The sequence below is a fragment of the Temnothorax nylanderi genome, unplaced genomic scaffold, assembly GCF_030848795.1.
Source record: "Temnothorax nylanderi isolate EJ_2023f unplaced genomic scaffold, tnyl_v1.0 TNYL_tig0358_pilon, whole genome shotgun sequence".
NCBI classification, from domain to species: domain Eukaryota; kingdom Metazoa; phylum Arthropoda; class Insecta; order Hymenoptera; family Formicidae; genus Temnothorax; species Temnothorax nylanderi.
The window spans coordinates 85,110-157,198 of NW_027249420.1; the positions used below are offsets into that span (position 1 = coordinate 85,110).

General features: G+C 34.2%; 1 protein-coding gene, 3 long non-coding RNA genes and 1 pseudogene across 10 annotated transcripts; 2 read left to right on the top strand and 3 right to left on the bottom strand.

The window, feature by feature from the left end:
* Positions 1–21,080: 21,080 nt before the first annotated feature.
* On the top strand, positions 21,081–23,892 carry LOC139781737 (uncharacterized). Of its 2 annotated transcripts, none has more exons than XR_011720650.1 (4): positions 21,081–21,748; positions 22,766–23,246; positions 23,319–23,512; positions 23,594–23,892. It is a non-coding gene; the product is annotated as an uncharacterized lncRNA (long non-coding RNA). The 2 variants fall into 2 exon arrangements; XR_011720651.1 differs by having other exon boundaries at positions 22,766–23,159.
* On the bottom strand, positions 23,892–25,502 carry LOC139781739 (uncharacterized; annotated as a pseudogene).
* Positions 25,503–31,213: 5,711 nt separating this feature from the next.
* LOC139781736 (uncharacterized) lies at positions 31,214–34,822 on the top strand. Of its 3 annotated transcripts, XR_011720649.1 has the most exons (6): positions 31,214–31,715; positions 31,852–31,963; positions 32,059–32,202; positions 32,711–32,877; positions 32,954–33,265; positions 33,639–34,822. It is a non-coding gene; the product is annotated as an uncharacterized lncRNA (long non-coding RNA). The 3 variants fall into 3 exon arrangements; XR_011720647.1 differs by having other exon boundaries at positions 31,852–32,202; XR_011720648.1 differs by having other exon boundaries at positions 31,852–32,202; positions 32,954–33,213.
* Positions 34,823–38,022: 3,200 nt separating this feature from the next.
* Positions 38,023–42,871, bottom strand: LOC139781738 (uncharacterized). Its single transcript, XR_011720652.1, has 3 exons — positions 40,712–42,871; positions 40,311–40,623; positions 38,023–40,245 (listed from the first exon to the last, which is right to left on the bottom strand). It is a non-coding gene; the product is annotated as an uncharacterized lncRNA (long non-coding RNA).
* A 2,710-nt stretch (positions 42,872–45,581) lies between these two features.
* Positions 45,582–47,141, bottom strand: LOC139781734 (uncharacterized). Of its 4 annotated transcripts, none has more exons than XM_071720613.1 (2): positions 46,969–47,141; positions 45,582–46,527 (listed from the first exon to the last, which is right to left on the bottom strand). In XM_071720613.1, the coding sequence occupies exons 1-2, from the start codon at positions 47,124–47,126 to the stop codon at positions 45,816–45,818; spliced, it is 870 nt and encodes a 289-aa protein (XP_071576714.1). In that variant the 5' UTR covers positions 47,127–47,141; the 3' UTR covers positions 45,582–45,815. The 4 variants fall into 4 exon arrangements, with proteins under 4 accessions (XP_071576714.1, XP_071576718.1, XP_071576717.1 ...); XM_071720617.1 differs by having other exon boundaries at positions 46,744–47,118; XM_071720616.1 differs by having other exon boundaries at positions 46,633–47,118.
* Positions 47,142–72,089: the final 24,948 nt, after the last annotated feature.

Below are 72,089 nucleotides of genomic sequence, written 5' to 3' on the forward strand. Positions count from 1 at the left end.
TTAATATTTATATGTAAAAATAAGTATTTTTATAATATATCCCTAACAGCAGATATATATTCTGAAAATGTTTAGAGGATATCGTAAAGTATAAGATATTATAAGGATGTTCTCAGTATATTAAGACATCCTTAGTATAGATATTCTAGAGATATACAGGATATTATTGCTGTTAGGATGGTATCGGATAAATCGGATAAATGTTGTTTTCAATGGTTAACATGAATATTGCACCACGCAATTTTCCATAAGGCCTAATTTCCACGTGTTCTACGGTCTCAATATGAAATTGGTTCGCAATAAGCTATCGCTCGTGCTTCGAATATCGAGATTTAGTTGCACGGCTGTATCCGCGAAGGTGTGATAGAATATAGATACATTCCCGCATTGGCGCATATGCATATTTCATATACGCTGACGTGTAACATGCGGCGAGAGTAACACGAACACGTTACGTGGAAATGGATTTAATTACTTTATCATCATTCAATGTTAACTTTGGAGAATATAAGAGTAATATACATGCTAATAAGTTAATGTTTAAAACATTAAAATTTTTATCTACATATATATATATATATATATGATTATAGAAAACATATAGATAGTTATTATAAAGAAAATGTGCAGAAACTACCAAATATTAGAAAATTTTTGTTTCTGAGAAGTATACCAAACTTAAATATATTAGAAAAAATAATGAAAAGAATTAATCGCGCATGCGTTGAAATTCATAATCACACATTTAACATTTGTAATTTAATTACAAATAACAAGTATCTTTTGTATATAAAAATAAATAAATAGTATCCGCAAATTTTGCTAAAATATTTTCTTATGTATACTATGTAAATTTGATTCGAGGCAAATCGCTTTCCGCCATTCTTTTTCGTAGATTGAACCAGAGCCGTTTCAATTATCCGCCATAGTGCTTGGTAGATTTAATCGACTATATTTCGTTCTATGCGGTTAAACTCACTGTATTGTATATATAGACAATTTGGCAGCCAAAGAGAAAATAAGACTGGTAGTTGGATTGGACTATTATCACGTCAATATAGAAGAGCCATTTCGCGCGTATAGAAAATTGGCGATATCCATGTCTATCAAAATTTGTTTGAAATGTGGACTCGAGCAGAGAGGACATGTTAAACGGGACGGGCACACTCGACAAATCAAAGCGATTAATGGGATTGTACTAATGGATTACCTCGATATATATTTTTCAATCTGTTTTTAAAAATTTGTTTTATTAAAAGATACTATTTTAAACTGTATATTTAAGCTGTACTTGTTTTATGCTTCCAAAAGTATATAAAAATTCCCGTATACAGAGAATAACACAAATTATACTGCACAAAATGATAAAAACAGAGATAACATAAAAGCAAAGTATTATAAAAAAATAGAAGATATTTTTCATTTGACAAAATTGAGGTCAAAACTGTCTCATTCATTAACGCGCAAATTTTATCGTATGCTACAGATATATATAAACCATAAACCAGAATTATCAATAAAATGTAGAAATGATAGAAATGTTAATTTTACCAGACATTTATTTACGTGGTGTCGTTTTTTAAACGGCGAATTTTTTGTATGTAAAATCACGAATTTAATTACCCAGTACATTGTCATTCCCTATTTCTTTGAAAACAAAATTTGTTCAATAATGTACTATTGCCGATCGCGAACAATAATGCTATACTCGATAAATACTTAGACTACCAACGACGAGTGGTAGCCACTCTATCAAGGTGCCTTTTTAATTTTATATTCCCACGTTCCGATGTATTTATTCTATGAAGCATCATCATTTCTGATGCCAGATCCATTCACATACGAGGTACGGGACAGAAATAACGAGGTTGACATTCAATTATTTTTTAATAAAAGTGCAGAAGCGACCGGATTTTCCGGAAGCACCACAACAGCAGTATAGAAACGTGCAGGTGAACGCTTAATCGTTAGCTGCGAAATTGCGTATATCTAAAAACTACATTTTGAAACTTTATAATTTGGTAAAATAAGTTAATTACTATTATGTGAAAATAAATTAATGTTTATCACACTAAATCACTATAGTTAGAACGGATTTTTAGGAGTATCTTACTCGTGTATTTGAAAAACAATTCTGACACACACTATATCTGCAATAAATAACATTAAAACTACAACAGACTTGATAACACTTGCCAAAGTGCTATATGTTAAATATAATCAAATATAATCACATATCTTTTGATTAAGAAACCAAAGAGATCAAGATGAAACCGCTATATACAAACAAAACTTTTAATTATGCGGCGGAACTATAACATAGGATAGTCATTACATATTTCGATCAAAACCTTAAGGCTTCTTATTTGAAATAGCTTTCTTCAAACTCTACGTTTTTTGGGATGCAGAATTTCGACGTGTACGTATGATGAATTTAAACGTTCCGCATTTCCAATGTCCATATTTGTAAACGTGACGAATAGACAAAGACGTTAATAAGGGGTGGACGCGGCATCTCCGGAGCGAGTAGGATGTCTCCTTGGCGCGAAGCAATGTCGTTTCTCCAACATAGCAACACGGGATGAATCCCTTGCACACAGTCGAGTAGCGCGAATAGCAATCTAGGGGTGGCGTGCTAGGTGGTAATTCACTGTCCTGAGGGCAGAGTCAAGAATTTCACCTAGCGCGCGGCTCCTGAATTCCCCTTTGACGCCAGCTTTTGGCCCGGGGCCGTTTAGCTCATTTACCGCCCGACTTGCGCGCGAAAACCTTTTGACGTATCCTCGCCGACGCCTCACGGCACTTTTACCCCGGATTTCCTCCCCGCCGTTTATTGACTCTTCCGGCGCGTCAAAACGCGCCGAAATTCGCACGGCTATCCCCGTAGTTTCATTTTCCGTAGGTGTAGGTACTCGGCACACACACCCCGTGTGTGCTCCAGAAACGGCGGAAGGTATATCTGAAGTTAAAATATTTTTGTAATTTCGGGTAAACAAACTCCATAAGTTATAACGATATGTCTCAAGTGGACACCTAGTGTTGTACTTATAAAATTTGCAGTCACAATTCTCTTTTCTTTAGCGAAAATACACAGAGAGAAGTTATATCATGCTTTTACAACTTTTCAAATGTCAACTTTTCTAGTACTTTTGTAGTAACTGAGTTTCGAATTAAAATTCCACATTGAAGGACAATCTATTTCAAATTGGATGATGAATGTTTCATTAATTTTTTTTGCATCTCTGAAGCTTAATTCATGAAAAGCCCCTCATTTTCGATAGCTCTTAAAGTATTAGTGTCTCGACATTATCACGGATAATTCGAGAACACTCTGCAGAATAAATGACTAAAAAATGAGTGGAATTTTCTACATAAATAATATGTTTTTTGATATTAAAACATTATTGAAATAAATACCAAAAATCTATTAATTAGTTTCAAATGCGTGCTAGACCAAATTTATTAAAATTTATTTAATTTAGAAGTGAAACTTTTAACTCACAAATTATTGACGGATTTATGTAGATTTCTCTTGCAAAAATTAATTTATGTGCACTCATATTCTTCCGTTTTTTTCAGTTATAAATACCTGTCAGTAAAATATCGTTTCCTCCACACGATTATGTACAATTATGCAACTTAATGAGTCTTTGCTGATCACGTTTCGAGGGAATTTTGCATAATACCTACGCTTTAATGCAAATTCACGAATATATTTATTTTTCGCAAAAAAGTCTCTTTTTCTACAAAAATATTTTTTATTTTTGAACTTAAAAATGTTATTACTGCTGCTCTTAATTTTTGTTGTAATCGATTAAATTATTTAACGCATTCAGGTAATCCTTTCTTGTTACTATTTTTTATTTTGTCGTAAAAATACTTTTAGTTTGCAAGTAATTAAAGCATTTAAACATTTGAAATATAATGTGATAACATATAGATAACATAGATATTTGATAAATAGTTTCTTAAACCTTATATTGTAAAATCAGTGAAATGTTAAAATATATGAAAATAAGAATGAAAAATTTTTGTGCGAAGCAATCTTGAAACAATTAAGTAATAATATTTAACTATTGCTCTTGTGCTATTAGGAAATTGTATCAATATATTAAACTGTGCAATCTAATTCCTTTTACAATTTTTTAAATTGTATACTTCACATACTCTAAATATTGTTTGGAAAAAATACCTACATCAAAAAATGATTAAGTGTTTAATTCTTTGAAATATTAAAATCACTGTTTTGTAAAACTTGTACTATTGTTAATTTCATTAAAAATTAAGTATAAAGGTTTGAAAATAAAGAATTAAGCTTCTTTAAACATATTAAAACTATAATTTAATCATTATATTAAGATTCTTATTTGTTGTGTCTATTCTCTATGCGCAACGAAATTACAATTAAAATATACTCTGAAAACGTTTTAAGATGCTATCTGCAAGTTTTACATAAGAAGTCTATCAATATGTATAAGACTTGCTCTATTTTTCGTAGCATTAACGCCACTAAATATATTATAATACTATCGCACGTTGTCGGCAAATGGCTATCGGCTTATGACTATGGTAATTCATTATTGATATATGCTAATGAGCCCATTGAAATGTGTTCATTAATACAAAGCTATAAATACACACTTTCATGAGTACATCCTTATACATATATGTATTCCCTTGCTAAGGAATAATTGTGTCTAAATTTATGAAATAATATATTATTAAATCTATAATTTAGCATTATGTAAATTTAAATTTTACGATGATATCTCATATCATATCTCATAGCGAGCTATCTTTCATCCACGGCTTAAATACTGTTTTTATAAGAAATATTTATAGAGGTATATCATTTATTACGTTTTCAATTTTCAATATTATTTCCTTTGTACGAGAGAGCAATCTTAAAATTACGAATACGTTAATTAACATAAAGTTCATTAAAATTGATCAAAAAGCCCATATTACTTTCTAGTAACATGGGCTAACTATAGGAAATGGCATAAGAGTCTTTGAAGAACATAAAACAACTTCTCATCAACATATCTGCAGTTTTAATTTTTCTTATTGCAACTTAATATTTTTATGAAATTAGATTAATTCTTATAATGACATACAAAACATAAATCGGTTATACATAATTCTGTAAAATTAAACTGTATATATTAGAAAATAAAATAATTCGAATTCAAGCTCTCTAATATGATTATTTGAGGCGGCAAAAGGTACAGATTCGCAATATAATTTTATATAAAAGGTTTGCTTGTTTTAAAATAAAAGCTATATATATTTAAATACCAATAACCTATATAACTTTACAAGTGTCAAACTGTCTTGAATTTATTTTCATAATATAATTTTTTTAAGGAATAATTCACAAAGTTTAAGATTTTTACTTCGTCTGAAGAAAATTTGTTTCCGGATTTATTTAAAAAATCTCCGAAAAGAGGGAGAAAGAGAGAGATGAGTTTTTGGACTTGCAAGCCACGAGAGAAGATATTGCGTACGTGGTAACGGGAGCGTAAAAGCGACTGCAATTTATGCTAGCGGAGGGCGAAACTCTGTTTACAGCTCTCGCGCTCTGCAAAACAGCCACCGCGCTCTCGCACGCCGCTCTTGAAAGTACGCCGGAGTAAATTGGGGACTGCGCTTAATTCCACGCCGCGACACGTAAAAAGCGGCCGTTAAGCTGCCTGTCGCACACCCCCGAAACAATGGCGCGGTGGCTAATAATAAGGAGGGCCGACCAGACTCGCGACGATGAGTAGGTAACCGTAACGCGAGTACGCCGCGTATACGATAAATCGTCCGGTGTTTATTGGGCCGTCAAAGTTGCGTTCGCCTCGACGTTTCCTGGGTTACTTCGGGATCGTGCTTGCAGGTACACCACTTGCTGCAGCGTCGGAATAATAATTCAGCGACATCATTATTGGCGCGCTACCATAAATTCGAGTTACCCCGCACTGAGCATATTAATAATTTCGTGCGTAAGGCGCGTCGCTTCGTTGAGACCGCAGCATCGTATACCTTCGTGAGAATAAACATCGTCTTCCTTCGATCATTTTGGCGAAATAGACAATCTTTTTTAAACCGTTAGGAAAATATATATCAGCAAGTTATGGTATGAAATTGATTACATTGCATTCCACAGTTACATTATATAAGATTTATGATGCTGTATCTATAAAAATAACGTTAATTTAGAAAATTGTGTAGGATTTATTGTTCTTCCGCAATAGAATTCAAATATACAACGTTTCGACCATGGTTTGTGGTCCTTATCAAGGTAAACTAAGTTATAGATTTACAATTAGGCTTATATTATCAGTTTTTATAATTAAGATGTTTCGTACACGGAAAAAAAATTAAGTTGTTTCAATTAAACGTCAACGTCACGAGCTGCCACAGCATAAATAGTTAATTCAATTGGATATCATTGGACCAAATATTTAAATTAAAACAATTCTCTCATGTTTTTTGTTCATTAATATTGATGTTGCATCAATAAATTTTATCTCGATAACACTGATGCTGTTGATACAAAAAAATGATGCTGTTGATACAACATCATTTTTTTCTGTGTAGAACAGCCTCCTTTGCTAGATGATTAAATTTATGCATGAGAGTGTTTGACAAGTAAACGTAAAGTTTCGAAAATGTCTTAATTACATTTCGTTATTATAATTAAAACCGAAAACCCCCAAAAATTTGAAAATTTTACAAATTATTAACTCAATTTTCTTCTATATTGCAACAAGCTTCTATTTAGCAAAATTTTTTGTATACTCATATTTTCACATGATCAATTTTTCCGGAATAATTTGCTTTCGTTTCGAAAACTTTTAATTTGTTTTTATATTAAAAATTTGTTTTAGGAAACAAAAAATCGTAAACATTTATATGATATTGTATGCGTTAAAAAATAAAATATCAAATTTCTCAAATATTTTAATATACAATTTCCTCCGATTTTTATAATATATATTTGTTTAATATGAATGCATGTGAAAAATACTAACTGATATACATAACATAACACAATAACTTTATTTTTATTTTTATTATTTTAAATAATTTTCCTTTCAATTGTACGAAGGAACTGTAAATATCTTTTGTGAAAAGATACGACTGCTAATTATATATTAAAATTCTGAAGGTGACGTAAAGATTTTGTATAAAGATTTCGTATATAAAGGACATTATTCTTGTTATGCTATGAGCATTAACAACAAATATTACTAATATTAGGTGAAAAAATCCAGCAACATTAAAAATAAAATAATAATGTGTATTAAACACATATTGTTATTCACTTGGGGTGAATAAAGTACACTATTGAATTGAATTGAATGTGTATTAAATAATTACTGCTAATCAATAATAATTAAGTAACTAAGAATTTGCTATGAAAATAATGCGTAACACATTATTACCTTAATATCAAGTGCAAAAACTGAGGAAAGAGCGATGATTTCGTGCAATCTTCTCAGTATGCAAATTCTAAGTTGTTTCTATGTCCTAAATTACCGTTGGAATAGTGCAGCATTATTATCCTTATGGAACAACAACAAAGTCACGGTGATCTATTGTTGCAAAACGGGTGTAATGGTTTACGTGTTGCAAATGTGCCAGCGTTACATCTTATCCAAACTATGTTTCGACCGTTAGTATACAGCTACGTTTGCAGTCGCCATAAATTAATGGTCTCAAGACAGCATGCAACAGATACGTGTACAAGTACGACGTAAATGAAATACGTGTTTAGCCGAGATAACGCAATTAATATGTAAGACACCTTAAACAATCAAAACATTTCTATTTAATCGTATCCCCAAGTGTCGTATATAATTATAATCTACATCTAACAAAGGTAAAATTGCATTTATAATGAAATATAAAAAAATCTTACTCCTCATTTTGAATATCTCTGAAGGAATAAATATTAAACTACTATATAGGTTATTTAAAAAAATAATATTTGCTATTGCAAATTAGAAAGAACTAAAAATTTTCTTTATACTAAAACAAACTTAAAATGTGTTAATGAAAAATACTGCAGCAATGTATTTTGCAATATCTGATTTTGCAATATTTACGAGATCGGTTGTAGGCGCGTCTATGAGAGAATGTTTGGACTAAAGTATAAAAGAAATATTTTTTTTCATATGAAAAAGAGAGAGAAAGAGAGAGAGAGAGAAGTTAAAAGACAAAAATTTGTAATTTACAAGAAACCGTAAAGACATTCCTAATTTTTACTTTTTAATTAATTAGTTTTTTACTTGTTTGGACAAAAAGTCTTACTACGTATCTCTCAGACGTATACCTATATCCGCGCTTGATTATGCAATTCTTGTCTATATCGAATTGGAGGAGAATGGAAGTATAAAGAAGGCGCTGGCATAGGAAGTAGGTTGTATAAATTGCAGGTGCGATGGTCGCCGCAACGCAACAAGTCCAAAGAAAAGCCGATGGCATGGCACGTGTGCAAGTGCTGCGCACCGAGACGATCGGCGACAGTAAGATGGAAAAAGAAGTAAGAGGTGGCGCGCGCGAAGGCGGGGGATGCAGCTCTCTGCGGCACGTGACTGGGAGTCGTTGACGACGATGGGGCTAGATTTATAGTTCCCTTAGGCATACTGCATCTCTCTCTCCCTACCCGCAAAGCTCGCAGTTTATACGACGCCGACGTCGGATTGACATGCCTTCGCGTGTGCATGCATGCTTTTATCGATTATCCCCCGACTCCGACTTCACTAGACATTGTTACCGCGTGATTTTCTGAAAATTTGTACGCGGCTCTTGCCTGGAATGAAATTTGTCCGCAGAATTTGCGGTGGTAGGTATTTGCGAGGAATGAGTTGAAGATTGTAGTTGTCAATAGTTGCGTATTCTTCTTTCAAAAATTTCGTTTTTAATCATAGATTTCCTGAAGAAGAAGAAACAACTAAATTAAAACAAAATAATAAAAAAAAATAATTATTCTTTTGTGACTAAAAAATAAAAGTTAAATATTTGTTGAATCAAAAATAATATTCTTTAGGTTGTAAACGATAAAGAACTTTCAAATTTTACAAGTATTTTTTATTATTATCTACATATAACAGGTAATATAATTATTATTATATATAATAAAAAATACTTGTAAAATGTGAAAGTTCTTTAATACACGACATTAATTAAAGAATTAAAACTTTGTTTAATCCTCGATATTTTGAAGGAAAAGAATTAAAATAGACCATCTCTTATTGAGAAAAATAAAAAAAGTTTGTGAATTTTAAGACCGATCTCTAATAAGAAGCTCAAACTTTCATTTCCGCAGAATGAATGCTTGACAATTACTTTTATAACTCACTTCACCAAGTCCATTAATGAAATCTTGATATATCTCTTATTAAGATTTCAATGAAATATCTTTTTCGTGCAGGGAAGAAAGCAAAGACGAATAATAGCAGTTAATTAACGGCTATTATTTTTGAGCTTCTTTAACAATTAATGATAATCAAGCTAAAAGTATGAAGAAATCAAATATCCTTCTTTATTCTACCCAACAGTAGCTAAAAATTCTTTTTACAAATTACTTGTAATATCTACATCGAAAGTCATTGTACAAAATATTTCCAAAAAACAATATTTTGTGGCGTGACTTATAATTAAGACTTGGATATCATTAGTTAGCATATAAAATCATTTGTAGATGAAGAGAGAATTCTCTCGCTCTTTTTTCCTCACGGAACAGAAAATATTCATCCCCACACAGTCTCCGTGGCAGGTATCAGTTGGCGCATTGTGCGGATATTCCAATATCCCCCATAGATCTTCCGGAACTAACGAGGTCGCCCAGGTCATCCACGCTCGCTCCAGGGCGTCGATATCGAATTCCACGTACCGCGGATCTCATTTGGTAAGGATGATGAACGTAGACCGCTAACTTTGCATCGCTTCAACGCGGAACTATATTGCCGGCGACTTGGGTCGTTTGAATATAAAGTATACGTGATGAGATGTCTTTCGTTCTCTAAACGATGAGCGTTGCGTATATATTTTGTGTCTCGTGTATCGCATGATTATTCTTTCAAGCATTGGAGAGCGAATTGAGATTAATGGAGATTTTATTTTAATGGTGAAGATTTCGGTAGTTATGTTATTCATTATTGAACGTTATTGAAAAGTTAACGTGTATTGAAAAGTTATTTTAAATATCTAATATGGATTGAATAATATACAAAAGCATAAAATCGTTTTTCATGCGTCTTGCTAAGATAATATTAACTAATAATTTAAAGCTTAATTATCAAAGTATATAAATAAATTATTAATTTAGGGGAACGGGGGGTAGCTCCGGATAGTGGGTAACCCCGGACATTATTAAAATTCAAGTAGGTATATCGCGTATCTATGGCCATTGTTTAAACATTCTGCATATGTCGAGATACGCAGAAGGGCATATTAGAATGTTTAAACAATGGCCATAGATATACGTGGTATACTTGAATTTTAATAATGTCCGGGACTACCCCCCGTTCCCCTACATAAAATTTGAAACTCAGGGTTATTGAAAATTTATAATTAAACTTTCCATAGAATTTTTCTTACAAATGATCTTGCTTCAAATCTGTGTGAATAGAAAGCATTATTAATGAAAAAATTTCTTATAAATATAGCTATATATGAAAAAAATTAATAATTTATAAATAGCTGTATAAAAAAGTAAAAGCTAAAAATAAAAGGTTAAAAGAAATTTTTAATAATAACAATGCATTAAGATTATTGTGGCGCCATCTCTTGAGAAAGGAGCGTTCCATTACTTGACAAAACGTATGATAATACGAGGAAGTTGCGTCTCTTTTTTTTCAAACTTTGTAATTTATAAGATGCGGAGAACAGTTTAGTTGTTCGATCAACCTTGTTTCATAAACTTTTTGCTCGTATTTCATCGTAGTTTCTCTTTTTTATTATATTTTTAGAAAAGAAAAGATATTACTTTGCAAGTATTGAACTTATTTTTTCGATAGTCTTGTACGAAGTAAAACTTAACCGATTAGAAGAATCGATATTTTCATAAAATAATGTTCAAAAACTTTGCAGGAAGTTTCCCTGCAATTTTTTCTCGTTCAAAAGATAACTTTAGCTCCGACGTCGAGCTTTGTTTCACTGCACGACACTCTATGGCGTTACCTACACCACGAAGTGGCACGGAGCCGTTTTGGACGTAAATTCCGACCGACGCGCGACGCTCTGTATTAATTAATCGCACGTAGAGTCAACGTTACCAAATCGCGCTACAGGGTGTTTCTGATTTATACCCTCTTTGCCTCGTACGTTCCGCGTATCCGCCGACTGACCAAATGTGGATATTGTCGAGCGAATAATATGCATTAGAATTTATTCAATAGTCTAACTCACTCCGGCGTTAGATTATTTGAATAATCGTATTTCATGAGAATTTAAACCTATTTACATCGTAAATAGTATATAATATAGCAGGAAAATTAAAAACAGCATTAGCGCAACGCAAATAGCTATTTGTTATAACCATTATTTCAAAACTGGACATATATATGGGAATTTTAAATACGTCGAAAAATTGTCTATGAAAAGAGTAGGTATCTTTTTTTAATAAAAATAATCAAAAAAATTCCTTTATTTGCATTCAGTCTTAATTCCGTGTTGAACTTTTTTGATTGTTGGGAACAGTTTTTGGAACGTCAGTTTTCTTTCGAAAGATAATATAGAGGTACCTATAAATATTACACGTTTATTACATGTCGATTTGAAATATAAATCTTAATATATAAAAGAAATAATTAAATGTTGTATTAAATTAAGTTGAGAAAATAATTTAATGTCTGATTGGAAAGCTATGTTTTATAGACTTATTGATTTGTTAGTTAAGCTGAAATTTTTTGTTTCTTTATAAATATCGTGAGATTATATTTTGTTAAGTAAGTATTAGTACTAATTTTTGTAAGGTTTTTTTTAAAGGGTCCTTTTTATTATGTACCTTACCATTATGTAGCAAAAAAATAGAATATAATGTCTCCTTTAAAAAAAAAAGGAGGTACGCGACGTGTTCTTAAATTTCTATCCTTGGGTCTCAGAATTTAATGCAAATTTGCAGAATCGCGTCTCGTTTATAAAACGCGCAACATCTGGTATACTTTACTTGATGGATATTTTGTTAAGCAATTTGTGTGTGTGTGCCAAACGATCTTGCGTCGGGTGTCTAAAAAGATGACGTTATATTCTCATTTCTACCGACGCATTAGGGCACTTACGTAATGAAATAGATAATTAGATAATCTCTTATTCAGAAAAAGAAAAAAAAGATTCAAGAATTTTACTTAAGTTATCCAAAAGCAAGTTATTTATTTGTTTATAAAAAAAATAGTGTTAATATCTTTTAATAATGCAAAATAACTTGTCGTTTTCGATCGTTCTCATCATACACACATACGACACACGGAAGAAATTTAATAACTGGACACGCTATTCATGCGGCATCATACGAATAAGTTGCGGCGATCGTCGTTGTCGTGATATTTGCACAGGTGGGAATTTCCTTCCCTCCTCCCCTCCCAACAGACTTTAAACTGATCGAATATGAATAATGAGACATATCGAAATATCCTGAATAGTTAAAAAATTGAATTAATTTTATCTGAAATGCCAAGGCTAAACTAAGGCTGGTATTCATAGTCGGATCTTATATTTAATGACTATGAATACCGACCTAAAAGTCTCGCCATGTGATAAGTAAATAAACAAAAAAGTTGAAGTATGATTTATTTCTGTGTATAATAGATAATTTTTTTAAAATACAGTTATAAAAATATATATTTTGTACAAAATTACAAGAGGTTTTTTTCTCCACAAAAGGCCTCTCGTATATTTAACATACATATCTACGAAAAGAAATATAAGACATTATTATTAATGAGCAGTAAAAAATTATAATTAGCAAATTATATACGATACCATATGTAAAAATAATCTAAACGTGAAAAGGATCGAATATCTTCGAGAATATAGCTCTATATTTAAGCTAGTTTCTTGTGTTTCTCTTCTTTTCCGTATTCGCGCAAGAAAAACGAAGGATGTTATAACGGTGTCGCGATAAATACGGCACATTATCGCGCGATGCTAATGCGGAGGAACGCACGTCGTGGATATGAATACACGTCATTTATCTTCTTAATGAAATACGCGACGGTTACGGATCCTACCGAATGGCATGAGATTCGACGCGTTTAATGAGGTTTCCAAATCGCCCGCGATGTTTTAATCGCATCATAACGTGCGAACCTAGTTAATCTTTTGATACCGCGCTTTAATCAGCCGCGCGCGAATAAGCTCTTAAGCAGATTTCAAACGGCATCATCTGGTCCCCCCTATTATACAAAACTGCAATAAACCAGGCAAAGAGGAAATTTACATATCGCAAGAGTACAAATCTTGTAAGATCTTTGCGAATCTGTCATACATCACTTTTCTTTATGTAAATACACATTTTCTTCTTTTTTACACTTTACAAAAAAAGTACCATTAATTATGTAAATGTTAAGTGACATTAAAATTTCTACAATAATTGTCCTTATAATAATTTGCACAAGAAAAATACTTTCGAGTTACATGTATTACTATTACGTATATAAAATAGTCAACGTAGAATTATAGAAGAAAGCAGAAAAGTAGGAAAGAGGATTACTGAAGTAATTAAATCATTTTCTTAACCATCGCGAGGAAACGTTTTAAGTCTGTAATTTTCACAATAACGCGAGATATAATTTCTCAGCGTAGTAAATATTGATTACAGCACTCCAACGGTCAAAATTGGTCAATGCGAGATTAAATGGCAGATTTCTCATTATTTATATTTAATATAAAATGTGTTACATTGTTTAAGATAAGCGCCATTTTCTGAAGACTTTGACATTTACTATTATGATATAATTTTACCGTTTTAGTTTTGTCATGTTTCTATAGTTAAGATTACAAGATTTATAGTCTTTGTCTTATATAAGACTATTACTGGCTATTACTAAACGCCGTAACCAAACAACTGAAAACATCAGAAGTATAATATTTTATAGTTAAAAAATTATTCTTATATAATAATTTTATAATTGAATAATTGAATAATTTTATAATTGAAAAATGTATAAGAATATGATTTACATATTATGTTTTACGAGATCATATGACGGTTTATCGCATTATATAATTATATCTTGATATTGTAAAAATAAAAAAATTATTTTAAAAATGATTTTATCGTCAATTTCAAGTAAATTAAAATCATGATCTCTCACGGGATAATATAGGTTTATCGGATTTAATGCTGAAGCTACAAAAAGCGTGACAAGAAAATGTTAGAAGAGTAGGAAGTAATCTCACCGTCTCGTCCCAGCCAGCTTCTTTCGCTCGCCTACGTGCATTTGCGTTAACCATCGTGCCGTTTGCGCTGTGGTGGATCAGCGGATAGTAATCCTCCGCGTCGCTGTTCTCGCTGCTGACATTTTTATCAGTGATTTTCTCGTCCGTTAACCGCATCGTGTATTGATGCGCGTAATGTCTCACCGCCATTCTTCTCGTAGAGTCACTCACTCTCGGTAACATTCATTTAATATTTGATCGCGCACAATGTCCACAAAGTCGCTCACGCTTGCAACGTCAGAAGTAATGCCGTTATTCGCACGTGAATCGTTGGACCACGATGTTTCCATGGATGCAGATCAAACGCTATCACGGATGACGCAGAAGGATCTAATAACGCGGAAAGGATATTAAGTAACAGAACGTATTTCGCACTTTCGATTTAATCAATATATGTATATATTTTTGATGTTACAATAGTAACTAATATAAATTAATTGCATAATAATTAATAATATAAAATGCACAATGACATTAATATTGATAATGTTAATGAGTTGAATATATTTATCATTGATGTGTTCGTTGCTTTTAATTAATAAATTTACATGCTGCTAAATTGTTAAGAAACTATTGCTTTCGGAGTAATTTTTTTATCCAATCGTTGAGCATGATCCGAAGGATTGATATATCTTATCATTTGACATATATCTATGTAGAATACAGTATTTGCAATTTTGACATAATTTGACGTTATCTTACATGCAATTACTTCGCACATTACGTACGACGAGTGAATAGAATAACCTGTCAAACGAGATTCTAATGGACTCAACGTCACCGGAAATTCAACGTAATCCCGAACACAAATACGTTCATCATGACTAAATTGCAGTCGGAATATCCGGACACATATTTTGAAATAATATGACAGGTCCCCGACTAAACAGCTATATTTAACTTATAGCGATTATACTGTAATTCTGTGTTACAATGTTATGACCTAGAAACCCGATTCTAGTATTCTAGTTTAAAACATGTAATTTTCTTACTAACTTCCAAATAATAAGAAAACATTTATCTAAAAAAAATTGATTCAATTATATTGATATAATTTTACAAAATAAATAATATTTAATATAATAATATATATTAGACAGAAAAAAAATATTGATATAATATTGAATTATATATAGAGGAAAGTGCCCTATTATGAGATAGGATCCTAATATGAGATGGCGGGGTTTTTTCATGGTGGGAGATCAACAGATAGGGCCTATATAGGGCCTTTTAGCTTAACATATCTCATATTAGGATTCTATCTCATAATAGGGCACTTTCCTCTATATAATTTTTATATCAGTATATATTTCTTTTCAATATACTGTAAATCTTAATAATATAAAGGATATATATATGTATATATATATATATATATACATCGCCTTGCTAAAATGTTTACAGTATATATTTGAAAGAAATATATCGATATGTATGTGTATTATCAACAGAAACTGTGTTAATCACTGCGTTATACAATCAAATATATTTACATACATTTACATAACACATTCTATTTTCCAAGATAAGTTTATAATAATCGCCGGTAAACTATCTCATCTGTCGTTACGCATTCTGCATAATTCTAAGTAGTATCCTCTTTTGCAACTTTTGTTTCTATGAGAACTATTCTATGTGAACTAGGTCGATCCGGCCGAGAACAAAGCAGGATATAATACTTTGATAATGTCCTTGATAGATTATAACGTTAATCAAAACTCCTTAGACCGATTTTCATTCACTCTCTTCCGTTCGAGAACACGCATTGAAATCGCCAATCTTATGTTGCATTATTTCACAAATTCTTATCCGTACAAGTGAATTTAGACAAACGCACTTTAATCAATAAAGCAGACGCCCGATAAACGAGAGGCGAAGAGAAAGTGAAAATAAATAATAAATTAATCCGGTTTTTTTTATTTCGAACAACGTTACTGCAGAAACGTAAAACTGAGCCGGTAAGACACGTCGGATTCAGAGATCTCTTAATTTTCACTCTTACGCGAAATTCCACACAGTCCGCCGAGCCAAAGACTTTCGCGAGCATCCACGCGCATCTTGTGAGTACGATGTTCACGTGGCTGCTCTCGCGATTCAGTGAAAGCATAATCTTTCTATAGTTCGCACGATAGTCGACGTTGCGATGACGGAATAGAATTTGCGTCAAGAAAAACGTTCAAACTCGCGAATACGTTAACATGCGTTTTTCAGGATCTTGAATCGCATTCAGTACTTCAGAGAAACAGCACGTACGAAAAACTAAGCGGAAAGTTTTGTCGACGAAATATCAAGATCACGATTCTAATTTTCGTCTGCGTTAATTAGATTGATTTAAAAGTATCTCCTACGCACGAGCGATATTCCATTCTCAAGTAACATTAAAATTGAAGATAACGTATTTTTGCGTGGACCGACGTCGTTAATACGACTATAACATATGTCGACAGATTAAAATCCAGCTTCTATTGTCCGCGAACAATAACACTTTTGCTATAAGGTAACGTGACTGTTACGGTAATTATACGAATTACAATTGTGCGGTTTCGTAACACATCCTGGCCGATTCGCGAAATTAACGAACATACAGGATGCGCCAGAACTTCCAACCTTAATTCTAAATGTTAGAATCTTCGAGGAGTTTGAAGTTGATTTTTATCGGAGGCACTGTCAAAGTCTTACAACTTATCGTTTATTTACGCTTAATTCTTCGAACGATGTTCATTCTTTCCTCATTACTTTTTGTTTTTATAATCAGCGATCAACGCGTTACAACAAATTGTTATCGGTTATCGGTTTTGTACGGTATTTCGACGATACGAAAATCGCATCGATTTTACGAAACTGACAAGTTACCGCCGTGAATTTTCCCGCGTGCGCGTATTCTCGGAACCGGTCCGTGAAACCTTTGAAGCGGCATGCGGCACCGCCGGCCGTTTTCCGACTGACAGACGAAGGAGAAAGGATCCGCGCGCTAAAACGCCTGTGCACGCGGCCATGACACGCTGTTTGACATCGGCTTATCGGCATTACTGCCGCTCAGCTGAGCCAGTGCCGGCCCGGCGAGCATATAACATAATTTATGTAAGATTTGCGACTAACGCCTTATCAATATTTTTTTTGCTCATAGTGAAAACTGGAATGTTCATTAAGAATGAATTCAATACAGTCACTTCATGACATTATGCAACATTCAAATAAGCAGATACAATCTTAAAGAATAATTTATTATATCAAAGTCTCAAAGGCTCTGCTTAGATATTTTTAAGGAGGTTTGGTTGCTTCATCGGGGGAAGTTGTGGGGGGGCCGCGGGGGGGGGGGACGCGGGGGTTCTGGCAACAGCGTACTAGCGTTTGAAGTAGTGGGAGTGAAGGGGATTGCTCTGATTGGTCGCCGCGTGTATAGTGCGTGAAGCTGCTCACGACCGTGGCAGTCTAGCAGACGAAAAATCAAGCAATTTATGCTTTAATAATTAATTTTTCTACGAAATGTGCGGTAACCTTCCCCTTTCTTTCACTCATTTATTTGTAAATTATTAAGTTACATGTGTATATTTTTTTTCCTTATCATTTGCATTTTTTCTTGCACTTATTTTATTCTGAAGGTGTGCAATGTCATTTCCCATAAGAACCTATGCTAAAAAGTACAATTTTTGGAGTAGATTTTTTTTTAAACGGGACAGTGAAAATTTCCCAAAAAATTCACATAATTCTATTTTGCATTCCAGAACAACATATTAAAATTTCATGAAACTGGCTGCATTTTTTTGTAGCGACGGAACCTCCTTAAACCTTTGTTATATTCTAAATATTTATTATAATTAAACATTCCCGAGAAAAAATGATCAGATATAATCACATATGATTATATAAAATCGACATTAGATATAATTAGATATAAAAAATGGCCCGATATAATTTTATATAATTGTATATAATTATATATAACCACATATAATTATATAACCATATATGGTTATATATAATTGTATGTGGTTATATGTGATTATATCTAACATAATAAATATTTTATATATATATACATATATATGTATATACATATATAAAATATTTATTGCATTAGATATAATCATATATTATTATATCTTTTCTTCATATATACATATATATAACTTGGCGCTGCTTGGCGTGAGATACTGCCGTGTCTCTTGATATCATTCTTATACCATTGTTTGTCAAATTTTAAATACGAGAAATAAATCCTATCGGATGCCATCTATCGGATAATTCGAATTTAAGTTTATATATGATTATATATAATCATATATAATCTACATGGATAAATGCTTATATCTATACAGATATAGTGCTATATCTGGTTGTACATAGGACAAGATTAGTCACATTAATATATCTGGATGGCTATATATGACTTCATATATAGTTTTATATAATGTTATATCTAGTTATATGTAGGGTGCACTACTCATATATCATTATATCTGGCTTCACATACATTTATATACGATTAGATATGGTGCTATATCTGGTTGTATATAGCGCCAGATTAGTCACATAAATATATCTGGCTATATATGACTGCATATATAGTTGTATATAATGCTATATCTAGTTATATGTAGGGTGCACTACTCATATATCATTTTATCTGGCTTCACATACATTTATATACAATTAGATATGGTGCTATATCTGGTTGTACATAGGACAAGATTAGTCACATTAATATATCTGGCTATATATGACCCCAGGTAGCAAGACTCGTCATTTTGACGTCAATTGACGTCAAAAGTCTGTCATTTTGACGTCTTTTGACGTCATTTGACGTCAAAATGACGAGTGCTTGCTACCTGGGACTGCATATATAGTTTTATATAATACTATATCTAGTTATATGTCGGGTGCAGTACTCACATATCATCATATCTGGCTTCACATACATTTATATACGATTAGATATGGTACTATATCTGGTTGTATATAGCGCCAGATTAGTCACATAAATATATCTGGCTATATATGACTGCATATATAGTTGTATATAATACTATATCTAGTTATATGTAGAGTGCACTACTCACATATCATTATATCTGGCTTCACATAAAATTATATACATTTATATACAAGTAGATATGGTGCTATATCTGGTTGTATGTGGGACCACAGATTGCACATGTGGCCATGTATAATTAGATATGACCCCATATAAAAAAATATATAATTATATATAATTATATATATTCCAGATATAATTATATATGATTATATCTAATCATTTTTTCCCGGGTTTGTTATATATTCTATTCAAATATATAAAAATATTATATATTTATATGTATATGAATAACAATACTATATTTATACATGTAGATGTAAGTTTATAATAATATTTCAATAAAATAATAACATATATTACACATGTGCCTACCTATTTTTTACCATTTGCGCCTTAAATACAGCATTATGCTAACAATAAGAAAAAGACGTCATTCCATGACGTCAAAATACGCTACACTTCATAACATCAAGGTTTTGTGACATTAGACCGTCATTTTAATGTCATAAAGGCGTCAACTTGTGACGTCAAGAGTAGTCAGTGAATGACCAATCTGAAACGTCAAAATGACGTGAGCTTGCTACCTGGGTAATCACATTACATTAACCCTTAAATGCCACACCTCTCAAGAATCTCGTAAATGACACATGGGGTCTAAAAGACCCCAGCATGAAAAATGTCTCCTTACTTATTGATTTTTTGATATTTAGTTATGAAAATTATTTTCAATGTTGTTCAAGGCTTAGAAAAGCGAATAAAATGCTTATATTGTTAAAATTTCAATTTCAACATAGTATAAAAAATTAAGATCGCCAACAGTTAAAATATTGGCTCCAAAATCAAAAAAATAATAAATAATAAATAAATAAATATGAGCTCCATTTTTGGCGGGAACATTTGAAAATATATCATTCTAAAGGGTCTGGGGTCCGCTGGACCCCGGGGGGCATTTAAGGGTTAATAAAAAAATTACAAATCTCCTTTGCCATCTTATTCTATAAAAAAAAACCATTCTCGCAAGGACATACAAACAAGCAGTAAGAATATTTAGTCTTTAAAATAAGTAACACATTAATTACACAGGCCCACAAAAAAAGAAAAGTTGTCTGCGCCATGGACTAGACCATGGTATTCCCATGTATTTTTGCCTGCTGAAACCGAATATGACCTCAGTTTTGCCCCTACACGTCAGGATTTTTTTCTACAGTCAAAAACAAGATGTTTTGCCCACGAAACACCTTTTTTTTGGCTGTAGAAAAAAATCCTGACGTGTAGGGGCAAAACTGAGGTCATATTCGGTTTCAGCAGGCGAAAATACATGGGAATACCATGGTCTAGTCCATGGCGCAGACAACTTTTCTTTTTTTGTGGGCCTGTGTTATCATTACGACAAAAATCAATTGTTAATTGTACTGACAATTAAAATTAATAAGAAATTAATTAGTTAGTTTATAATTAATAATAATAATTAATTAGTTTTAACTGTAAGGACAATTAATTGTAATCATGCAAAACAATAATACACATTTACCACTAACTAATTTAATTGTCAATTGCAATTAACAGTTAAAATTTTAATTTTTAATTGTTAATTGTCAGTATGATTTAATTGTGCTTAACACTGCCAGGCAATAACAAGCGGCGGTAAATATTATTAAATTGGCAAGCGCGCATGGGTCTGTTCCGTTTCTCTAGGCGCAGTAAAGGGTGCTGTCCCATGGACATCGGAATTATCGGAAAACGGAATCGGAAAAGTAGGATAATGGGGAGCTAACCAATCAGAATGATTCCGTTGCGTGTTTTCACATCTGGGTTCCCCATGGCGATCATTTTTCGGAACAGAATTCATGCATGTGCGTAATTCAAATATCTGGCAGTCACTGGCGGTTAAAGTGTTGATAAGTTGCTATTGTATTTATATATTTATTTTGATTGAAAAAGGGGAATATGATGTCATCTGCTGTAAGTATTGTAATTATGAAATACGTATGCTAAGTTATGTTATATTAGGTTATAATGTTGATACATTGATGGTCTAGCATACATTTCTAGCCTAACATACATATACAATATGCTTATAGTAGTTTCAATTTGCGTAAAATTCAATTACTTTAATTATGTGTATAATGTCATTTATTTATTATTAGACAGCAAAATGTGGTTACTGCGGATGGTTGTTAAAAATGGATGCTATTTTGAAACATTCCTGTTTTGGTCTTTTCAACGCTGCATGTCAGGTTCTAAGCGTGGATGAGACTGGAAAAATTGTTATGACAGGTATGAAAAATTTTGTATATAGTAGGGGAGACCGGGGCTAAAAGGTCAACGGGGTTGAAGCGTCAAATCAAATATCTCGGAACCTGTATATTGTGTGAACTCGCTATTAACATTGTAAACGCTGCTTATGGTACCCATGTGACCAACGGAATTTCGGCAGGTTACCTGCCGTATTATGATTTTTACGAGGGCAAACGTGTTTTCGGAAGGTGAAAGTTACATTTTCTGCGCGTGGAAATTTTGTAATATCTGCAATAATATTTGCTCTCCAAATCTTGAGGTACGTGATTATAAAGAGTAATGCATGCTGAACACGAATCCAGTGTAGTTTTTTCATTATCGTTGATGTCTAATATTTCGTGGGCGATCAAACCTGAAACTTGTGTTTGGGGCTAATCGGTCAGTAAGCAGTCCAGATGCATTTCCAAGGCATTTCCAGGCTCATTGCATATGGAATATGGATGAGACGGGAATTACAACCGTTCAGACACCGAATAGAGTCATCGGACGTCGAGGAGTGAAACAAGTCGGGCGAGTGACTTCTGCGGAAAGAGGAACCCTCGTAACTATTTTTTAATAATGTTTCGCATAAAAATTTTAAACAAATTTTTATATTTTTCTCTTAAAAAACAATTATTAAAATGTGTCCTATCATTTTTCAGGATTAGATGTACGTATATGTATTGAAAATGCAGTGTGACGTTTAAACCCCGGCATTTTTGAGATTTCAATTTTTCCACTGTTGTCGTTTTTGCTCTATACCGGTTAAACAAAGCGACGTAGACAAAAATTTCCTATATAAATTTTGTAGCTAAAGGTTTACTCTTTACAGTGGTATACCACATTTAACTAAAATTATTTATTTTGTTGTTAAAAATCGGCACCGAAAAAAAACTGACCTTTTAGCCCCGGTCTCCCCTATTTATGTAGTATTGTATATAGTATTTTTATGCAATGTACGAAACAGTACGAAATTTTCGTTACGATCAATAGTGAGTTTCCATTCTTATTGTTTAGATATCAATTTGATGGAGACAACAGGGGATGAAAGCCTAAATAATGTAACAGAGAATGAAAATAATGCTTCAGAACCACAAGAAGTAGATGAAGAGCTGATAAGTATAGTTCAACAACGACCAGCCTTGTATGATCCTCGTATACCACTTCAAGAAAGAATTAAGTTAAAGAAAAAGATCTTTGGCAGGAAGTCAGCAATTGTCTAGGAGATAAACTTATGATTCAACATTATCATTACATTCTTTTTATAAACATGTTTTTTAAATTAATATTTTAGGAGCATATTCACCTGTTGGCGCCGAAAAAAAATGGCAATATTTAAGAGATTGTTATACAAAAGCTAGGAGGAATTTTAAGAAAATACAGAGCACTGAAAAAAGGAGTGGTGCCGCAGGTACTTCCATAAATGAAAGAAATAAACCATCTTTCCGCTATTACAATGCAATAAGTTTTCTTAATATGATACATTAGAATATAAAGAGTAAGTTATATTGAATGTGTTAAATGACATGTCGAATAATAACAACTAAATTTATTTTCAATTTTTTTTCAGAACATGTACATCTTTAAGATTTCCAAACAGGAAAGACACAGCTCAAGTAACGAATAACCTTCCTGTTCCTTTACCTTCCTGTTCAAATTCACCTATGAATGACAGCAACGATTGCACAGATTTAGAAAACAGGCCACCTTTAATGCCATCACCGGGTATCTCTGAATTGTCTGTAGCGACTTCATCTTCACGAAGTTCGTGTTTGAAATAGATACACACACATTAATATGAAGATATTGGAGTTTTTAATAATTTAATCTACTGTTTGGTTTCAGAAAGACATTCAAGTAACATCGACGAAGTAGATAGAGCTTTTTTACAGACCTTAAACACGAATATTCAACCCAATCCTATTGATGGGTTTATGTTACGACTGGCAGAAGGAATGCGTCGACTTCCCTACAGGAAAAGATCACAGTTAGAGTTGGAGTTCTTAATAAAATTGCGTAAAACAGAGGAAAGATTGGGACTATTAAATAATTAAGAAGATATCTGTTATATCATATATTATACTTAAAGTTTTACAAAAAAATATTGTAGACATTATAAAATAATAAATCTATAAATTAATTTTTAAAAATCATTGTGTAATGCCTTCTCCCATTGCTGTTCTATGGCTCCAGCAGTATAAAAAAATTCTATGAATGCATCTCGAATGTTCATTGCACTTTGAATTACATTATTTCTTTCTGTATTATCAAAACAATGTAATGCTTGGAAAGCACTATTATATACATTTACATTATCTGAAAAAGATAAAGACATATATTGTCTTTTTTCAGCGGAAACTGCGAGATCTTTTTGCGTTAGAAAATTATGCAGACAAACTGTTGCTTTTACTATTGCAATTGCATTGTCTACATTTGTCGACAGGGGTCGTCGAAAAATTCTCCAACGTGCCGTAAAAATACCAAAAGCACATTCCACAATTCTACGAGCCCGGCTAAGTCAATAGTTGAATACTTTCTGTCGTAAATTTAAATCGTTGGCACGTGGATAAGGTCGCATCATAAAAGATGTTAAGGCGAAAGCTTCATCACCCACTAAAACGAACGGCAATTGTGGACCATTTTCTACAATCGATCTCGGCGGAGGTAAGTTACATGTATTATTGATGAGATGACGTCCAATTTTACTTTCCGCAAAAATGCCTCCATCACTTCTTCTACCTTCGGCTCCAATATCTACTGCTGTAAAACAATAATTTGCATCTGCGACTGCTAGGAGAACAATGCTATGGGTACCCTTGTAATTAAAATAAGTTGAATCACTGTGAGGTAGAGCCTAAAACAACACCAAAATTATATTTTTTTTGATAAAAAAAATTATTCTTATTATTAAATCAGAGTAAGAAAAAAAAATAAATTAAATTACATACCACTATTGCCATATGCCTTCCATCTATCGCTCCGATACGGTTAGGAAAATTCCATTGCGTTTCAAATTCGTTGGCCTTTTCTCTCCAAAGATCTTCAGTGATTTCAGGAAAAACTTTCTCTTTTAATATGTTCCATATAGCCTCACAAGTTTCTGATATAATCTTTGAAACCGTATTAAGTCCTACTCAAAAAGCAAACGAAATTGATGACATATTATCTCCAGATGCTAGATACCGTAGGCATATTTCCAGACGTGTAGAAGCGGGTATTGGAGATCTCACTACATGTTGCTTTTTGATCTTCGGCCCGATGAGACGTAATAATTCATGAAATGTTGATATGTCCATACGAAAATATTCAATATATTTTTCCATATCAATATATTGCATTTCTCTTACTAAATTATTACTTGTGTAAGGTGTAATTTTAAGGAACACACACGTACGGTTTAGTTTTATAAGTTTTTATTATAAATGGCGAACGGTCTCGGGAACGACTGTCCCGATCGGCGAACAAGCTCAGACTGGTTTCGGGAGAGTCTTCTCCCGAAAAGCATGACGACAAAACAAAAGCTCGTGCTGACAAAACTCGAAACGTCCGTTGGCAACGGCCGCGATCGTCCTCGCCGAACGCTTGTTTTCGAAGGACAGCGTTCCTATTACTATGCTAGATATATCACACTTGCTCCCTGCAAGCGCCTTCGATCTTCGTTAAATATTGGACGTACCCAAAATCGTCATTGGTTCTTCTGCTTTTCTCTTCTTTTCATTATTCTATAAATACCGAAAGCTTTCAGCAGCTGTCTTCTTCGAAACTCTCTTTGCCAAGATAATTGGAGTACTTTGTCACTCCATTATCATTTTCATAAAAAATAATTTTGCTGTTTTTGCTTTCATTTTTTTATTTCTATAGAATAAAACATACTGTTAAGAATGATTCTCAGATATAGCAATACGCACATCCTAGCGGTAGCGTTGCCTGATATAATTGTCTCTAGGTATAATTACTCCGATATGTGTGTGTGTGTGTGTGTGTGTGTGTGTGTGTGTGTGTGTGTGTGAGCGACCTTCTATGTCGTATATATACTCAAAGGAATCGTGCGTGACTTGCGTCTAACCGTCCGGCAGACTCGCTCTGTATCGCGTTGAGTTTGTATCGCTCGTTCGCTTATAATAAAAGTTCGTCTCCCTAATAAGAGATATTCGTTCCTTCTATCCTTATCACATACTTATAAACAAAATATAATGTACTATTTTTATTATATACTGTCTTTAACAAATTGAAACTACTATAAGCATATTGTATATGTATGTTAGGCTAGAAATGTATGCTAGACCATCAATACATCAACATTATAACCTAATATAACATAACTTAGCATACGTATCTCATAATTACAATACTTACAGCAAATGACATCATATTCCCCTTTTTTAATTAAAATAAATATATAAATACAATAACAACTTATCAACACTTTAACCGCCAGTGACTGCCAGATATTTGAATTACGCACATGCATGAATTCCGTTCCAAAAAATGATCGCCATGGGGAACCCAGATGTGAAAACACGCAACGGAATTATTCTGATTGGTTAGCTCCCCACTATCCCATCTTTCCGATTCCGTTTTCCGATAATTCCGATGCCCATGGGACAGCACCCTAAGAGTGGTGGGAAAAAGGGAACGAGTCAATGCGCTCATGCGATGCATTGCATTTCATGCGGTTCGTGCGTGAAACGGAACGCACCCATGATCACTGCCCAGGTCCTGATCTGCTGGAATAAAATTCCCAGAAACTTGACACACAAAGCGTCTTCGAACAAGCCTTCGGGCCAACTATTAAAGACACCGTTGTCTTTTACACGGATGGCGGCTCCAAGACGGATGAGAGCAACTACGTCGGGTCCGCATGCTACTCGCCGCAACTGCATTTAAAACTCATGTATAAATTATCCTCTCATGCCAGTTTTCTCAGCCGAAGCTTGGGCAATATACATTGCTGTTATTTATTTCGCTGGATCTGCGCTGTCCCAAAGCCACTATTGTCACGGACTCCAAGAACCTTCTCGATGCGCTCTCTAATCCCTCCACCACTAAATCTAAACGATTTTATATCTTTCATTATAAGGCCAGGCTAGAGGAAGCTTTGGAGCGCAACATCGACATTCAATTTATCTGGATTCCCTCATATAAAGAGATTGTCCGGCAGCAAAATTGCCGACACATTAGCTAAAAGAGCCATCCGGGAAGAAGTATACCCGATTTTAGAGTTCCGTTCACTGATATGTTTGCTTTATCTAAAGAAAAATTGATGACTGATTTCGATAACTATTTGCTCAGAAGGGCACAACACAAGGAAACGCACTTCTTTCAAATTCTATATATATTTTAAGTCTGCAAAACCCTGGTATTTTAGTTCGGGCCTTCGGCGTGAAACCATCGTTACGGTCTCCCGACTGCGAGCGAATCATTACAACCTCAATTATAGGCCGATATTCATAATCAGATCTCATACATATAAGGGTGTTTCGTTTTTAATGATACAGTCGATTATCTCATCAACTGATGATTTTATTGAAAAATGTTTCGGACAAAAGTTGCATGATTTGAAGGGGGACACATTAAAAAAATATGGACTTGACCTTGAGTGACTTTTTCAAGGCCAGGTCAATGTAATCGATGTTTTCTTAAACGGAACCACCCCCCCCCCCCCCCCAATGTAGTATATCATTTGAAAGGGCATAAAATAAGAAAAATTTTGGCGCAAACGAGATGCAATAAGATCTGCAGGCTGGCTTTTTGCAAGGCTTTAAGGTCAATCCAGACAAACTTGCATAAGTACATAAGCATATATGCATAAAGAAATAGATTGGTCTATTTCCTTATGCAGATGTATATGGACCAATCAATTTTTTTATGCTTATGTTTATGCGCTATGCAAGTTTGTCTGGATAGACCTTTAAAGGCCCGAGCACATAGAAAAACTTAAACAGTAAGACTTAAGCTGTAAGCAAATCAGCCAATCATAGTCAAGAACTTAAGGCATAATGTAAGCGGTAGCGAATGAAAACCGTTGATTTCCTTATTGCTACGTCTTACTGCTTAAGTTTTTCTGTGTGCCAAGGCCCTTAGAGATTAATATTTAAATCTGGCGCACTTCGTTCGCCACGTTTACCCCTCACCTATGATCTTTCCGCTCCCTCTCCCTACCTTTTGCACACACCAGGGTGTTTACGATAATTCGAGTACGAGTTAGTTCCACTAGAGCCGAAAAATATGATAGGCACAACCATCTACTATTTTCGTGAATCATGACAACTCACAACGCTTCCGATAAGTCGAGTAGAGTTAGTTTCGAGTCCGTTTTGAGCCGGCGTCCGGTACGGACGTCGGCTCATGTGCCTTACATTCGGAAACTTATGAAGAGACCCTGTGGCGGGCTCCCTCCTTTTGTGATTAGAGTGTTTATTTATAGTATTATATCTGTATTATAAAATGATTGGGAGTACTTTCAAGTGAAAGAACGAACGAAAGAACGGACTTCCTTTAGTGGAGCATTCTGTGTTCACGTGACTTGGTGCAATTCACGATAAGTACCTTATAGGCGATTAGCCTGATTCGTGAATCTGTTTCCTGGTGCAGAAAGACATATATTTTTTGTGAAAGATAGTATCTTTATTGAACTATATAAAGAGAAAGACTCTTTTTCCCTTTAATTACCCGAGAAAAAATGATCAGATATAATCACATATGATTATATAAAATCGACATTAGATATAATTAGATATAAAAAATGGCCCGATATAATTTTATATAATTGTATATAATTATATATAACCACATATAATTATATAACCATATATGGTTATATATAATTGTATGTGGTTATATGTGATTATATCTAACATAATAAATATTTTATATATACATATATATGTATATATATAAAATATTTATTGCATTAGATATAATCATATATTATTATATCTTTTCTTCATATATACATATATATAACTTGGCGCTGCTTGGCGTGAGATACTGCCGTGTCTCTTGATATCATTCTTATACCACTGTTTGTCAAATTTTAAATACGAGAAATAAGTCCTATCGAATGCCATCTATCGGATAATTCGAATTTAAGTTTATATATGGTTATATATAATCATATATAATCTACATGGATAAATGCTTATATCTATACAGATATAGTGCTATATCTGGTTGTACATAGGACAAGATTAGTCACATTAATATATCTGGATGGCTATATATGACTTCATATATAGTTTTATATAATGTTATATCTAGTTATATGTAGGGTGCACTACTCATATATCATTATATCTGGCTTCACATACATTTATATACGATTAGATATGGTGCTATATCTGGTTGTATATAGCGCCAGATTAGTCACATAAATATATCTGGCTATATATGACTGCATATATAGTTGTATATAATGCTATATCTAATTATATGTAGGGTGCACTATCATATATCATTTTATCTGGCTTCACATACATTTATATACAATTAGATATGGTGCTATATCTGGTTGTACATAGGACAAGATTAGTCACATTAATATATCTGGCTATATATGACTGCATATATAGTTTTATATAATACTATATCTAGTTATATGTCGGGTGCAGTACTCACATATCATCATATTTGGCTTCACATACATTTATATACGATTAGATATGGTACTATATCTGGTTGTATATAGCGCCAGATTAGTCACATAAATATATCTGGCTATATATGACTGCATATATAGTTGTATATAATACTATAACTAGTTATATGTAGAGTGCACTACTCACATATCATTATATCTGGCTTCACATAAAATTATATACATTTATATACAAGTAGATATGGTGCTATATCTGGTTGTATGTGGGACCACAGATTGCACATGTGGCCATGTATAATTAGATATGACCCCATATAAAAAAATATATAATTATATATAATTATATATATTCCAGATATAATTATATATGATTATATCTAATCATTTTTTCCCGGGTATATAATTATAAATCGAAATAATCTTGTAACTGATAGGATCTTTGGCCTTGCTTTGCATTTATATGCTCGAGTCTATGTTTTTGTTTAGTTTGTGAGTTAAATTTATATCAGCGAGTGTAGCGTCATGCGCCGTGTATGAGTGTACCTTTTTGAACAAAATCGTTATTTTTTCCTGGTGCAGGAAGATATATTCTTTGTAAAAGATAGTATCTTTATTGAACTATATAAAGAGAAAGACTCTTTCCCCTTTAATTATATAATTATAAATCGAAATAACCTTGTATCTGATAGGATCTTTGGCCTTGCTTTGCATTTATATGCTCGAGTCTATGTTTTTGTTTAGTTTGTAAGTTAAATTTATACCAGCGAGCGTAGCGTTCCCATTAGGGCTCTGATTTTATTCCGTTTTTCGAATAAACGTTTAAACGTGAAACGTTTATCCGTTTACATTTTCTTCCAGAAAAACATTTACGTTTAAACGTTTAGTAAACGTTTAGTAAACGTTTAGTAAACATTTAATAATCGCTTAGTAAACGCTTAGTAAACGCTTAGTAAACGTTTAGTAATCATCACTGAGAAAATTATACATTGTTATTTCGTGCGTGCGTGCATGCGTACGTACGAACGTGCGTGCATGCGCTCGCTCTCACTCGCGGATGTCGTCGATGATGCGAGCACGCGTGACAAAAACTTGTCGAACTGTGTCGTTCCCTCGTGCTTTTGTCTGCCCCTATTTGCTCCCCCCCCCTCCCCCGCGTCAAAATTAGGACTCGCTATTATTTAAACAAAAACTCATTTACTCGTATATTTAGTAAGTACATTCATTTATGAGTAGAAGAGAGTGTTTTACAAAATTAACTATTATTTATATGCTTTATTTCATTTTAAGTCAAAATTGCATCCAAATCTGAACAAAAGAATACTTTTTTATACCGTTTTTGTTTAACAGTGCGTCATATTAACAACAATATGTAATAACAATAATCTAAAAACAATCACTAATTGTGATTCATTCTTGCTTTTATACCAGCATCCGAATGCGTATTCGTTTTGTTCCAAGTCCAAGAAGTGCAAGCAGCGCGAACAAATCTAATTACTTCTGATTTATTGAATAAAAATGACTAAAGTAACGATGAAAGTAACGAATTCGTTTCCGTTACTGTAAAAATGTGACGACGTCACCGGAAAGAAAGTAACGGTAACGATATTACAAATAATACATTACTTCCCAACTCTGACTATATTTGTAATAAATATTTTATTAATAAAGTACATTCAAAAATAAAACACTTAAGAAAGGGATAATAAACGTTTATAGAAAAACGTGAAAATATTCGGAAAAACGTTTTTAGTAAACGGATATGCTATAAATATACGTGTAAACGTTTAAACGTTTAAACGTTTATCAGGCCCTAGACTTAAAACACGTGTATTCGGAAAAACGTTTCCAATAAACGGATATGCTAATTATCAAGAGACACGGCAGTGTCTCGCGCCAAGTATACGCGGAGCGAGACCGACCGTGACTCTTTTACGCGACGCGACGGGTTGCGAGTATACGAGATGTTGAGATCTCGATAACGAGTGAACGGATCAAGTTCTAAGTAGGCTTGATCGATAGCTTGGGGTCGAATTAGGGGGGGGTTTCTGTTATAAATATTCCGCTACGTGCCCTACGAGCGGAGATATTGCGACGCAAAGTCCAAATGTGAAAATTTTATTTTAAGATACTTTCTTCTACGTCGACCGCTCTCATCTTAATATAACATATATATAACAGAGAAATGTCACTTTCACTTTTTCGACACTGGCGGCTAACGGCGTTAGTATCGCAGTGCAGTGCAGTGCAGACAGTGCGTTTAGCGCGCTGTCATCAGTCAGTTCATCAGTTAACCTATTCTCGAGAGACACGGTAGTACGCGCGGAGCGAGACCGACCGTGACTCTTTACGCGACGCGACGATTAATTCAAGGTAATTGTTTTATGTAATTATCCTATATAATTATCTTATTCTATATATTACTGTTACTTATTTTACTGTTTATACTACGTTTACGTGAGTGTTTACATAGGTTAATAACCTATTATATTCATTTATATATTGACAGCAGAGAGCTGATACTGAGATCAAGGAGTCAAGGAGCCTGTTCACACGAGGCGTTTCTGCCGCGCGATTGCGGCCGCGCGTTAACGTTTGCACGAGCCGCACGCTGTCGCGAGGTAAGGTGCGACAACGCGCGTACGCGAAACGGCAGTAACACCGTAATCGTGCCGGCGATATACTGAAAATTGAATTGTTTCGTGCTTATCTGGAGATTTCGTATCCCTACATTGCCCTACATCGTATTACCACCGCTGCCGGAAAAGAAGGTTCTCTACGCTTTTGGCAGAAAGTGACGACTGACACGTTCGATCCCGACTTCGTTGATGATCGCAGAAGAGCTGGAGGAGGACTCGAGGTACGTTTCCGATTTGCAATTATAAAAGTATCGTGCGATGAATGTTGTACCCAATTATAACCTCAAATGAAGTTGTGCACGTTGCTAGTAACGCTGTCTGTAATAATTTGCGTGAAAGATTATTGATGTAATATAAAAATAAATTACACAATATGTATGTTTATTGTTCCCGAAACGAGTTACGATCTCATATTCTTCTAAAGCTTACCCTCATGTTCTTTTACTCAAAACCATTTTGACTTTTTAATCAGCTTGTAAACCGAATTATAAGGCCTGTTTTTTTTATCGGGCTGACACTTTCTTTCTCACTTTTCCCAAATTTTAAATATATATTATTTTTAATGTGAGTGTATATTAGTGTAACAATAAGAAACAGACCTATAACATGGATGAATGTTGAAACCAAATTTGAGACGAGTTAATCGTTTCTACAAAGAACAATGTATCATTCCATGTGATAAATATAATCTTCAAATTTTATAATAATATCATATTACAATTATTTTAGGTTCCAGTATGGGTGTGAAATCTGTAGTGCTAGTAGGTGGGATGGACATGCATGCATAAGGAATAATACTCGAAAAGAAACCTCATATTATCATCGCTACACCTGGTAGATTATTCGACCACTTGGAGAATACAAAAGGCTTCAATTTACGACAGTTAAAGTTTCTGGTAATTATATAAGCATATGGATTTATTTTGACAATCATTACATTGATTCTAATCTCTCTCTCGTTTTATTCGCAAGGTGATGGACGAGCCAGACCGCATCTTGAACATGGATTTCGAGGTAGAGGTTGATAAAATTCTCAGAGTAATGCCACGAGAAAGAAGGACGTTACTATTTTCAGTAACGATGACAAAGAAGGTGCTGAAGTTGCAACGTGCATCCTTACGCAATCCCGCGAAAGTTGAAGTGTCTACTAAGTATCAGACTGTAGAAAAACTGCAACAATATTACGATTTATTCCAGTGAAATTCAAGATACGAAATATAAACGATATAACTGTTAGTCACAAAAAGAAATATCAATCATCACAATTATTTTATTATTATTTTGGTACGATATACTCTTTATATTTATATGATAAAATTGCCATTTGAAATTAAGCATTTATTGAGACTCGTAAGACTTTTCGATGTTCTTATTTTTGTATCGTAATTATAAGTCGTTGATTAAAGAAAACAACTTGTATAGATAAGTAAATGTGCTATTTGAATTAGCTAACTGAATCAATGTTTAATTATAACTGTCGCAAATATTTGTATTTTTGTGCAATTAGAAATAAATTTCTTTTAAAAATTAAAATTTATCTTTTACGTAGCATGTTTCTCATTTGTATTATTCTTGAGTTAATTACTGAATTATATTCAATATTCTGAAATTTAGAATAAGTAGTTTATTCTTATCGTCTGAATATTTTTCCATTTAGGCTTGTGGTTAGCGCCGGTGTTGTACATCTCATTAGTATAGCATTAGTCGGCTGGGGCTCAGGCAGAGAAAAGGATGATCGTCTGGAACCAATACCTGCACTTGAAGAGAAAACAGCCGCAGCGATAATGTTATACTAAACATTATAATAGTGTTAAAATCGATGCAAGACTACGATTGAATTACGCTAACGTGCGTAATATCAAATTGATAGTGTCTATCAAGATTGAACAAAAATTATAGCTGATTGTGAGATTAAATAGCAATAGTTTTCGTTCATATTTGCCTAGATACAGTCCAGTTTTGCAACAGATATTGTGCAATTTAATATTGAATTGAAACGCAAATATAAACGTAGCAAGTATGTTTGAAGTGAAACGCGTTAATAAAAGACAATATTTCTCGTATGTGACGAATTAAGAGTTGGGATATGTATCACCCATGTGTGGCATATAATGTACATTTTGTCATGTTTTATGCATCGATATTATGTTAGTTCATAATAATATTCGTGATTTCAAAGCGACACTAATCGATTTACGAAATTTACGGAAAACGAGCATTTTATGTGTAACAATCGATTATTTATGATTGAAAGTTATGCGCTATTCGGTTTACATGGCATAAAAAGACGAGATTGAGCATGGAAAAACGCTTTATTATAGCTTAATCTATACATTAGTTTTTTTTATCAATAAGGCCGCAATCTAGACAATTATCGTTTCAAACTTCGGTTAACAAATTTCTATCGTTGATTAGTATAAACATTCGTATATCGAGTTATCTCCTGATATATCTCGTAAATAGTTAAAATCCATTTTCATATTCTTATTTAGCTGTTTTTTTTTTTTTTTACAAAGGCGATTGTTTTGACTAGACTGGGCTCTTAAAAGAGAACGATAATATATATATTTCTACCTATAATCCAATTAGTTAGAGGATATTTAATAAGTAAGTGTGGCGTGCCTTTTCTTCGAGACTAAATACTTTTAACAATTATTTCTTGAGACTGTTATATCCATATAAAATGTACGATTTAATTCCGTGGCCGTGGCAAATCGTACATGGAACGTATCATGAAATGTAAATACAATAAAAAGTTTGCTCCTCGGGAGTATATATTTATTACAATGATGTCGCGGGTGTAATAATAAAACAGCGAACAGGTCATAGAATGTGTTATAATCTTCGTACATACTTTATTTCCTTCATTACGTCGAGATCCTCGTCCTTATAATTTATTTCACATAAATAGTTTCATGCGTATAATATACAATAATCATTTGCTGTAGGTATGCGATGGGAAGAAAACGTACAGTAGGAAATTGTACAATTTTCCTCTTAAGGAAAGATGTGTGATAACACGCGAGATAATGTAAAAAAATTTAATGAAGGAGTAGGGTACAAGAGAATTTTATTGATATCTCTATCTTTTCTATATCTTTTCAACAGAAAGAAATTATTTATTGTATCAAAGGTATTAAAACTATTTATTGTATATCGAATATCAATGATTATATTTTAATGATAAAAGACGATGAGAGTGGTGGTGAAATTTTTTTACTTTATTAGTATTAATCACGTTAGAATGCGATTATGTCCTATATCGCTAAATATACAGGGTGTTCCTCAATGTTTGGTACTTTTTTCATATTTAGATAGAGCGAGCCAAACTGAGTCGAAAAGTCATGTACCATTTTGCAATTTTCGCAATAAGATCGTCAAGTCTTCTCGCAGAGAGTATTCATTATGTACATGGCTCTGTATTCCACGTTATTCAGACCGAATGGTGAGTTTCCTAAGGAATCTTTTTAATATCTCAACATTAATTAAACAAATTTACAGATATGGATCAATTAATCTATGTTTCTGATACTTTGAATCGGTAAACTCACCATACGGTACGGAGAACGTGTAACTTAATTTCTGTAACTGCCGCTGAAGATGGCTCAAAACTGAGCCGAAACGTACGGATCGATGTAATGTATCAAAACGACGAATAAATCAGTTATTTCTGATATTACGCACTGTGATCTTCCTCTGACCCTCATAGCCTTGACTTCTCCTATTTTAATCTCGAGGGTCCTCATATTACTTTATTTATTATTTTGACTTTTCTTTGATAAAATTTTATTATGTTCTTTGAAGGAGTATAAATTCTTCTTTCGAGTACATGATAAAGACTCTTTCTAAAATTTGTACATTTTAAGACTATTATCAAGAAAATATTCTTTCTTAAAGACAACCGTTACTTACTAAAAGAAAAAAAGTAAATTGAGTAATCGCTTTTTTAAGCAGTACAATTGATATTTCCCTGTGTATGCATGTACACTCGTATGTACATACGTACGCACAAAAAATTTTTCTATGTTGTTAGAAAACTTTATTTCTATTTAAAAAAGGCGAGAAACTATCATCGCTCAGAACGGGGGCCCGGCGTTACGCGCCGCTCGTGCGTAATCATCGACGCTTGTAGAAAACAACTGCCCGCACGCCGACCGCGGGGCGGCCGCATCTCGCCGCGCGCTTGGATTTGGCGGTGGGCCGGGCCAATACGGCAATTTTTAATCATTAATAACTCATCAACTTTTGCGAAAATTGCAAAATGGTACATGACTTTTCGACTCAGTTTGGCTCGCTCTATCTAAATATAAAAAAAGTACCAAACATTGAGGAACACCCTGTATACAGGGTATAAAACTAAAGGTGTTACAAACTATTATTTCTAAAACTAAGCAAATTATGAAATTTTTGTTTCTTTAGAAATAATAGCCTGTAACATCTTTAGCTTTACAATCTGTACATACTGTTTGTAAGATATATTCTTTATAAGACTAGACATTATAGACGCGCGCGCTATTTAATTAGAAGAGGATGCGTAACACTACAAAATGCATGATATCAGTACAAAATTACCTTTTTCAAAAAAGGTAAAAAAAGGGCGCCAAGTACACGCGTGGTTGTTACCTCGAAAAAAAACCAAGTGGTAGTATCATTAATTTTAAATTCAAAAATAAATAAAATCTATTCTAACCTAGGTGGTAGTAGCTTTAATTTTTCTTAACAAAATTATTAAATTACAAAATTGTTACTTTATTCAATCCAAGTGATATCTACCTCGAAAAAACCTAAATAACAAGTGGTATCTATTTAATCGAAAAAAAACCAAGTGGTAGTATCATTAATTTTAAATTCAAAAATAAATAAAATCTATTCTAACCTAGGTGATAGTAGCTTTCATTTTTCTTAACAAAATTATTAAATTACAAAATTGTTACTTTATTCAATCCAAGTGATATCTACCTCGAAAAAACCTAAATAACAAGTGGTATCTATTTAAAAAAAAATATGTGAAATCTTTTAATACTGCGCCAATTACAAAGAGAGAATATATATATATATATATATACCTTAACAAAATTATTATTATATCACAAAATTGCGTTACCAAACTCAATCCAAGTGATACGTACCAACCTAAGTGGTAGTAGCCTTATTTCTCCTTAACAAAATTATATCACAAAATTGCGTTACCTAACTCAACCTAAGTAATGTTATTTCAAAAAAATATATGAAATCTTTAAATTACGCCAACTACAAAAAGAATATATATATTGCTTTGAAAAATAATTGTAGCGCAACTACTCTTAAAAAATAAAACAAAATTGTGTTATCTAACTCAACCCACGTGGTATGTATCTTTGTATTCCTGAGGGTCTTTCTATCAATCTAAGTGGTAGTAGTTTTAATTCTCCTTGATAAAATTATAATATTACAAAGAATCATTTTAATCACAAAGAATTAAAAAGGTAACATTATAAAATAAAAATATTTAATTAAAATAAAATAAATAAATTTTTCTTGTAAAAAACTTGGCGCTGCTTTTTTAAGGTCTATCCAGACAAATTTACATCGCGCATAAACATAAGCGTAAGAAATTGATTGGTTCATATATATGTGCAAAAGGAAATAAAGACCAATTCATCTCTTTATGCATATGCTTATGCACCTATGCAAGTTTGTCTGGATTGACCTTAAAAAAGCAGCGCCAAGTTTTTCACAAGAAAAATTTATTTATTTTATTTTAATTAAATATTTTTATTTTATAATGTTACCTTTTTAATTCTTTGTGATTAAAATGATTCTTTGTAATATTATAATTTTATCAAGGAGAATTAAAACTACTACCACTTAGATTGATAGAAAGACCCTCAGGAATACAAAGATACATACCACGTGGGTTGAGTTAGATAACACAATTTTGTTTTATTTTTTAAGAGTAGTTGCGCTACAATTATTTTTCAAAGCAATATATATATTCTTTTTGTAGTTGGCGTAATTTAAAGATTTCATATATTTTTTGAAATAACATTACTTAGGTTGAGTTAGGTAACGCAATTTTGTGATATAATTTTGTTAAGGAGAAATAAGGCTACTACCACTTAGGTTGGTACGTATCACTTGGATTGAGTTTGGTAACGCAATTTTGTGATATAATAATAATTTTGTTAAGGTATATATATATATATATATATTCTCTCTTTGTAATTGGCGCAGTATTAAAAGATTTCACATATTTTTTTTTAAATAGATACCACTTGTTATTTAGGTTTTTTCGAGGTAGATATCACTTGGATTGAATAAAGTAACAATTTTGTAATTTAATAATTTTGTTAAGAAAAATGAAAGCTACTATCACCTAGGTTAGAATAGATTTTATTTATTTTTGAATTTAAAATTAATGATACTACCACTTGGTTTTTTTTTCGATTAAATAGATACCACTTGTTATTTAGGTTTTTTCGAGGTAGATATCACTTGGATTGAATAAAGTAACAATTTTGTAATTTAATAATTTTGTTAAGAAAAATTAAAGCTACTACCACCTAGGTTAGAATAGATTTTATTTATTTTTGAATTTAAAATTAATGATACTACCACTTGGTTTTTTTTTCGAGGTAACAACCACGCGTGTACTTGGCGCCCTTTTTTTACCTTTTTTGAAAATACGTATAAACGTGTTTCCGTTTAAACGTATAATAGCGAGCCCTAGTTAAAACTGAGATGGGCCCACATAAGTGACAGCCGATTGAAAGGGCCGCGGAAAAGCGGCGGACATTGTGAGCGGCGCCGCGAGCAGGGCGGCACGAGCGACAAATCGGCGGGGCAGAAAACTGCGACCTTGGAGCGCATGCGCGGGGGCCCAGCGTGGTCCCGCCGGACCGGCCACTCGTCACTGTCGAACCAGCCGTCGTCGAGGAGGCACCCCCGGAAAAGTGTCCCGACGCAGCCGACGCAGCGGCGAGCAACAATATGTAAGATCTCCGCTCCGGTACTACCGCGGTAATTAGGGCTCGATCTCGGCCAAGACCCGATATTGATGATTGCAGATATCGATTGGATTATTGTTTGTATCGATTAGATTATCTTCTGCGTGTGGCTACCGGTTGCCGTTATTGGAAATGCCGGTTACATTTGCATTTTGGTAGAACGTGTGGTCGCGGGGTCGGCCGAGATAGAGCCCGGAAAGTATTAGGAAGCCCTCCTCGGAAGCTCTTAGGCGGTCGACAGTCAATTCGTGTTTATCGTGTATTGTTGCGTGTATCGTATGTCGTGCTTATCGGGTATTGTTGCGCGTATCGTAGGCGTTGTTGAGAAGTTATCGTGTATTGTTGCGTGTATCGTATGTCGTGCTTATCGGGTATTGTCGCGTGTATCGTATGCGTGGTTGAGAATTTGTCGGGATAAATGTTGATGCGTGTCGCGAATGGAAACGTGTCGCGGTCGGTACGTTGCGGGAGATATTGCGTGTACTCGTACAGAGCCTCGCGGATACTTTGCGTCGTTATCGTGCGGGCAAGTATCGTCGCGCTCGCTCGACGGGGAATCTCGCGGGCGTATTGAGTGAGATATTGCGTTGTATTCGTCTTATTGTGTATTATTGCGTGTTGAGGGTCTCGCGTATGTTTCGAGTCGTTATTCAGGCGGGCAAATGTCGTCGCGCTCGCTCGGGCGGGAATCTCGCGGAGGTATTGCGTTGTTGCGGCCGCGTGGAAGCCGCGGCCAACATCGTGCGTAATCTGTTGAAACGTGATGCGCGTAACCGCACCTGGCGCCCATTTAGAGTGTGAGATGCGTGATTATCGAGAGTCACGGTTTCGCGAGTAGGATGTATGACGTTCCCACAGGACTCTATCTGAAATATACTATTTTTATTTTTATTATTTCATCTGTGTTGATTGCGCCGCGCCTGCTCCCCACTTTCCTTCCGTAACCGACACCCTGAGTTAGCGTTCACGTGATATCTACATGCGTGTGGGCCGGGAACCAAGTTTTGTCGAGAAAGTAATATCGCGGACACCGCGGAGCTACCGTCTGTTTAGTAGTTCATTTGCGGCAGCGCCCCTTCGGCTAGCGAGACCGAAGGAAAACGGGTCGCAAGGTAGAGAATGCCCGGTCGCTGATACCGCCATCGCCAAAGTTACGAGGGTTCCTCTTTCCGCAGAAGTCACTCGCCCGACTTGTTTCACTCCTCGACGTCCGATGACTCTATTCGGTGTCTGAACGGTTGTAATTCCCGTCTCATCCATATTCCATATGCAGTGAGCCTGGAAATGATGAGAAACGTTATTTTCGACTAAAACTGGCAACATTTATTCATCAGTTAACACACCTGGAAATGATGTTTATCCATCAGAGATCTTAGCAGCGCAAAGAACCTTTCTACATTTGTTCGATTGAAACTGGTGGCACGTGCTAAACTTGTCGCTTCTGGTTTGCGTATTGATAATATTGGATGTGATCGTTGGGAAAGCTGCTTAGCCAATCTTCACCGGCCGGCTTCCCACGATGCTGGTACCTTGAGATTCAATTTTTTGGCTAAATCAAAGGCTAAACCACGGGTTTCCTTCGCAGATAGCCCAAAGTACATCGTTGCAATGTACTAAGTATTCCACCAAAGTCTTTTCAGTTTCAGAGTCCATAACCTACATTTGAAATTAAGACGTTGCATGAATATAAACTTTGCTGAGCAGAGTGCATGCTTTTAAAAATTAATAATCGTTAAGTACTCACCGAGATATGTCCTTTATGTAGTACGACCACGTTATCCAAGTTTTTTATCTCATCGTTGTTCTTCTTTAACCAGTCGTTCAACGTGGATCTCCGGACAGCGAATTGTTTTGCGGCTGCGGAAACGCTCATTTTATCTTTTCTCACCGCAAGAACTGCCTTCTTGAGTTGCTCCTTGTCGACGGGAGTCCTTTTGCGACGATACGTGCGTACCATTTCCCTCCTATACAAACTGACGCACGTGCAAGGGAAGACAGAATCACGCCGCTCGAGGGAAACCTAACCTGAAATCGCCGTGAGCTGAAGTCGTGCGCCCGGCGCGCCACAGTGACGAGACTAGCGGACCAGCCCCAGGTGCTTACTAGCGGATAAGCCCCAAACATAAGTTTCAGGTTTGATCGCCCACGAAATATTAGACATTAACGATAATGAAAAAACTAAGGCTCTATAAAAGTGAGTATTCTCGTCCGCCATTTTCGATCCAATCATATGTGAAAACATAACCTTTCAAGGAACCTTTTCGTAAACGTCAATACGCTTTTCGGTCTCGCGATTAATGTAAAAATTTAGCTGAAATATCGATTCTGTTAAACTGAAAATAAGTATTAATTGATTCTTAATTGATTAGACGTGTGTTCTTAAACGCGCGACAGTATAATTAGTTTTATAAGTGTCGTATTTTTCGTAAATCGACACATCGTGACTCCGTTTCATTGTACGTATTTGAAGCAGTAATTTCAAGGGCAGGAGATATATTATTTAAATAATACTCATCGCGAAAAATTGTTTTCATGTTGCAGTTTTGTCATATTTTGACATATTTGTGTTTTTAGATTAAGGGTGCATTCGGGGAGCTCGCTACCGCGCTACCAACGCTAACGCTATTAACTCCGTTCATGGAGCCATGATAGCGCTAGCGAATGCGAGCTCCATGAACAGCAGTAGCGTACTAGCGTAGCGTTTCGTAGACCCCTGCGCCGCCAAATTTAAAAAGCTGAGTTAATAGATGCTGTTGTATCAATTACTTCTTTAATATTTTTAGGGCAGAAGTTGAGAGTAGTATGTGTGTAAATGAATATGATTCATTCGTAGTAAAACAACTTAAAGAAACTATTTTACAAAATATAAAAAAGCGATTTTAAATTTATGAAACTCATGTTTGCGGAGCACTTCTGGATCCGACTCTTTAAAGTGTTAGAGGTGTTGCTGAATATCTCGCAGACAAGCAGCAATCTCCTAAGGAATTTTTAATATATATGATCCACAAAATGATTATTTTTATATTTTATTTATTAACATTAGTGCCCATCTACAATAGGTGTTTTAAGCCCTAAGCCTTAAGAATTTGTTCAATCACAATTGAATTTGAAGAGAATAATTGACTGTGATTGGTCAATCCCTTAAGAAAAAATGCAGTCAAAACTGATAAAAAAACTGGGCACTAACTGGTGGATAACTGATTATTGTAACTGATGACAGCACAATCAGTATATTGAAACAAGTTACTGATAAAAGGAACAGTTGTACCAGTTACTGTTAAAAGAACTGGTCAATATTGGTCCAGTTTTATTCAGTTTTATATTGATCAGTAACTGATAGAACTTCCATGTTGTTCGGTTGATCAATTGAATCAATTGAACTTTCACCAGTTCTATAAACTTGCCTGAAGAACATAATCAGTATCTGACAAACCGTTAAAAAAAACTGAGGACCAGTCATTAGTTACTGATGGCAACACTCAGTGTCTAACCAGTTTTTTAGATTAATATAGAAACTGATTATTAAAACTGGGCGTCAACTGAAGAACATAATCAGCATCTGACAAACCGTTAAAAAAACTGAGGACCAGTCATCAGTTACTAATGGCAACACTCAGTGTCTAACCAGTTTTTAGAGTAATGTAGAAACTGATTATTAAAACTGGGTGTCAACTGAAGAATATAATCAGTATCTGACAAACCGTTAAAAAAAACTGAGGTCCAGTCATCAGTTACTGATGACAACACTCAGTGTCTAACCAGTATTGTAGAAACTGATTATTAAAACTGGACGTCAACTGAAAAGCATTACCAGTAACTGACTCTCGTATTCAGTCACTGATAGAACATCACAAGTTACTGATTCAACTTCATCAGTTACTGGTGCAACTGCTCAGTTCTTTTTCTTAAGGGATTTTTAGGGCTTATAGGGCTTAAAGCACCTATTGTAGATGGGCACTTAAGCGACGTTTTAGATTAGATCATATTTTAACAAATATTTTTGTTCTAGTAAAACTTATTGTCCAATTGAGTGACATTGTTTTTATATAAAATGAGAAATATAATTAAATATATTTTTTAATAATATATATCCATATTCGGTTCCATTTGATTATATGCTATGTAAAATTAATTTATACTTTTAATACAATGAAAAAATTAGTGTATATGAATTTTGTCCATTAAGCTATATATAACTTTTATTACAGTTTTTATAAACTATATATCTAAGCAATACCTAGTCTAGTCTCTAGGTAATTTACAGTATCTAGATTTACAAAATCTAGGCTTAATATTGTAATTAAGCCTAGTATATATAAGTCTTACATAGTTTATATTTGCAACAGCTTCTATATTAATCACCAAATATAAGATTATTATTTTTATGATATATATAAGTTATAAATTCTTATTCGTTTAGTTTTACTTTTTCATAATAGGTATCTAATAAAGAAGCAGATTATCCTAATAAGTCATGTGAGCTTCTTGGAGTTAAAAAATTACGATTGGAGTTGGCTGCGAAACATACATAGCATTATTCCTCCTGAAGATCCTATTCTTGTCGAAGTTAAAAAGTATTTACATATGTCAGAATCTATTATCGAAGATCCTCTACAATGGTGGAATAAAATGAAGTTGTCACTGCAGAATTTGTACAAATTGGTATGCTGCATTTATGCCATACCGATTACAAGTTCAGCATCTTAATGCGCGTTTTCTTCTGCAGGTTTGCTTATCACAGCAAAACGTTCTTCGTTAACACCATCAAAATCTAATAAAATATTATTTATTTACGGTAATTTCAAATTAATATAAAAGATATGTATTTAAAGTCAGTAAAATAAGTTTTACATTAAGTATATTATTCATATTATTTATACAACTTAATATGTGAAGAAATATTTAATAAGTAAGAGAGAAAGAAGTCTGATATCTGATGGTTATACAATTGAATTATATTTTATTTTTGTTACGTATGATGGTCAGGAATAACATTTTAAGATAAATTTTATTTTCTTTTGTGAAAGAAAAGACATCCCGAGAAAAAATGATTAGATATAATCACATATGATTATATAAAATCGACATTAGATATAATTAGATATAAAAAATGGCCCGATATAATTGTATATAATTGTATATAATTATATATAACCACATATAATTATATAACCATATATGGTTATATATAATTGTATGTGGTTATATGTAATTATATACAATTATATCGGGCCATTTTTTATATCTAATTATATCTAATTTCGATTTTATATATAATCAGATGTGATTATATCTAACATAATAAATATTTTATATATATTAAAAAAGAATTTTGTTAACTTCGATTAAGGAATAAAACATTGATAAATTTAGTGTATATTTTTTCAAAAGCTAGAATCAAAAGTGAAATGATTTACATATAACTTGGCGCTGCTTGGCGTGAGATACTGCCGTGTCTCTTGATATCATTCTTATACCATTGTTTGTCAAATTTTAAATACGAGAAATAAATCCTATCGGATGCCATCTATCGGATAATCCGAATTTAAGTTTATATATGGTTATATATAATCATATATATTCTACATGGATAAATGCTTAATTCTTATATATATACTTTATATATAAATTATATGAACTTATATATAATCATGTCAAAATGTATGTGAAACTTTTTATATAATATATATATTCGATAGGATTCGTTTCTCGTATTTAAAATTTGACGGACAGTGGTATAAAAACGGTATCAAGAGACATGGCACTGTCTCATGTCAAGCAGTGCCAAGTTGTAATATATGGAATAAATTATTTTACTTTTGATTCTATAGCCTTTGAAAAAATATACATCTTAATTTATCAATGCTTTATTATCGAAGTTAACAGTTCTTTTCCAATATATATTGACTATATATGGTCATATATGATTATATATGATTATATATAATTATATATAATCATATAGAGACAAAATTCATATATAATTGCATTATATATAATCATATATATTTATATATAATTATATATAATTTTCTTTTCCCGGGCAAGTTCCATACGCACACATGACCTGCAATATTATTTTATAATACTGAATTATATAATATTATGTAACGAATTTTTGAATTTAATATCTATAATATATATAAAAACGATTCAAATAAATTTTTAAATTTAGGATTAAATATCTGCAGCATATATGATGACTTGCGAATCTATATCTATACAGATATAGTGCTATATCTGGTTGTACATAGGACAAGATTAGTCACATTAATATATCTGGCTATATATGACTTCATATATAGTTGTATATAATGCTATATCTAGTTATATGTAGGGTGCACTACTCATATATCATTATATATCATTATATCTGGCTTCACATACATTTATATACGATTAGATATGGTGCTATATCTGGTTGTATATAGCGCCAAATTAGTCACATTAATATATCTGGCTATATATGACTGCATATATAGTTGTATATAATGCTATATCTAGTTATATGTAGGGTGCACTACTCATATATCATTTTATCTGGCTTCACATACATTTATATACGATTAGATATGGTGCTATATCTGGTTGTACATAGGACAAGATTAGTCATATTAATATGTATGTAAATTTATTGCCTTCCCCGCAGGGTTTACAAGGCGTTTTTGAGAGGAACGTTCCCAAACCTCGTACAACACACAGTACCCTTACCCTGGTCTCTTACGACCTCACAATTATTAATTTCCCCTCCCCCCCTCGCATCCTGCCCTCTCCTTTTCCTCTTCCTCAGCATCCTCCGCGACTTCTTCTGCTACCTCCCTCCTTCCTTTGCGTCTCCCTTCCGCTCTCTATTTTGCCCATTCCCTCTTCCTCTTGCCTTTTTCCTCCTCATCCGAAACCATGAGGAGCTTCTCTTCCATTCCTCTAGAAATCTCCTCCTCCTCGGATCTCGTTTCGCTCCTGGCATCCTCCCTACTCCTTTCTAACCTCTTCCCTTTCTCTTCTCTCTCTCTATCCCTCCTCTCCACCGATTTATCTTCATCTAACTTCACCCCCATACTGCTCCCTGCTCTCCTCCTTGCTTCCAGGACTCGCCGCTTCTCCTCCTCGCCCCCCAGTCTCACTAAGAACGTCAGCCACGCACCTCTTTGTCCGATCAGCCTTACTTCCCTTACCTCCACTCTCACCTTTAGTCCTTCTGTGAACAATTCCTTAACCTTCTCCCAATTCGATTCTTTTCCTTCCCATTTCTCTTTCTCTATCCTTAGAATCACATTTCTCTTCCTCAGCTCTTCCTCGTTTTCACCCCCCACCCCCCACCATTTCTTCTTCTCAGGTCTCCTTTCCTCGTACTCTTCCCTCTTCCTTTTACCTCCATTCTGCTCCATTCTTTCCACCTTCCTTTTCAATCTCCTTACTTCCTCCTCCAGCTCCTCCATCCTCTCCTCCTTCCTTTTATTGTCCTCCTTCCCCTCCTTCAGCATCCTCCTCACTTTCTCCTCCATCATCCTCTCTACCGCGTCCACTAAAGCTCTTCCTTTTTCTTCCATCCTGAGACAACTGAAAATGCACTTATATTAACCACCTCTCTTTTGCTCCGCTCTCTCTCTCTCCTTCCTCTCCTCCTCTGACCTATCGCCCTTCTCTCTTTCACCTCCACCTTACCTTCGCTCCTTCCGCCTCCAATTCTTTCTCTGGCAACCGCTTACTCTTTTCCACCACTCGCACTCGTCTCCTCGGTCCGCCTTCTCTACTGCCGCCACGTGTTTACCTTACCTGTTCACCTCGCTCCGTTGTCCCCTCCCTTCGCTCTCTCGATCTCGCCGCTTGTCCTTGCCACCCGTTGCAGTGCCGCGTGTTGCGAATCCGCCTTAACTGTCGTGCCGCTCTCGCCTCTCGTGCCATCTGCTTCCTCTCCCGTGTTCCCGTCGACCTAACCTCATTCTCCGGCCTCCTCATCTCTGACCAATTTCTGCCGTCTCCTCTTCCTATTCACCTCACCTCCATTTGCTCCACCTCCTCTCTGCTTCCTTCACCCCTATCGCTCTTCCTCCGCCTTCCCTCCTCTCCGTGTCACCCTTTTCCGTAACTCTTCTTCGCTCTCTCTCTGTACTGCCTGTTCCCCCGCCGAGGGCTACGGGGGACCTCCGATTAGTCATATTAATATATCCGGCTATATATGACTGCATATATAGTTGTATATAATACTATATCTAGTTATATGTCGGGTGCAGTACTCACATATCAACATATCTGGCTTCACATACATTTATATACGATTAGATATGGTGCTATATCTGGTTGTATATAGCGCCAGATTAGTCATATTAATATATCTGGCAATATATGACTGCATATATAGTTGTATATAATACTATATCTAATTATATGTAGAGTGCACTACTCACATATCATTATATCTGGCTTCACATAAAATTATATACATTTATATACAAGTAGATATGGTGCTATATCTGGTTGTATATGGGACCACTGATTGCACATGTGGCCATGTATAATTAGATATGACCCCATATAAAAACATATATAATTATATATAATTATATATATACCAGATATAATTATATATGATTATATCTAATCATTTTTTCCCGGACTTAGATTCAACGAATTGTCCAATTTCGTTTAAAGGATTCAGATTCAAAGGACTGTAAATATTATAACCAGATAAATAACTTTGTTTCATCGTACAATTGATTCATTATACAACAGATTGTAATATATTACAATATATATACATATATATATATATATATATATATATATATATGTATATATATTGTAGCTACATTGTATTTTTAAGGACTGTGATTTTAATTCATTCAGTTATGTGATAATATTTAATTCATTTACTCGATTATGTAGCTCTACTAAATTACAGTCCTTTGAATCTGAATCCTTTAAACGAAATTGGACAATTCGTTGAATCTAAGTTTATCAGATTTTATCTTTCTTCCTATTTTTATCCGACACTGTATATTTGTCAAAACTTTTCGTTGGATCAAAAGGTTCCCATCTACTCGCTGGAAAAATGTGTTTGTTCCTCTCGTACCATGATCTAATGAGAAATAACATAAAAGAAAATTATACAAAGTATTCTTTTAATGATAAATACCTAAGTAAAATTTTTCCGGCATGTGATTCCTCGGTTTCGACTAGGGCTCGCTATTATACGTTTAAACGGAAACACGTTTATACGTATAATTAGCATATCCGTTTATTGGAAACGTTTTTCCGAATACACGTGTTTTAAGTCTAGGGCCTGATAAACGTTTAAACGTTTAAACGTTTACACGTATATTTATAGCATATCCGTTTACTAAAAACGTTTTTCCGAATATTTTCACGTTTTTCTATAAACGTTTATTATCCCTTTCTTAAGTGTTTTATTTTTGAATGTACTTTATTAATAAAATATTTATTACAAATATAGTCAGAGTTGGGAAGTAATGTATTATTTGTAATATCGTTACCGTTACTTTCTTTCCGGTGACGTCGTCACATTTTTACAGTAACGGAAACGAATTCGTTACTTTCATCGTTACTTTAGTCATTTTTATTCAATAAATCAGAAGTAATTAGATTTGTTCGCGCTGCTTGCACTTCTTGGACTTGGAACAAAACGAATACGCATTCGGATGCTGGTATAAAAGCAAGAATGAATCACAATTAGTGATTGTTTTTAGATTATTGTTATTACATATTGTTGTTAATATGACGCACTGTTAAACAAAAACGGTATAAAAAAGTATTCTTTTGTTCAGATTTGGATGCAATTTTGACTTAAAATGAAATAAAGCATATAAATAATAGTTAATTTTGTAAAACACTCTCTTCTACTCATAAATGAATGTACTTACTAAATATACGAGTAAATGAGTTTTTGTTTAAATAATAGCGAGTCCTAATTTTGACGCGGGGGAGGGGGGGGGGGAGCAAATAGGGGCAGACAAAAGCACGAGGGAACGACACAGTTCAACAAGTTTTTGTTACGCGTGCTCGCATCATCGACGACATCTGCGAGTGAGAGCAAGCGCATGCACGCACGTTCGTACGTACGCATGCACGCACGCACGAAATAACAATGTATAATTTTCTCAGTGATGATTACTAAACGTTTACTAAGCGTTTACTAAGCGTTTACTAAGCGTTTATTAAATGTTTACTAAACGTTTACTAAACGTTTACTAAACGTTTACTAAACGTTTAAACGTAAACGTTTTTCTGGAAGAAAATGTAAACGGATAAACGTTTCACGTTTAAACGTTTATTCGAAAAACGGAATAAAATCAGAGCCCTAGTTTTAACCAGGCTGGCCAGGTCATGGCTATGCTGTTGAGCGCCCTTGGTACCGTCGGAGGAGGCGTCTGGGGTCGTCCACCCGCGCTGCATCGCGGTGTTGCACCCCTCATTGTGCTGCGGCGGGGCCAAGGAGTGCCGTGCGAGACCTTCCATGCGCTACCGCGGCGGCGGGCCCCGGTGACCCGCCCGTCGGTCAACCACTCCGTCCAGCGTCCCCCAAGCGTCCTTCCTTCCCTGGTTGCGACACAGGTCGTTACATTTTCGTGGCATCTCCAATCGCACGCTCCGGCACCTACGAAATCTAACTTACAAGTAATTAACGCAAATAGCCCTTCCCCACTCACGTCGAGGCGCCATCCCCGACCTTCCCCTCGGCCGAGCTACTGTCTGGGCGGTAGATGCGACATTGTCACGTCACAACCTCCATTTTTTATTTTTCCTCGTAAAAATTTCAAGGAACATTTCCTTAACGGCGGACCACCAGGCTGCACAGGTGTAGCGAATTCAAGTGGCTGGATGAATGCGGAGCATTTTGTCCAGTTTTTAGAGTTCTTCCAGTCCCATGTGCGTGCTTCCGTCGACGCCCCAGCTTTACTGATACTCGACAATCACGAATCACATTTGTCCATCGCTGGTCTCGAATTTTGCAAAGCGAATAGAATCATTCTCCTATCATTACCGCCGCATTGCTCGCACAAAATGCAACCGCTGGATCGCACCGTCTTTGGCCCGTTAAAGAAAAGTGTACACGCACAGTGTGATAACTGGATGTCGTCGCATCCTGGTAGAACAATGACGATCCCGCGGAAAACAGTTAAATATGAACTTTATATGGACCTTAATAAAATCTCCATTTAAATTTTATTTGATTTAAATTAATGCTGAATAACTGCATTAATATGGCTTATATTTGTTCTATATATAAAACTTAATTAAGAATATAAGAAGAAATGCCGATATACATTTCGATTAAAAATCTCGAACATATGAATACATGTCGTATATTCTTAATCGACGTGTATACTCGTACGTATGTTTCGTAGTATACAAAGTATATATACGTACTTCTTACAGTATCATTTCATCATCAAAATATTCGTATTTAATTTGGCTTAATAAGGATTTAATTAGCTAATATATTCAATTTAAATATTAATCTTATTGAAACCATATATGAAATTAATAAGTTGTACATTTTATTCAAATTTCATTAAATTCAAATAAAACTTTTATATGTTCTTAATATGTTGAATTCAAATAAGACCTTTATATGTTCTTAATAAGTTCTAAATCTAATTTAAATTTAATTAAATTCAAATAAGACCTTTATACGTTCTTAATGAGGCTTTTAAGGCACAGCGCGCGCGCACCTGGGGCTGGATCCTTGAATTTATTCGCAAGAAAAACGTATGCGGAAATTCTGCTCTTATAAAAAAGTTGCAAGTTGATTAACTAAAAGCCATGCGATCAACTTGCAACTTTTCTGTAAGAGTAGAATTTGCGCATACCTTTCTCTTGCGAATAAATTCAAAAATCCAGCCCCTGTTGTAGCTTGCCGAAATTTTGCGGTTTCAATCAACAGGCAATGTTTTTCAAACGTTTTGTAATATGTGTTTAAAACTGATTTTCAAATATTTTTCAAACGTTTAAAAAATATTGTCTGCTAATTAGGATAATAATGGGATTAGAGAATATGGTATCAACAGAGAATGAGTTATAAGATAAAAAAAAAACGTTTATGAATTACAATTATTGTGTTTATATTGGTTTGCTTTAAATCCAGTGGTACAAAAAGAAGATAAGTAAACTTCTGATAAAATTAACGAAATGCGCAACACTTGCGCAGTAATCGAATACATAAAAACAAATATTAATCGCTAGCAACAAAAAGATTGATGCAGTTGCACAAAATATTAATCACCATAAAAACCAAGAATACAATTTGCTAGCTCAAAAGAATAAAAATAGAGACATTTTTTATATACTTAATCAAACTGAACCCTTATGGAAAAATACACTCAACTTTTGGTGTTAACCGTTAAAAAAACACCATAGAAAAACTCTTAAAGTTGGGTGTGATTTCGGACCAATTGAAGGTTAACCATCATTTGAAGGTTAATCTTCAATTGGCGGTCCGAAATCACACCCAACTTTAAGAGTTTTTCTTCGGATGATGGTTAACCTTCAAGTGATAGTTAACCTTCAATCAATGATTAATTCTTAAAAAATGACGGTATAAACCCTAAAAATATGAACCCTCAAATGAAAGTAACAAATATGGCGTTCCAATGAGAATCTCTTAAGGAGGGTGGTTAGTCAAATCAATTTGATAAGAATTAGTTCAATGGAGAATATTCGTCTATGGGAATCTGTCGTCCATATATGCCAAAGTTGAAGATAATCGTCTGCATGGTTGTCGAGTAATTAATTATTGAAGTTATACTCTTGTCTCTCTCTTATACACGGGCGACACAGCAAAAATGTTACCTAACCTGTAATGTAACTCTCGAAAGCATATTAAAAATGATAAGAATTTAGTGAAAATAGGTGCAAATAACTCTTTACATATTTAGGAAAAACTTTCTCGAAGACTGAAATGATTCGTCTTTATAGTTATCAAGAAATTGTAAAAATAAAAAAAACAGGACCACATTTATTATTTCCACATTTCAATGTGGATAATAACGTATTTGGGTTTCAATTGTACAAACAACTCTTTTTAAACCTTAAGAAACAGCAATTAAATGCATTCCACATATTTATTTGCTAAAATTCGTTTATTTCACGCGACGAAAATCTAACCTATATGCTTTCCCCCTGCCGCGCCGCCTGCCTCGCACCGAGAACTAACCAACCTCCTTAAGGACTCCGCTCGCTGAACCGGATTCCTCGCCTCGATCCTCCCTCTCGGACGCTAGCTGCCGCAGCTCTCCCTTTCCTGGCGGTGAGCTCTCCCTGGTGATCCGACTCTCGCTCGGTTAGTCTCCAGAACACGCGCCGCAACGATCAATCCGTCAAGAAAGAAATAACGGACTCGACACGTTCGAAGAAACGCAAGCAAGTGCGGCCATGACACCTAACGAGTGAGGAAGGAGGCGGGGGCTCTTTGAGAGTGGCGACTCGCGCGTCGCGCCATCTAATGTGAAACGATCGGGCGTTGTAAAACGCGAAAAGAATTCGAGCGCAATATCTGAACAAATTATTTAATTTTTAATAAGTCCAATTATTAATATTTATTTTCATAATTGAACTTATTTTTTATTTTGATAAATGTAAATACAAATATCTTATTGTATTAATATTTAATATTAATAATTTAATTAGTTGCTTAATTTAACTTCTTGTTTAATAAATGAGCGGATGTAGTACTGAAAATGTACCTATTATATAATATTTTAATTTTCAAAATTGTCAAATTACAAACAGGAATTTTGTTGTGACTTTTACAGTTATAAAGTAACTATTTAATGGAAATGGAAGCCTAAAAAAATTAATATTGTAACGCAATTATTATAATGCTCAAATTATAAAATATTTACATTATCCATGTCTGCCAATACAATATAATTTTTTATTCATATTGCATTCTATATAATGGCAATGTTATTATATATTTGACAGGCAAATCAAAATAGCTTTGAATCGATATCGAAATGATGAAATATCCATCCCGCGGAAAAGAGTTAAATATGTTTTAAATATGGTTTATATTAGTCATTTATATGAACGAAATTAAACTCAAATAAAAACCAAATATTGAATATAAAAGTAATTAAATTTAAATATGTTCCAAATTTGGATCGAAATTAAATTTAAATAAGATCTTGCTATCGGATTTAACTTGTCCAGGCGCATATATGGATCATATTAATATTTAAGAGAAGATATCCTATCTCCTAAATATATCTTCGGGATATCTTCTGGACGTCTTTTTGATATGCATGCTATGTGGGAAGCCAATAACCTACATAACTAAAACTGAAATTATAAAATATATGTACGATGTAGACAGTATAAAATAATTAACATAATTAAACATGCAGATTTGTGGTTGATAATGACAAAATTCAATAATAAACCTATAACCTAACAGACTACAACGCAAGACTAACATAACTCGCAGGTTTATTAAAATCTTATGAATCACAATTTTTGATTAAATATGAATATATGATGGGTCAATGGGAACACTTTCAATTAAATAAAAATTTAATTTGGGTGTTAATTAAAATTTTATTTGTTTTAAATACAAATAAAATTTGAACTCAGGATGGTTAGATGCTTATTAAATATTAATATGATCCATATATGCGCCTGGACAAGTTAAATCCAATAGCAAGATCTTATTTAAATTTAATTTCGATCCAAATTTGGAACATATTTAAATTTAATTACTTTTATATTCAATATTTGGTTTTTATTTGAGTTTAATTTCGTTCATATAAATGACTAATATAAACCATATTTAAAACATATTTAACTCTTTTCCGCGGGATGGATATTTCATCATTTCGATATCGATTCAAAGCTATTTTGATTTGCCTGTCAAATATATAATAACATTGCCATTATATAGAATGCAATATGAATAAAAAATTATATTGTATTGGCAGACATGGATAATGTAAATATTTTATAATTTGAGCATTATAATAATTGCGTTACAATATTAATTTTTTTAGGCTTCCATTTCCATTAAATAGTTACTTTATAACTGTAAAAGTCACAACAAAATTCCTGTTTGTAATTTGACAATTTTGAAAATTAAAATATTATATAATAGGTACATTTTCAGTACTACATCCGCTCATTTATTAAACAAGAAGTTAAATTAAGCAACTAATTAAATTATTAATATTAAATATTAATACAATAAGATATTTGTATTTACATTTATCAAAATAAAAAATAAGTTCAATTATGAAAATAAATATTAATAATTGAACTTATTAAAAATTAAATAATTTGTTCAGATATTGCGCTCGAATTCTTTTCGCGTTTTACAACGCCCGATCGTTTCACATTAGATGGCGCGACGCGCGAGTCGCCACTCTCAAAGAGCCCCCGCCTCCTTCCTCACTCGTTAGGTGTCATGGCCGCACTTGCTTGCGTTTCTTCGAACGTGTCGAGTCCGTTATTTCTTTCTTGACGGATTGATCGTTGCGGCGCGTGTTCTGGAGACTAACCGAGCGAGAGTCGGATCACCAGGGAGAGGTCACCGCCAGGAAAGGGAGAGCTGCGGCAGCTAGCGTCCGAGAGAGAGGATCGATGCGAGGAATCCGGTTCAGCGAGCGGAGTCCTTAAGGAGGTTGGTTAGTTCTCGGTGCGAGGCAGGCGGCGCGGCAGGGGGAAAGCATATAGGTTAGATTTTCGTCGCGTGAAATAAACGAATTTTAGCAAATAAATATGTGGAATGCATTTAATTGCTGTTTCTTAAGGTTTAAAAAGAGTTGTTTGTACAATTGAAACCCAAATACGTTATTATCCACATTGAAATGTGGAAATAATAAATGTGGTCCTGTTTTTTTTATTTTTACAATTTCTTGATAACTATAAAGACGAATCATTTCAGTCTTCGAGAAAGTTTTTCCTAAATATGTAAAGAGTTATTTGCACCTATTTTCACTAAATTCTTATCATTTTTAATATGCTTTCGAGAGTTACATTACAGGTTAGGTAACATTTTTGCTGTGTCGCCCGTGTATAAGAGAGAGACAAGAGTATAACTTCAATAATTAATTACTCGACAACCATGCAGACGATTATCTTCAACTTTGGCATATATGGACGACAGATTCCCATAGACGAATATTCTCCATTGAACTAATTCTTATCAAATTGATTTGACTAACCACCCTCCTTAAGAGATTCTCATTGGAACGCCATATTTGTTACTTTCATTTGAGGGTTCATATTTTTAGGGTTTATACCGTCATTTTTTAAGAATTAATCATTGATTGAAGGTTAACTATCACTTGAAGGTTAACCATCATCCGAAGAAAAACTCTTAAAGTTGGGTGTGATTTCGGACCGCCAATTGAAGATTAACCTTCAAATGATGGTTAACCTTCAATTGGTCCGAAATCACACCCAACTTTAAGAGTTTTTCTATGGTGTTTTTTTAACGGTTAACACCAAAAGTTGAGTGTATTTTTCCATAAGGGTTCAGTTTGATTAAGTATATAAAAAATGTCTCTATTTTTATTCTTTTGAGCTAGCAAATTGTATTCTTGGTTTTTATGGTGATTAATATTTTGTGCAACTGCATCAATCTTTTTGTTGCTAGCGATTAATATTTGTTTTTATGTATTCGATTACTGCGCAAGTGTTGCGCATTTCGTTAATTTTATCAGAAGTTTACTTATCTTCTTTTTGTACCACTGGATTTAAAGCAAACCAATATAAACACAATAATTGTAATTCATAAACGTTTTTTTTTTATCTTATAACTCATTCTCTGTTGATACCATATTCTCTAATCCCATTATTATCCTAATTAGCAGACAATATTTTTTAAACGTTTGAAAAATATTTGAAAATCAGTTTTAAACACATATTACAAAACGTTTGAAAAACATTGCCTGTTGATTGAAACCGCAAAATTTCGGCAAGCTACAACAGGGGCTGGATTTTTGAATTTATTCGCAAGAGAAAGGTATGCGCAAATTCTACTCTTACAGAAAAGTTGCAAGTTGATCGCATGGCTTTTAGTTAATCAACTTGCAACTTTTTTATAAGAGCAGAATTTCCGCATACGTTTTTCTTGCGAATAAATTCAAGGATCCAGCCCCAGGTGCGCGCGCGCTGTGCCTTAAAAGCCTCATTAAGAACGTATAAAGGTCTTATTTGAATTTAATTAAATTTAAATTAGATTTAGAACTTATTAAGAACATATAAAGGTCTTATTTGAATTCAACATATTAAGAACATATAAAAGTTTTATTTGAATTTAATGAAATTTGAATAAAATGTACAACTTATTAATTTCATATATGGTTTCAATAAGATTAATATTTAAATTGAATATATTAGCTAATTAAATCCTTATTAAGCCAAATTAAATACGAATATTTTGATGATGAAATGATACTGTAAGAAGTACGTATATATACTTTGTATACTACGAAACATACGTACGAGTATACACGTCGATTAAGAATATACGACATGTATTCATATGTTCGAGATTTTTAATCGAAATGTATATCGACATTTCTTCTTATATTCTTAATTAAGTTTTATATATAGAACAAATATGAGCCATATTAATGCAGTTATTCAGCATTAATTTAAATCAAATAAAATTTAAATGGAGATTTTATTAAGGTCCATATAAAGTTCATATTTAACTGTTTTCCGCGGGTATGTCTTAACAGAAAATACATAATTTGCCTGTTTTTCGATACATATATATTTAAAATGATTAAAAACCCACATATCATGCATATCAAAAAGACGTCCCGAATATATCCCGAGAAGATATCCTATCTCCTAAATATATCTTCGGGATATCTTCTGGACGTCTTTTTGATATGCATGCTATGTGGGAAGCCAATGACCTACATAACTAAAACTGAAATTATAAAATATATGTACGATGTAGACAGTATAAAATAATTAACATAATTAAACATGCAGATTTGTGGTTGATAATGACAAAATTCAATAATAAACCTATAACCTAACAGACTACAACGCAAGACTAACATAACTCGCAGGTTTATTAAAATCTTATGAATCACAATTTTTGATTAAATATGAATATATGATGGGTCAATGGGAACACTTTCAATTAAATAAAAATTTAATTTGGGTGTTAATTAAAATTTTATTTGTTTCAAATACAAATAAAATTTGAACTCAGGATGGTTAGATGCTTATTAAATATTAATATGATCCATATATGCGCCTGGACAAGTTAAATCCAATAGCAAGATCTTATTTAAATTTAATTTCGATCCAAATTTGGAACATATTTAAATTTAATTACTTTTATATTCAATATTTGGTTTTTATTTGAGTTTAATTTCGTTCATATAAATAACTAATATAAACCATATTTAAAACATATTTAACTCTTTTCCGCGGGATATACGATATCCCCGGAATCGTGGCTAAGTCACTGCCACTTGCCGTAACGTATCAAAATATTGTGTTCGTGTTTGAATGCACTGGAATTTCTCCATTCAACCCGGACATTTTCCAGGAATACAAATTTTTGCCGAGCAGTGTTACGGATAGGGAGATGCCTTCTACTTCTGCTCATCCCGAAGAAGTCAACCTCAACGCAGCCGACCCGGACACAACCAATTCGTAGACAATTGAACCCGACACAGCCGACCAGAACGAATTCGATCCCTCGGCTTCTTCCATGTGTCGTCCTGGTGATACACAGAACTTGAGCGCGACGCTTCAAAGTATTCAAGCGTTTCCTAAATCCGCTCCGAGGCAACAGACTCGTAAAGGACGAAAACGAAGAAAGAGCGCCGTTCTTACTGACTCGCCTGAAATGATGGAATTGGCGGCTGAGCCGGCGGAGTCCATGCGGAAAAAAAAAGGAAAACCTGCTACGAGAAAGACGTCAAAATCTACACCTGCCACTGCGCCGAGAAAGAGAGGCCGGCCCAAAAAAAATGCCACACAAACAGAACCGCAGCCTTCGACGAGCAGTGGGTGTAAATCGAAATCAAAGAAGCAGCAGCGGTCGGATTCTGACGAAGACTTGGATAATACGTGCTGCGTGTGCTCAAAGAAGTTGACAATCAGAGCATATGGGAAACAGTGCATTGCGTGCAAGCGTAGGGCACACAACACATGCGTGCGCTTGTCAGGATCTGTATTCACGTGCCTTAATTGTTTTATGGAATAGGTAAAACAATCATTTTTTAATGTTTCGCATAAAAATTTGAAATAAATTTTTATTTTCTCTTAAAAAACAATTATTAAAATGTATTCTATCATTTTTCAGGATTAGATGTACGTATATGTATTGAAAATGCAGTGTAACGGATTAACCCCGGGGGGGTGGCGGTTCAACCCCGGCATTTTGGAGATTTTAATTTTTGCACCGTTGTCGTTTTTGCTCTATACCGGTTAAACAAAGCGACGTAGATAAAAATTTCCTGTATAAATTTTGTAGCTAAAGGTTCACTCTTTACAGTGGTATACCACCTTTAACTACAATTATTTATTTTGTTGTTAAAAATCAGCACCGAAAAAAAACTAACGGTCTAGCCCCGGTCTCCCCTATATTAGAAGAATCCAAAATCACACACGTATGCATATGCTGTCTTGTAAATGTCTTGTAAATTGCTGTCTTGTAAAAGCTGAAGAGAACGAGAAACATTAAAATTTAAACATTAATACTAAGATTTTTGATTGAATAAAAAAACAATAAACATAATTTAGGAAAGAATGCGACAGAAGTAAAAAAGCAGCGCCAAGTTTTTTTACAAGCAAAATTTATTTATTTTGTTTTAATTAAATATTTTTATTTTGTACTGTTACTTTTTTAATTCTTTGTAATTAAAATGATTCTTTGTAATATTAAAAATTTGTTAAAGAGAATTAAGAAGCTATTACCACTTGGGTTGGAATAGGAAGACCCTTGAATAGGAACACAAAGATACCACTTGGGTTTTATTTTTTTAAAGTAGTTGCACAACAATTATCTTTCAAAGCAATATACATATTCTCTTTGCAATTGGCGCAATTTAATTTAAAGATTTCATATCTTTTTTGAAATACATGTCACTTGAGTTAAGTTAGGTAATATAATTTTATGAAGGAGAAATTAAAAATTTTACATCTTTTTTTGAAATACATGTCACTTGAGTTAAGTTAGGTAATATAATTTTGTGAAGAAGAAATAAAGCTACCACTTAGGTTGGATTTTTGAATTTACAAAATACATTGCGTGTACTTGGCGCCTTTTTTTTACCTTTTTTGAAAAAGGTAATTTTGTACTGTTATAATATACATCGTTACGATAATTTGATTGCGCATTATTTACGGCGCTTGGCTCCTATTGCCCATATTTCCTTTACTTGAATATATATGTAGATTTAAATTAATATTTTAAAATTATATTTCAGATATTTAAGAAAATATTATCTGAATGGTAAAGAAAAACATTTTAAAAAATATTTCTAAAAGATTCTTAAAATATTTTTAAAAATGTTACCACAAAATATTTTTAAGCCATTTTAAAATATTCCTAAAACCATTTTAAAATGTTTCTTGCAATATTTTTATAAAAATATTTAGACATATTTTTTGAAAATATTTTGTGCTGTATGGGTTAAAGGCTCTCGAAAGGCCTCTTGATTCATGGGATGATCTTGTTATCCATTTGGTCATCTCTAAATTGGACACAACCACAAAAAGAGAATGGGAAACGAGTCGTTCGGATTCGTCAATTCCTAATTTTAAGCAGCTTAAGGGGATCCTGGACAGGGGACAATTACCGACAAAAACAGTCAAAGCTCGTTCTTTGAAACGGCTTTATAGATCGCAAAATCCCTTTACAGGAGTAAAGTATAGGTACTAATGAAGAGTGGGAATATAAAAAATTAGTGATAATTGAAAAAAAATGTAAAAATGCTGTCACCTCATAACCATATTTTCTAATATAAACAGTTGTATAAGTTATATGTACGAAATGAAATGTTCCCACTCTTCAGAATACGTGCACAAACAATAACGTATCGTTGAAATTGAGATTGAAAGCCTGGAAAAAAAATTAGAGCTTGATCGAAGAAATCGTGTATATTTTCCACAAAAATATACACGCAGGCTAGTAAGCAGAGATAGCGCAGCAATCGAACAAAGACAGATGTCATTTCATTAGACAAAGACAGATATAGGAAAAACAAAATTAGAAATGTTGACATTATCGACATCGAGGAAGTTCGGCCGTCATTCCAGCATCCCCTTAAGATGCTCCTATTCGTCAAATCGCACGGACGCATCCTGATTTGTGTATCTGTATTAATTAATTTCTTATTAATTATTACTAATAATAATTTAAATTTACAATAATTGATTCTTATTATTCTACGTATAAGGGGCTGCGCACAATAAAAGGAATAAGGAACAGGGAATGGGGAATAGGGAACTAGTTCATCATTAATATATGAAATTCATTAACATATGTAATTTATTAAGGGGTTACATCACCCAGACGTGTTAAAAAATAAGGCTCATTTTTGGAATTTTTTTCTCCGCTACTAATAAAGCAATCGAAAAATCGTTTAAAGGGTTTATCTATATAATTATATAAGTACCGTCGTCTGTATGTATGTATGTCTGTCTGTCTGACCGCGAACTACTCATGTTAGGTGATAAAAGCGGAAGCAGTCACGGAGAAACCGGTGTCGGAGTATCACGAAAGCAGGTCGATAAAGAAGAGAGTGACAAGAGGAAAGAGGTGCTGAAGAGATAAAAAGCGGGAAAAGGATTTAGATGGACGAGAAGAGGGAGGAAGGCAAGGAAAAAGATATTAACTTGAAGAAAGACGAGAAGGAGAAGAGTACGACAGAAAAAGGTAGAATTACAGGAGGCAGGCCCACGAGGGCGGAGGAGCTGTCAAGAATAAGAGATAGGACAGGAAGTCAAGGATCAATTACAGATTACGTAAGGAAAAGAGGAAGGGAAGAAGAAAAAGAAATACTAGCAAATTTAACAGAAAAAGCCGAAAAAGAAATACTGGTAAATTTTAGTAAAGGAAAAAGAGTGACAAGATCGCCGCCAAAGAAGATAAAAAGAGAGGAAAAGAAAGAAGAAGGCATGGAAACGGAGAAAATGCTGAAAGAGATTTTAGCGAAAATGGATGTACAAGAGAGAGAAAGAAAGAAGGATAAAAAAGAGATTAAGAAAGAGATAATGAAAGAGATACACGAACTGAGGGAGGATTATTGAATAAGAGAAATGCTTTGGGAAGAGCAAAAAGCGAGTTTAGAAAATAGAATAAAACAGTTGGAGGAGAAAGTAGAAAAAATGGAGAATAGCGGAGGTGAAAGGCTAGTGAGCAGTGAACTAATGAAGAAGATGAAGGAGATGGAAAGAAACTCTGAACTAGCCGAAAGAAAGAGAAGGAAAAATAATATAATTATAAAAGGAATGAAAGTAGAAAATGGAGGTGAAAGAAAAGAGAAGATGGAGAAATTCCTTGAAGAAGAAATCACCAAAAAGAAGGTGGAAGTGGACGAAGTGCAGGTAATTGGCGGGAGAACACAAAATGACGCTAGTCAGATTCAATAGATGGGAGGATAAAAAAGAAATAATAGCAAAGAGAAAGGAGATAGGAAAAGCAAGAAAGATATTTATGGATGATGATCTGACGGCAACAGAGAGGCAGATACAAAAGCATCTATGGAGCATAGAGCATGGAGCATAGAGTTAAAGCAGAGAGAGAAAAGGGGAAGAAAGCAACGGTAGGATACCAAAGAATATGGATTGACAATTGCGAATGGAAATGGAATGAAAACACCGAAATGCTAGAAAGCAGAGATGTTTTTCCGAAAGAGTAGAGAGGGGAGAGGACAGGGAGGGGAAGATAAGGAGAGTGAGAGAGGAGGGAGAAAAGGAAAATAAGGAGAAGAAAGGAAAAGGATTAAGGATATGCTTTTGGAACGTGGCGGGACTAATTAATAAATGTGAGAAAACATGGGATTACTTGGAGAATTTTGACGTGATAGGACTAATAGAAACATGGATGGAGGAAGATAAATGGAGGAAGATTAAAAATAAATTGTCCAGTAAATTTATTTGGAATTGTGTACCAGCGAAAAGAGAGCACAGGAAAGGAAGAGCAAAAGGAGGGATAATAACAGCAGTTAACAAGAATTTGAAACTTATAGAGGTTAGGGAGATTAGCGACGAGGTGGTAGAAAGCAGATTAGAATATAATGGAAACAAATGGAGAATAATCACGTTGTACAGTCAGAAGATGGAAGATACGATGGAAACACTAAAGGAGAAGGTACAAGAAGAGGATGAAGAATGGGTGCTAGTAGGAGGTGATTTCAACACGAGGACGGAAAGCAGAGGAGGACCGATAAACGAGAAGGAAGAGAATGAAAAGAGGAGCGAGACCAGAAAGTCAGTAGATAAAGTGGTAAAATAGGGAGGGACGTATATTAATAGATAAAATAGAAGAAAGAAGATGGGCGATATTAAATGGAAGTTTCGGAAGGGAAGGGGGATGGACTTATATAGAAGACTTGGGAACATCGGTTATAGACTATGTCTTATGGAATGACAGAGCAGGAGAAGAAATAAATATGGTGGAAGAAGGAATTAGAACGGAATCGGATCATGTTCCGCTGGAGGTGGAGTTGACAGGACCACGGGTGATGGAGACAGGGAGAAGGAAGAAAGAAATAGAAATAGAGAGAAGCGACTGGACAGAAGATGGGAGGAGCGAATATTATGAGAAATGTGAAGGATGGTCGAGTACACAAATAAATACAGAGGATATCTGGAAGGAGATGAAAGAAAAAGTAAAGAGCGCTATCACGAAGCGGAAGAAAAGGATAATACCATGGAGATTAGGAAGAAAAGAATGGTATAATAAAGAATGGAAGGAAAGGAAAAGAAGATTGAGGAGATTGATGAGGGACTGGAAGAAGGGAAGGATCGGAAAAGAAGAGTATGTGAGGGAAAGAAAGGAGCACAAGGAATGGTGTAAAGAGCAAAAGGGGAGGCACGAAAGCGAGGAGGAAGAAAAGATAAGGAACATTAAAAACGAAGCGGAAGCTTGGAAGTATATAAATAAATACAGGAAAAAGAAAGCTGAGGGGATAAGCGAGGAGATACATATGGACGAGTGGAGAGACCACTTCATGGAAATGCTAGGAGGGACAGAGGAAAGAGTGGTGCTAGACATAGAAGACGAGGGAGAAGAAGATGGCACGAGAGTGGAGGTAACAAAGGGAGTTGAAGAAATATCGAGGGAAGAGGTGATTGAAGTAATAAAGAAACTGAAGATGGGAAAGGCAACAGGAGAGGACGGGATTGAGAACGAGGCGTGGAGATTTATGCAGAAGGATGTAGGTGAAGAATTCCTTAAGTTAATCAACAGAATCTGGAAAGGAGAGGGCATACCGGGAGATTGGAATAAAGGTATGATTAGTCCAATTCATAAAAGAGGAGAGAGAAACGACCCAAGAAATTACCGAGGAGTTACTTTAATGAATACGGCGTACAAAATATATGCAAGTATCTTAAATGCGAGGTTGGAGAAAGAGGTGGAGACTAAGCTAAGGGAGGGGCAGTTCTGGTTTAGAAGGAACAGAGGAACGATGGATGCAGTATACACGGTAAATTACGTAGCGAATAAGGAGCTGAGTAAGAAAGGTGGAAAGGTTTTTACATTCTTTGTGGACCTTAAAGTAGCTTTCGATAAAGTGGATAGAAGGAAATTGAATAAAATAATGAGGAAGATAGGAATTGAAGATAACTTGAGACGAAGAATAATGGAGACATACAAAGAAACAAAAAATGTAGTGAAGATAAGAGATAAGAAGACAGAGGAATTTTGGACAGAAAAGGGACTAAGACAAGGATGCCCGTTGAGCCCAAATCTATTCAATTTATACATCATGGATTTAGAGGAAGGAATGGAAAAAGGGCAAGCAGGAGGCCTTGTGATAGGGAAAGAGAAATTTTGGTCAATATCATACGCAGATGACGTAGTGTTAATGGCGACGAGAGAGGCGGAATTGAAGGAAATGATGAGGAGGTTCAAGAGGTATTTGGAAGGGAAAGGTTTGAGTTTGAGTCTGGAGAAATAAAAAATAATGGTGTTTGAGAAAGCGAGGGGAAGAAGAAAGAAAAGGGAATGGAAGTGGGGAGAGGAAGAAATAGAGGAGGTCAAAGAAATAAAGTATCTGGGATATATACTACAGAAAAATGGGGGAGCGGAGAATCATATAAAAGATAGGATGAAGAAGGCTACAATAGCGATGAAGAGGACATGGAGCATAGGAGAGAGAATATTTAAAGAAGATTTTAGAAGAAGAATGAAAATGTTCGAGGCACTGGTAGAAAGCGTGGCATTATACGGAGCTGAAATATGGGGGTGGCTACACGAAAGCAGATTAGATGTAATAAAAAGAAAGTATGTTAAATGGATTTTAGGATTGGATAGAAGAACCCCGAATTACATAGTATCAGAGGAAGCCAAAATAAAGGAGATAAAAATGAGGGCAATAAGGAGAGCTGTGAGGTATGAGGAGAAGGCTAGACAGTCAGAGAAGAAAATAGTTCAAGCATGTATAAAGGATCTAGAGAGGAGCAGACCAAGGAAAGAAGAAAGTAATTGGGAAAAGAAGAGAAGAGAACTGATAGAGAGGGCAGGAATGGAGAAGGAGCAGCTGAGGAGAGAAATGGAAGCAGGGGACAGGGAGGCGGCGGAGAGTCCAGTAAAGAGAATAGAGGAAAAGGAGAAGGAGGAGAGACAGATAAAGATAAATGAGTCAAGATACAATAGTAACTATAAAGAGATTTTAACAGAGGAGTTACCAAAGTATTTACTAGGAAAGAAGAAGAAAAAGGATAGAATGTTGATAGCCAGGTACAGATGCGGGAGTGAGGTGAAAGGCAGCGAACATTGGAGAGAGGAAGAGGATAGAAGATGCAGAATATGCCAAAAAGAAGAGGAGAACATAGAACATATACTAAGAGAATGTGAAGCGACAAAAAGCGAGATACAGTTAAAAGAATTTTTAGGAGAGGAAGGAAAAGGACTAGAAGTAATGAAATGGATAGGAAAGGTTAGAAAAGCAGTGGAGAAAAGGGAGGGGTTGGAGGGAGAAGAGTAGGAAGAGAAATGTAAGGACAGTCAGAATGTTGAGTTAGTTTGGAGTTAGTTAGGATGATATGAGGATGTATAATGTATATATATGTAAATGAGAGTTATATGTGTAAAATGTGTTATGCGTTTGTAAAATTATGTAAGGGTTGACGGAAGTTATCCTAAGCCGCAAGGCAAGGATTAAAATAAAATTATTATATTTTCCACAAAAATATACACGCAGGCTAGTAAGCAGAGATGGCGCAGCAATCAAACAAAGACAGATGTCATTTCGTTAGACAAAGACAGATATAGGAAAAACAAAATTAGAAATGTTGACATTATCGACATCGAGGAAGTTCGGCCGTCACTCTAGCATCCTCTTAAGGACTTTCTACTACAAAGATGCCTAGCGTTAGAGACAATTACAAGTAAGTCCACTGATATCAATGTTTCACCTCAAAAATCGAAAAAGTTAGTAGCAAACGCAGCCATTACCAATCTTGCTTGTAAATGTTGTAAAGAAAATTATTTTCTTTATCAATGTGATTCATTTAAAAAATTACCCGTAGAAAAACGTTTTAAGATTGTAAAAGACTCGCATTTGTGTATCAATTGTCTAAAAACTAACAATCATCAAGCTAAAAATTGTCCTTCGTCATCTTGTTGCAAGTGTCAGAAAACACATAACACTCTTTTGCATTTTAACTCGAATACAGTCCAAAATAACCAAAATGCATCGTCAGATAGTAAAGAGACACCTGTTCCTGTAGTCACACAATGTTCGTTACAGAATCCCTCGAGTGTACTTTTATCTACTGCAATAATTCATGTATATGATTCGAAAGGTAAGGCTCATGCATGTCGAGCATTGTTGGATAGTGGTTCACAGTTGAATTTCTTAACTGAAGACTTTGCTAAAAAATTGCATTTAAATAAACTCAATGAACATGCCAATTTTGGGTATTGCACAAGGTAGTTTTGAAGCAAGAAATTCAGTTAACATAGTGATACAATCTCGATTCAATGCATATCGAGAACAACTAAATTGCATTATTTTACCAAAAATAACTCAAAAGTTACCACAGGATTTTATACATCCCTCGCGATTTAAGATTCCATCGAATATTCAATTACCCGATCCGAACTTTAATGTGCCAAGTGACATAGATCTCTTAATAGGAGCTGATGTATTTTGGTAACTTACATGCATAGGGCAAATCAAAGGATGTAGCGAACATCCTACGCTCCAAAAAACTAAACTTGGTTGGATACTTTCAGGTCACGTTGTTAATTCTCAGAAAAAGAAAAATCGCGCTCTTGTTATTTAGTTACACTCGATGATCTAAATGAAACTATTTCTAAATTTTGGCAGGTAGAAAATAACTACTATGACAATACAAATGGATATTCTGCTGAGGAGCTCGCATGTGAAACACTCTTTCAGGAGACCACGGTACGAAATTATGAGGGTAGATTCATCGTCAGACTTCCAGTCAAAGAGAACGTAATTTCGCAATTAGGCGAATCCAAAGAAATTGCAGAACGTCAGTTTTTCGCTTTGGAAAGACGACTATCGAAACAGCCTAAGATTTATAACGAATATCGTAGGTTCATGCGTGAGTATGAAGATCTCAACCATATGCGTCAAATCGAGGATACAGTAGATCGTGATAGTGGCATTCATTATTATCTATCGCATTACGCAGTCATTAAGAATACAAGCACTACTACTAGATTACGCGTTGTATTCAATGCTTCGTGCAAAACTCAATCAGGAATATCGCTAAATGACGCATTACTTGTCGGTCCTACCCTACAGCAGGACTTATTTTCGATTCTATCTCGTTTACGCACGTTTCTTATTGCAATGATAGCCGACATTGCAAAAATGTATCGGCAAGTTTTTATTGGCCCATCACAACGATGCATCCAACGTATTGTTTGGCGTAATACCCCGCAAGAGGTATTACGAACTCTTGAACTTCTCACCGTAACATACGGCAATGCCGCTGCTGCATTTTTGGCCATACGTTCTATGCTAAAATTAGCTAAAGACGAGGCAAAGTCATACCCATTAAGGGCAAAAATCATCTTAGAAGATTCGTATGTTGATTATGTCATATTAGGCGCTTCCACCATAGAAGAAGCTTTAGAGACTAAAAATCAAGCAATCGCTTTGCTTCAGAGCGGTGGTTTTGAACTCAGAAAATGGTTTTCAAATAGTCCTTTTTTACGGGATAACAATTCTGTAAGTGATAAAATGATTGATTCGCATTCTGAACACTATAAAACTCGCGCTCTTAGTGTATCTTAAAATTGTGACCGGGATACTTTTAGCTTTGCAATCTCCAGTAATCATCAGCCATTGACGAGGATAACCAAACGAAGTATTTTATCTAGAATTGCCATAATCTTTGATCCGTTGGGACTCTTAGGCCCTGTTGTCTTAATTGGTAAACTTATTATGCAGGAGCTATATGGTTGTTGAAAATCGACTGGGATGAATCTGTTCCTACGGACCTTGACACGAAATGGAGAAACTATGAGCGACAATTAAAAGGTTTAAGTAATCTCGAAATGCCTCGTAAAATCATTGTGCATAAAGCAAAACTTACCAAATTGCATGGTTTTTCTTATGCTAGTCAACAAGCCTATGGGGCTTGCGTATATCTACGGTCCTCAGTTAGCGGTACCGATGAATTCAAAATTCACTTAATAGCATCTAAATCTCGCGTAGCTCCAGTTAAGAGTCTTTCGATACCACGCTTAGAACTTTGCGGGGCTTTATTACTTGCTCAATTGATGGATAAGTTAAAAGGATGTTTAGGTCTTCTAATCAACGCTTCATTTTATTGGACTGACTCCCGTATTGTGATTCAATGGTTAAGCGCATCCAGTCGAAACTGGACAACGTTTGTCGCAAATCGCCCGCGGAAAAGAGTTAAATATGTTTTAAATATGGTTTATATTAGTCATTTATATGAACGAAATTAAACTCAAATAAAAACCAAATATTGAATATAAAAGTAATTAAATTTAAATATGTTCCAAATTTGGATCGAAATTAAATTTAAATAAGATCTTGCTATTGGATTTAACTTGTCCAGGCGCATATATGGATCATATTAATATTTAATAAGCATCTAACCATCCTGAGTTCAAATTTTATTTGTATTTGAAACAAATAAAATTTTAATTAACACCCAAATTAAATTTTTATTTAATTGAAAGTGTTCCCATTGACCCATCATATATTCATATTTAATCAAAAATTGTGATTTATAAGATTTTAATCAACCTGCGAGTTATGTTAGTCTTGCGTTGTAGTCTGTTAGGTTATAGGTTTATTATTGAATTTTGTCATTATCAACCACAAATCTGCATGTTTAATTATGTTAATTATTTTATACTGTCTACATCGTACATATATTTTATAATTTCAGTTTTAGTTATGTAGGTCATTGGCTTCCCACATAGCATGCATATCAAAAAGACGTCCAGAAGATATCCCGAAGATATATTTAGGAGATAGGATATCTTCTCGGGATATCTTCGGGACGTCTTTTTGATATGCATGCTATGTGGGTTTTTAATCATTTTAAATATATATGTATCGAAAAACAGGCAAATTATGTATTTTCTGTTAAGACATGGATATTTCATCATTTCGATATCGATTCAAAGCTATTTTGATTTGCCTGTCAAATATATAATAACATTGCCATTATATAGAATGCAATATGAATAAAAAATTATATTGTATTGGCAGACATGGATAATGTAAATATTTTATAATTTGAGCATTATAATAATTGCGTTACAATATTAATTTTTTTAGGCTTCCATTTCCATTAAATAGTTACTTTATAACTGTAAAAGTCACAACAAAATTCCTGTTTGTAATTTGACAATTTTGAAAATTAAAATATTATATAATAGGTACATTTTCAGTACTACATCCGCTCATTTATTAAACAAGAAGTTAAATTAAGCAACTAATTAAATTATTAATATTAAATATTAATACAATAAGATATTTGTATTTACATTTATCAAAATAAAAAATAAGTTCAATTATGAAAATAAATATTAATAATTGGACTTATTAAAAATTAAATAATTTGTTCAGATATTGCGCTCGAATTCTTTTCGCGTTTTACAACGCCCGATCGTTTCACATTAGATGGCGCGACGCGCGAGTCGCCACTCTCAAAGAGCCCCCGCCTCCTTCCTCTCTCGTTAGGTGTCATGGCCGCACTTGCTTGCGTTTCTTCGAACGTGTCGAGTCCGTTATTTCTTTCTTGACGGATTGATCGTTGCGGCGCGTGTTCTGGAGACTAACCGAGCGAGAGTCGGATCACCAGGGAGAGGTCACCGCCAGGAAAGGGAGAGCTGCGGCAGCTAGCGTCCGAGAGAGAGGATCGATGCGAGGAATCCGGTTCAGCGAGCGGAGTCCTTAAGGAGGTTGGTTAGTTCTCGGTGCGAGGCAGGCGGCGCGGCAGGGGGAAAGCATATAGGTTAGATTTTCGTCGCGTGAAATAAACGAATTTTAGCAAATAAATATGTGGAATGCATTTAATTGCTGTTTCTTAAGGTTTAAAAAGAGTTGTTTGTACAATTGAAACCCAAATACGTTATTATCCACATTGAAATGTGGAAATAATAAATGTGGTCCTGTTTTTTTTATTTTTACAATTTCTTGATAACTATAAAGACGAATCATTTCAGTCTTCGAGAAAGTTTTTCCTAAATATGTAAAGAGTTATTTGCACCTATTTTCACTAAATTCTTATCATTTTTAATATGCTTTCGAGAGTTACATTACAGGTTAGGTAACATTTTTGCTGTGTCGCCCGTGTATAAGAGAGAGACAAGAGTATAACTTCAATAATTAATTACTCGACAACCATGCAGACGATTATCTTCAACTTTGGCATATATGGACGACAGATTCCCATAGACGAATATTCTCCATTGAACTAATTCTTATCAAATTGATTTGACTAACCACCCTCCTTAAGAGATTCTCATTGGAACGCCATATTTGTTACTTTCATTTGAGGGTTCATATTTTTAGGGTTTATACCGTCATTTTTTAAGGATTAATCATTAATTGAAGGTTAACTATCACTTGAAGGTTAACCATCATCCGAAGAAAAACTCTTAAAGTTGGGTGTGATTTCGGACCGCCAATTGAAGATTAACCATCAAATGATGGTTAACCTTCAATTGGTCCGAAATCACACCCAACTTTAAGAGTTTTTCTATGGTGTTTTTTTTAACGGTTAACACCAAAAGTTGAGTGTATTTTTCCATAAGGTTTTTTTAACGGTTAACACCAAAAGTTGAGTGTATTTTTCCATAAGGTTCAGTTTGATTAAGTATATAAAAAATGTCTCTATTTTTATTCTTTTGAGCTAGCAAATTGTATTCTTGGTTTTTATGGTGATTAATATTTTGTGCAACTGCATCAATCTTTTTGTTGCTAGCGATTAATATTTGTTTTTATGTATTCGATTACTGCGCAAGTGTTGCGCATTTCGTTAATTTTATCAGAAGTTTACTTATCTTCTTTTTGTACCACTGGATTTAAAGCAAACCAATATAAACACAATAATTGTAATTTATAAACGTTTTTTTTATCTTATAACTCATTCTCTGTTGATACCATATTCTCTAATCCCATTATTATCCTAATTAGCAGACAATGTTTTTTAAACGTTTGAAAAATATTTGAAAATCAGTTTTAAACACATATTACAAAACGTTTGAATAACATTGCCTGTTGATTGAAACCGCAAAATTTCGGCAAGCTACAACAGGGGCTGGATTTTTGAATTTATTCGCAAGAGAAAGGTATGCGCAAATTCTACTCTTACAGAAAAGTTGCAAGTTGATCGCATGGCTTTTAGTTAATCAACTTGCAACTTTTTTATAAGAGCAGAATTTCCGCATACGTTTTTCTTGCGAATAAATTCAAGGATCCAGCCCCAGGTGCGCGCGCGCTGTGCCTTAAAAGCCTCATTAAGAACGTATAAAGGTCTTATTTGAATTTAATTAAATTTAAATTAGATTTAGAACTTATTAAGAACATATAAAGGTCTTATTTGAATTCAACATATTAAGAACATATAAAAGTTTTATTTGAATTTAATGAAATTTGAATAAAATGTACAACTTATTAATTTCATATATGGTTTCAATAAGATTAATATTTAAATTGAATATATTAGCTAATTAAATCCTTATTAAGCCAAATTAAATACGAATATTTTGATGATGAAATGATACTGTAAGAAGTACGTATATATACTTTGTATACTACGAAACATACGTACGAGTATACACGTCGATTAAGAATATACGACATGTATTCATATGTTCGAGATTTTTAATCGAAATGTATATCGGCATTTCTTCTTATATTCTTAATTAAGTTTTGTATATAGAACAAATATGAGCCATATTAATGCAGTTATTCAGCATTAATTTAAATCAAATAAAATTTAAATGGAGATTTTATTAAGGTCCATATAAAGTTCATATTTAACTGTTTTCCGCGGGCGGGTAGGTGCAATTCAATCTTTAACATCAATCGAAAATTGGCATCACATATCTGGTAAGGAAAACCCGGCAGATCCACTTTCGAGAGGCGTTATGCCTGAGTGTTTATCGCAATTAGAGGTTTGGTGGCACGGCTTTAAGTGGTAGAGTCCTATATTAGTAGAGAGACGCAAAATTTACCCCCACTTTGCTGCCGTCGCCATCTTGTGCTCGTATACCCGTACGATATTAATCTACTACGACTAGAGTTCTATATTAGTAGACCGCCATCTTATGATCGTACTCCCTGCTGTCTATTGGTCTATAACCGACCAATCAGAAGGAGGAACAAGTTTGCGTCTCTCTACTAATATAGGACTCTATAAGTGGCTGCAAAATGTGGAGTCTGAATGGCCTGTCTCGACTGCAGACATTTTAGATGAAATACCAGATAAAA

Bases quoted from the DNA above. Each gene is read 5' to 3' on its own strand.
- LOC139781734 (XM_071720613.1), bottom strand. From the start codon at position 47,126: ATGACTAATCGGAGGTCCCCCGTAGCCCTCGGCGGGGGAACAGGCAGT. The intron at 46,528-46,968 runs GTGAGGTGAATA...GTGCATTTTCAG, and splicing joins AGGAGGTGGAGCAAATGGAG to TTGTCTCAGGATGGAAGAAA.